This window comes from Hordeum vulgare, chromosome 4H (assembly GCF_904849725.1).
Source record: "Hordeum vulgare subsp. vulgare chromosome 4H, MorexV3_pseudomolecules_assembly, whole genome shotgun sequence".
In the NCBI taxonomy this organism is placed as follows: Eukaryota; Viridiplantae; Streptophyta; class Magnoliopsida; order Poales; family Poaceae; genus Hordeum; species Hordeum vulgare.
Genome location: NC_058521.1, coordinates 127,152,945 through 127,225,033, shown reverse-complemented (window position 1 = coordinate 127,225,033; position 72,089 = coordinate 127,152,945). Strand labels below are relative to the sequence as shown.

At 43.7% G+C, this 72,089-nt stretch overlaps 1 protein-coding gene across 1 annotated transcript; it reads right to left on the bottom strand.

Moving 5' to 3' along the window:
• Nucleotides 1-30,910: 30,910 nt before the first annotated feature.
• Nucleotides 30,911-33,060, bottom strand: LOC123446240 (probable protein S-acyltransferase 6). Its single transcript, XM_045122915.1, has 4 exons — nucleotides 32,874-33,060; nucleotides 32,602-32,784; nucleotides 32,200-32,502; nucleotides 30,911-31,928 (listed from the first exon to the last, which is right to left on the bottom strand). The coding sequence occupies exons 1-4, from the start codon at nucleotides 32,988-32,990 to the stop codon at nucleotides 31,170-31,172; spliced, it is 1,362 nt and encodes a 453-aa protein (XP_044978850.1). The 5' UTR covers nucleotides 32,991-33,060; the 3' UTR covers nucleotides 30,911-31,169.
• Between the last annotated feature and the right edge of the window lie 39,029 nt (nucleotides 33,061-72,089).

The window sequence follows — 72,089 nt, the reverse complement described above, 5'->3', positions numbered from 1 at the left end:
GATGTAAAATACTGTCAGATTTTATAATGCAAATGTATTGTTGTAATCTGAATTAGCTGGCTTAGCTGTGCCTATGTGCTGTCACTCTTCCTTAGCTGAATAAGTAGGATTAAATGATAATAAAATATCATAAGATATGTTTGGTTGTCTGTCCATGCATTCCAACAATTAACCTAATAATTATGTTTACTTTGCCTTGCAAAGATGAGCATCCTCTCACCGAGTACGAGAAGGTTAGGGCTAGAAATATGATGAGGAACAATCGGATATTCCAGTCCCTTGGCATTGATGCAATAGCGTCAATGATTAGGAAAACAAATGATGTACAAGAAGGTACAACTAATGAGGTTCAAGAAGGTAGTGGAGTTATCAGTGATGACCCAGAGTACAATCCTAAGGACGATGAAGTTGTAGTGCACAAGACCGTTAAGGTGCAAACTCTATCTTGCTTGGAGGGTTCGGGTTCTTGTATGCTCTATGTTTCCTTGTGCTCACATATTTATCTTGTGATCTAATTTTTTTCTGTGCTATTTATACAAGGCACTGAAGGAATCTAGAACGAAGAGGCCTGGTGTTAAGAAGACAATCAGCAAGAAGAGGAAGAGCTCAGAAGCATCTGCTGCAATGTCTCCAGGAAGGGTGATGGCCCCACCTACAGGACAAACAAAGAGGATCCTGGAACCTGATGAACCTAACAGATTCCCAAGGCAGAAAGCAACTATGGCGGCTTTGAAGTTGTAGCCCACTTGATTGGTCATTCTGGTGATGAAACAATGTCTTGCTCTATTTCAACCTGTGAACCTGATGAAGTATTTTGTGAAGCTGTGCACCTGTGAAGTTGTCAATTATTTAAGTTTTGTTTGGACCATTTTATTTGGGCACTAAAGTTAGTTTGGACAGCAAAAAGGCCGAGGCCCAAACAAGAAATAGACTAAGAAGGCTTGGGCCTAAAAAGAGTAGGACAAGGCCCAAATTAGAATTTGTCTAAAATGGCTTGGGCCTAAACAAAGAGTAGGCCAAGGCCCAAACAAGAACTGGACTAAAAAGAGTAGGCCAAGGCCCAAAAGAAAAGTGGACTAATAAAAAACCTGCTCAGTAAAAGATTCTATCCCAGAAAATAAAAGGCCAAATTATTAGGCCCGACCCATGTAGACGACCGGAATGGACCGGGCTGAATCTTATTTACGACCTTTTCATTTGGTCATAATTCTGCCACGTCAGCCTGCCACGGTGGATCTGACATGGTGCGGGAAGATTGCTAGTGACCAAATCATTTGGTTGTTAAACCCACGACCTTCTGTTTGGTCATAAAATCCTACGACCAATCCAGAAAAAAGGTCGTTATAGTTCATTAAAGGCCCTCAGCTTTAGACCTTCTATTTTTGGTTATAAAAAGGTCACAAATGGAAATTAATGACCATTCAGTGACCAATATTGAAGGTCGTTAGTTGACATATTTCTTGTAGTGTTTATCACTAGTTCTGTAGCTTTAGTAGTAACAACATAGTTCGCGCGACAACCTCGATGACAGCACAATGATGGAGATCATGATGATGGAGATCATGGTGTGGCGCCGGTGACGATGGAGATCATGTCGGTGCTTTGGTGATGGATATCAAAAGTACAAGATGATGGCCATATCATGTCACTTATGATTTCCATGTGATGTTAATCCTTTTATGCACCTTGTTTTGCTTAGTACGACGATAGCATTATAAGGTGATCCCTGACTAAAATTTCAAGATAAAATTGTGTTCTCCCCAAGTGTGCACCGTTGCTAAAGTTCATCGTTTCCAGACACCACGTGATGATCAGGTGTGATAGACTCTGCGTTCACATACAACGGGTGCAAGAAAATTTTGCACACGCAGAACACTCGGGTTAAACTTGACGAGCCTAGCATGTACATACATGGCCTTGGAACACAAGAGACCGAAAGGTCGAACATGAGTCATATACTAGATATGATCAACATAGAGATGTTCACCATTGAAGCCAACTCAACTCACGCGATGATCGGACTTGAGTTGGTGAATTTGGATCATGCGTCACTCGAATGACTAGAGGGATGTCAATTTGAGGCGGAGTTCTTAAGTAATATGATTAATTTAACTCAATATCATGAACATAGTCAAAATGTCTTTGCAAATTATGTTTTATATGATTAGATTGCGCTGTAGATCCCCTGTTTTTGAAATGTTCCTAGAGAAAACTAAGTTGAAAGATGATAGTAGCAATTATGCGGATTGGTTCCGTAAACTGTGGATTATCCTCATTGCTCCATAGAAGGCTTATGTCCTTAATGCACCGCTTGGTGTGCTACCTGATACGTCTCAAACGTATCTATAATTTATGATGGTTTCATGTTGGTATCTTGTCAACTTTGGATGTTTTATATACCTTTTATATCTTTTTTGGGACTAACTTATTAATTCAATGCCAAGTGCCAGTTCCTGGTTTTTCTGTGTTTTTGACTCTTTTTAGATCTGATTTTTGAACGGAGTCCAAACGGACTAAAATCCCCGAAATAAATTTTTCCAGAACAGAAGAAGATCGGGGGACTTGAGGGCCAAGGCAGGAGGCCCACAGGGAGCTCACAAGCCCTGTGGCCGCGGCCCGGGGGGCCCACGGCCACCAGGCTTGTGGCCTCCCTGGCGCTCCCCTGCCCTAGCTCTTTGGCCTATTTATTCCCTAAAATCCCAGAAAAAATCAGGGCGTCCACGAAACCACTTTTCTGCTGCCACAAGCTTCCGTTTCCACGAGATCTCATCTGGAGACCCTTCCCGGTGCCCTGCCGGAGGGGACTTTGGAGCTGGAGGGCTTCTACATCAACATCATTGCCTCTCCAATGACTCGTGAGTAGACTACTTCAGACCTACGGGTCCGTAGTTAGTAGCTAGATGGCTTCTTCTCTCTCTTGGATCTTCAATACAAAGTTCTCCATGATCTTCATGGAGATCTATCCGATGTAATCCCCTTTGGCGGTGTGTTTGTCGAGATCCGATGAATTGTGGATTTGTGATCAGATTATCTATGATTTATATTTGAGTCTTTGCTGATTTCTTATATGCATGCTTTGATATCCTTGTAAGTCTCTCCGAGTCTTGGGTTTTGTTTGGCCAACTAGATCTATGATTCTTGCAATGGGAGAAGTGCTTGGTTTTGGGTTCATACCGTGCGGTGATCTTTTCCTGTGACAGAAGGGGCAGCAAGGCACACATCGTATTGTTTCCATCAAGGGTAACAAGATGGGCTTTCATCATAGATTTGAGATTGTCCATATACATCATGTCATCTTGCTTAAGGCGTTACTCTGTTCTTATGAACTCAATACACTAGATGCATGCTGGATAGTGGTCGACGTGTGGAGTAATAGTAGTAGATGCAAAAAGTATCGATCAACTTGTTTTGGACGTGATGCCTATAGATATGATCATTGCCATAGATAACGTCATGACATTGCGCAGTTCTATGAATTGCTCGACAGTAATTCGTTCACCCACTGTCTACTTGCTTTCATGAGAGAAGCCACTAGTGAACACTACGGCCCCCGGGTCTATTCACAACTATCATCTCCGCTTTTACTTTTACTTTGCTTTGTTTAATTTTTTCTTTCAGTTCTCACTTTGCAAACAATCTATATGGGATTGACATCCCCTTCATAGCGTTGGGTGCAAGCGCTTTGTGTTTGTGCAGGTACTTGTGACTTGACGCGATCCTGCTACTGGACTGATACCTTGGTTCTCAAACTGAGGGAAATACTTACGCCGCTGTGCTACATCACCCTTTCCTCTTCAAGGGAACACCAACGCAAGGCTCCAAGGCCGCGGGGGAATCCTTTGCATATTTGCCAAGGAAATCCCTATAGGCGTAGCCAGCAGCACTACCCCCCGAGCGTCATGTGTGGATGTTGCGAACATCTGACATACATGTTTTGATGACTACGTGATAGCTCAGTGTGTCATGCTTTACGGCTTTGAATTGAGGCGCCCAAGATGTTTTGAACGTCACGGAACATATGAGATGATCCAAGAGCTGAAATTAGGATTTCAGACTCATGCCCGTGTTGAGAGGTATGAGACCTCCGACAAGATTCTTTGCCTACAGAGTAAGGGAGAAAAGCTCAATCGTTCAGCATGTGCTCAGATTGTGTGGGTGCTACAATCGCTTGAATCGAGTGGGAGTTGATCTTCCAGATAAGATAGTGATTGACATAGTTCTACAAAGTCACTGCCACCAAGCTGTAGAGCTTCGTGAGGAAATATAACATGTTAGGGATAGATATGATTGTCCCTGAGTTATTCGCGATATTTGACACCGCAAAAGTAGAAATCAAGTAGGATCATCAATTTTTTATGGTTAGTGAAACCACTCGTTTCGAGAAGGGCAAGGGAAAGAAGGAATACTTCATGAAGGGAAAACCACTTGCCCCTCTAGCAAAGAAACCCAAGGTTGAACCCAAACCCGAGACTAAGTGCTTCTATTATGAGGGGAACAGTCACTGAAGCGGAACTAACCTAGTTAATTGATAGATGAGAAGTCTGGCAAAGTCGACAAAAGTATATTGGATATACGTGATATTGATGTGTACCTTGCTATTACTCCTATTAGCACTAGGTATTAGATACCGGTTCAGTTGCTAAGTGTTAGTAACTCGAAATTATAGCTACGGAATAAATATATACTAGCAAGGGTGAGGTGACGATGTGTGTTGGAAGTAATTCCAAGGTTGAAGTAATCAACATCGCACGCTTTCTCTACCTTCGGAATTAGTATTAAACCTAAATATTGATTGGTGTTTGAATTGAGCATGACATGATTGGATCATGTTTATTCCAATACGATTATTCATTTAAAGAGAATAATGGTTACTCTGTTTACTTGAATAAAACCTTCAATGGTCATGCACCTAACATGATGGTTTATTGAATCTCAACCGTAGTGATACACATGTTCATAATATTAATGCCAAAAGATACAAAGTAGTATTGATAGTACCCCTTACTTGTCGCATTGCCGCTTAAGTCATAATGGTATAAAACGCATGAAGAAGCTCCATGCTGATGGATCTTTGGACTCCCTCGTTTTTGAATCATTTGATACATGCGAACCATGCCTATTGGTGTAAATGCATGAAGAAACTCCACGCAGATGGATCATTTGAACTCACTTCATTTGGAATCACTTGAGACATGCAAATCATGCCACATGGGCAAGATGACTGAAGACCTCGTCTTCCTGTGATTGAATGAGCAAGAAACTTATTGGAAATAATACATTTTGATGTATGCAGTCCAATGAGTGCTAAGGCACGAGGTGGATATCATTATGTTCTTATTTCAGTGATGATTTGAGTAGATGCATGTGTATTTGCTTGATGAATCACAAGTCTAAAATATTGATAAGTTCAAGAAATTTTAGAGTGAAGTTGAAGGTCGTCGTGACAAGAGGATAATATGTCTACGATGTGATCGTGGAGGTATATATATATATATATATATATATATATATATATGAGTTGCGAGTTTGGTATACATTTAAGACAATATGAAAATTGTTTCGCAACTCATGCCACATGGGACACCATAGTGTGATGGTGTGTCCGAACAACATAGCCGCGCCCTATTGGATAGGGTGCATACTATGATGTCTCTTATCGAATTACCACTATTGTTTTGGGGTTAGGTATTAGAGACAACCACATTTACTTTAAAATAGGGCACCACGTAATTCCATTGAGATGGCATTGTATGAACTATTTATTGGAGAAACCTAAGATGTCGTTTCTTAAAGTTTTGGGCTACGATGCTTATATCAAAAGGCTCCAACCTCATAAGCTCGAACCCAAAGCGGATAAGTGCATCTTCATAGGACACCCCAAATAGTTGGGTATACCTCCTATCTCAGAAACAAGTCCTTTCTCGAGAAAGAGTTTCTGTCGAAAGAATTGAGTGGGAAGATGGTGGAACTTGATGAGGTTATTGAACCATCACTTCAACCTGAGAGTAGAAGGGCGCAGGAAGTTGTTCTTATGGCGCCTACACTAGTTGAAGTGGAAAGTTGATGATGGTGATCATGAAGCTTCAGATCAAGTTACTACCAAACCTCGTAGGTTGACAAGGAAACATACTGCTCCAGAGTGGTAAAGTAATCCTATCTTAACAGTCATGTTGTTGGACAACGACGAACCTACGAGCCATGAAGAAGTGATGGTGGGCCCGGATTCCGACAAATGGCTAGAGGCCTTGAAATCGGAGATAGGATCCATGTATTAAAACAAAGTTTGGACTTTGGAAGAACTACTTGATGGTCGTAAGGCTATTAAGTAAAAGTGGATCTTTAAAAGGAAGACGGACGATGATGATAAATGTGACCATTAAGAAAGCTCTACTTGTCGCAAAGATGTTTCCGACAAGTTCAAGGAGTTGACTACGATGAGACTTTCTCACCCATAGCGATGCTAAAGTATGTTGGAATTATGTTAGCAGTTGCTGCATTTTTCAACTATGAAATCATGCAGATAGGATGTCAAAACATTGTTTCCTCGACGGTTTCCTGGAGGAAAGGTTGTATGTGATACAACCATAAGGTTTTGTCAATCCTAACGATGTTGACAAGTATGCAAGCTCCATAGATCCTTCTATGGACTGGAGCAAGCATGTAGGAGTTGGAATATACGCTTTGATGAGATGATATAAGCTTTTGAGTTTATACAAAGTTTGTGAGAAACTTGTATTTCCGAGAAAGTGAGTGGGAGCACTATAGAATTTCTGATAAGTATATGTGGTTGATATATTGTTGATCCAAAATAATGTAAAATTTTTCGAAAGCATAAAGGGTTGTTTGAAAGGAGTTTTTCAAAGGAAAACCTAGATTGAGCTACTTGAACATTGAGCATCAAGATATATAGAGATAGATCAAAACGCTTAATAGAACTTTCAAATGAATACATACCGTGACAAGATTTTAAAGGAGTTCAAAAATAGATTAGTCAAAAAGGAGTTATTGGCTATGTTGTGGGGTGTGAATATTGAGTAAGACTCAAAGCCCGACCACGTCAGAAGAAAGAGAAATGATGAAGGTCGTCCCCTATGCATTAGCCGTAGGTTCTATAGTATGTTATGTTGTTTATCGCACCTAATGTGTGCCTTGCCATGAATCTGTCAAGGGGTACGAAAGTGATCCAGGAATGTATTAGTTAACAATGGCCAAAGTTATCCTTAGAAACTAGTGGACTAAGGAATGTTTCTCGATTATGGAGGTGATAAAAGAGTTCGTTGTGAAGGGTTACGTCGATCTAAGCTTTGACACTAATCCGGATAACTCTGAGTAGTAAACCAGATTCGTATAGTGGAGTAGTCGTTTGGAATTGTTCCAAGTGAAGCGTGGTAGAAGAATCTACAGTATGACATAGAGATTTGTAAAGTACACACGGATCTGAATGTTTCGGACCCGTTGACTAAAAACCTCTCTCACAAGAAAGACATGATCAAACCCCAGAACTATATGGGTGTTAGATTCATTACAATCACACAGTGATGTGAACTAGATTATTGACTCTTGTGCAAGTGGGAGACTTTTGCAAATATGCCCTAGAGGGAATAATAAATTGGTTATTATTGTATTTCCTTGTTCATGATAATCATTTATCATCCATGCTAGAATTGTATTGATTGGAAACTCAAATACATGTGTGGATACATAGACAACACACTGTCCCTAGTGAGACTCTAAAGGACTAGCTCATTGATCAAAGATGGTCAAGGTTTCCTCAATATAGACATGAGATGTCGTTTGATAACGTGATCAAATCATTAGGAGAATGATGTGATGGACAAGATTGAAACTATGAACATAGCATATGATCATGCCACTTTATTGCTACTATTTTCTACATGTGAAGTATTTGTTCCTATGACCATGAGATCACGCAACTCCCTGACACCGAAGGAATACCTTGTGTGTATCAAATGTCACAACGTAACTGGGTGACTATAAACGTGCTCTACTGGTATCTCGGGGCGCACTCGGTAATGGAACATAACAACAAGCTTTGCAAGCAGTATGACTAAAGAGTTAGTCACGGGATTTTGTATTATGGAATGAGTAACGGGACTTGCCGGTAATGAGATTGAACTAGGTATGGAGATACCGATTATCGAATCTCGAGCAAGTAACATATCGATGGACAAAGGGAATAGTATACGTGTTTAACTGAATCCTTGACATAGAGATTCAAATGATAAATATCTTCGTAGAATATGCAGGACCCAATGTGGGCATCCAGTTCCCGCTATTGGTTATTGTCCAGAGATTGTCTCGGTCATGTGTGCATAGTTCTTGAAACCCGCAGGGTCTTCACACTTTAGGTTTGGTGACAATTTGGTATCAGTGAGTTATGTGTGGTAGTAACCAAAAGTTGTTCAGAGTCCCGAATGAAATCCCGGACATCGCGAGGAGCTCTGGAATGGTTCGGAGGTAAAGATTTATATATGCGAAGTCATATTTTGGCTACCGGAAAAGTTTTTTGGTTTTTCCGGTATTGTACCGGGAAGCTTCTGGAAGGTTCCAGAAACTTCCATAGGGGTCTGGAAGTCGAACAAGGGCTCCACCATGTCCCGAGGGTTTGCATGGGGTGAGGGGATACGTCGTGGCCTTATTGGGCCAAGCACACAAGCCCCTCAAGGCCATGAAGTGGGGAAAGGTGGAAAGTCCACCTTTGTATGGAAGGGAAGGAAGGGGACTAGGATTCCACTCCTCCCCCCTTTGCTTCGCCCTAGGGCTTGGAGGGGCTGTTACCCACATCCCTCCACCTATATAATGAGAGGAGGGGACGCCCCAAGAGTAAACACGAAGCCCTTGGCGCCCCTCTCTCTCCTTTTGTCCTCCGTTTGCGATTTCGGTAGCGCTAGGCGTAGCCTTGCCGGGATAGCACCACCACAACCTCCACCACGCTGCCATGTTGCCGAAGAACTCATCAACTACTCCGCCCTCACTCGCTGGATCAATGAGGCAGAGACTTCATCGAGTTGTACGTGCGCTGAACGCGGAGGTGTCGTCCGTTCGGTGCTTGATCGGGAGTTCATGGGACAGATTGTGATTGGATCGCAAAGACGTACCACTACATCAACCGCATTCTTTAACGCTTCCACTTAGCGATCTACAAGGGTATGTGGATCTGATCTCTCCTCTCGTAGATGCTCATCACCATGGATAGATCTTGTATGCGCGTAGGAATTTTTTTGGTTCCCATGCAACGTTCCCCAACAGTATGTGTTCTTATCACCGTGTGTTAACCACTCAATCCGAGCCCTTTGACGTCACATAATTTCTTCCTTGTTGAAATGTTCAACCAACCTGTCGCAAATTTTCACTTCCACCATAGAGGGCTCAGTTCTCCTTGGGGTCGCCCGCAACAGCGCCAGCTGGTTCTGTAAGTTACGAGTCTCACGCCTAACATTACCAATTACTGTATGACCCCAATGAGCAAGATCTTCAGAGAGCGGTCCCAATTTTTCTTGTATTACTTGGGATGATCCTCCCTGACGTCGACCCCAGCTTTGCTCCACCATAGCTGCCAAGTTTTCATGTGACTCCCACATCACCTCATATTTGAAAGGCCTAGGTCCCCCTGATCCTATGCGCTTGTCACTCAGGCAGAGCAGCAACAGTGCATGATCCGAGGAAGCTGTCGTTTCATGGCTCAGTTTTGCATGTGGGGAAGCAAGAATCCAATCCGCCGAGGCTACACATCTGTCCAGCCTGGCACGAGTGAATGTCCCTCATGTAACCTTCCTCTCGAACGTCCATGGTTTCCCCTTATACCCTATGTCACAAAGTTCACAGGTATCCATCGCATCTCTAAATGCATTCATCTGTGCCTGGCTGCGGTTGCCAACTCCATCATGTTCGTTAGCGTGAAGTACCTCATTAAAATCACCCATTGCCATCCACGGTAGTGAGCTAGCTGGCACAATTCCTCGAAACCTGTCCCAGGTTTTGTACCGCTCGGGAACCCGAGCCTCGCCATACACAAAGGTGACGCGAAAAGGAGAGACCGTCATGTCCTCAACTTCCATGTCAATGTGATACTGTGAGTAACCAATAACTTTAGCTTTTATTGAATCTTTCCATACTACACCCAGGCCACCACTCCTTCCTGAACTACTAACAACAAAACTATTGTTGAACCCTAGAGTGTCTACCATGCTCTCGACTCTAGATCCCTCTACCTGAGTTTCAAGGATACATAATATAGAGGATGCAAAATGCCTCGTGATATGATACGTCTCCAACGTATCTATAATTTTTGATGGTTTCATGCTATTATCTTGTCAAACCTTGGATGTTTTGTATGCCTTTTATATCTTTTTTGGGACTAACTTATTAACTCAGTGCCAAGTGCCAGTTCCTGTTTTTCCGTGTTTTTGACCCTTTTCAGAGGAGGATTTTAAACGGTGTCCAAACGGAATAAAACTTCCGAAAAGATTTTTTCCGGAAAAGAAGATACGCGTCAAGCTTGAGAACCAAGGCAGGGCCCAGCAGGGGACCCCACAAGCCCCCTAGGCGCGGCCAGGGGGCCCGTGCCTAGCAGGCTTGTGGGCTCCCCGGGCCTCCCCTGCCCTAGCTCCTTCGCCTATATATTCCCTAAAATCCAAAAAAAAATCAGGAGATCAACGAAAACAATTTTCCGCCGCCGCAAGCTTCTGTCTCCGCAAGATCCCATCTGGGGCACGTTCTGGTGCCCTGCCGGAGGGGAGATTCGGATACGGAGGGCTTCTTCATCAACACCATGACCTCTCCGATGATGCGTGAGTAGTTCACCATAGACCTACGGGTCCATAGCTAGTAGTTAGATGGCTTCTTCTCTCTCTTGGATCTTCAATACAAAGTTCTCCATGATCTTCATGGAGATCTATTAGATGTTATCTTCTTTGCGGTGTGTTTGTTGAGATCCGATGAATTGTGGATTTATGATCATATTATCTATGAATCTTATTTGAGTTTCTTCTAATCTCTCTGATGCATGATTGCATATCCTTGCAATTCTCTTCGAGTTGTGGGTTTTGTTTGACCAACTTGATCTATGACTCTTGCAATGGGAGAATTGCTTAGTTTTGGGTTCATACCGTGTGGTGACCTCACCCAGTGATAGAAGGGGTAGCGAGGCACGCATCATGTTGTTGCCATCAAGGGTAAAAAGATGGGGTTTCCATCATTGGTTTGAGTTTATCCCTCTACATCATGTCATCTTGCTTAAAGCGTTACTCTGTTCATCATGAACTCAATACACTAGATGCATGCTGGATAGCGGTCGATGTGTGGAGTAATAGTAGTAGATGCAGAAAGTATCGGTCTACTTGTCTCGGACGTGATGCCTATATGTATGATCATTGCCTTAGATATCGTCATGACTTTGCGCGGTTCTATCAATTGCTTGACAGTAATTTGTTCACCCACCGTAATATTTGCTATTTTGAGAGAAGCCTCTAGTGAACACTATGGCCCCCGGGTCTACTTCACACCATATTTTCAGCAGTACTCTTTTACTTCGTTGCACTTTCCGCCTTCAGATCTCACTTTGCAATCAATATTGAAGGGATTGCCAACCCCTTTATAGCTTTGGGTGCAAGCTCTTTTGTGTTTGCACAGGTACTCTGGACGTGACGAGATTCTCCTACTGGATTGATACCTTGGTTCTCAAACTGAGGGAAATACTTACTGCTCCTGTGCTGCATTACCCTTTTCTCTTCAAGGGAAAAACCACGCACGCCAAGTCTCCATCAACGTGCCAATTTCTGGCGCTGTTGTTTGAGAAGTAGCAAAAGGATTTCTGGCACCGTTGCCGGGGAGGATCAAGTCAAGAACTCATCCAAGTAAGTGTCGCAAACTCATCTCTTGCATTTACTTTTTTGCCTCTCGTTTTCCTCTCCCCCACTTCTGAAAAACAAAAATTTACAAAAACATTTGCCTTTTTTGTTTGCCTTTTTCGTTCGCCCTTTTCGTTTGCTTGCTTTCTGTTGCTTGTGTGCTATGTGCCTTCAATATGCTTGCATCTTCGCTTGCTGAAAATCTAGTGATATTGATCCTCACCCACTTGCTAATCTCTTTAAGAGATCCAATTATGTTGATCCAATTGCTAGTGAGTTGAGTGCACTTGACTTTATCTATGGAGTTTTGCTTGAGATGCGTGAATCTGAAAATCGTGATGAAAAAAATCAAGAAGTGATTCATGAGGGCTCCGTGAATGAAAAGCATGATTGCAATGGTTTCACTGTGAATTCTATTAGTGACAATCATGCTAAAAATATGCAAAACCCTAAGCTTGGGGATGCTAGTTTTGCTATGTCCACTACTGGTTGCAATGATCATGATTGGGGTGATGATTTTTCTTATGATTTTGAAAATTTGTTTAAGCCTCATGATGAATATGATATTTGCAATATTATTGAAACTGGGTTTGGAGAAGTCATGACTTTAGTTGATGATAATCCCACTATTTTTGAAGAGCGTCAACTTTGCATGCATGTGGATCATGAAAAGAATATCCTTTGTGATAGCTATATTGTTGAATTTGAATATGATCCCACATGTAATTGTTATGAGAGAGGAAAGTATTGTGGTAGAAACTTTCATGTTACCAAATTACCTCTCGTTATGTTGAGATTGCTATTGTCTCTTTCTTCTTCCTTGCATTTGGTAACTATTGGTTGTCTTGCCAATTTGTTTTCCTATAAAATGCCTATGAATAGGAAGTATGTTAGACTTAGATGTGATTTTCACATGCTTTATGATGCTCTCTTTGTGCTTCAATTCTTGTCTTTTGTGTGAGCATCATTGAATTATCAATGCCTAGCTAGGGGCGTTAAACAATAGTGCTTGTTGGGAGGCAACCCAATGAATTTATCTTTGCTTTTTGCTTTATCTTTTGTTGCGTCCATGCCATCATATTTCTATTACGATAGTGTCTTTTGTGTTTCTTTTTGTGTTTGAGCCAAGCAAAAACCTTTATGACTAGTTTTGGTGATGGTTGTTTGATCCTAGTGGAAAAAGACATAAACTTTTTGCTCACGAGATCATTTTTCTTTTTTATGCAGAAAAAGCTTTTGAGTTGATTATTTTTTATGCTGGTTTATATGCCTTTTTCCCAGGCAGTCGTAATTTTGCAGAATTTTTGAGGTACCAGAAGTATACGAACTATACAGATTGCTACAGACTGGTGTGTTTTTGACAGATTCTGTTTTTGTTGAGTTGGTTGCTTGTTTTGATGAAACTATGGATAGTATCGGAGGGTACTAGCCATGGAAAAGTGAGAATACAGTAATCTAACACCAATATAAATAGAAATAAAGATTGCTACAGCACCTAAAGAGGTGGTAGTTTGTTTTCTTGTGCTAATGATATCACGAGTTTCTGTTTAAGTGTTGTGTTGTGAAGTTTTCAAGTTTTGGGTGATGTTCTCATGAACAAAGGGATAAAGAGTGGAAAGAGCTCAAGCTTGGGGATGCCCAAGGCATCCCAAGCCAAATTCCAGGACACCAAAAAGCCTAAGCTTGGGGATGCCCCGGGAAGGCATCCCCTCTTTCGTCTTCAATCCATCGGTAACATTACTTGGAGCTATATTTTTATTCACCACATGATATGTGTTTTTCTTGGAGCGTCTTGTATCGTAGGAGTCTTTTCTTTTTGTTGTGTCACAATCATCCTTGCTGCACACCTTTTGAGAGAGACATGCACTCATCGTGATTTTGCTAGAATGCTCATTGTGCTTCACTTATATCTTTTGAGCTAGATAATTTTGCTCTCTGTGCTTCACTTAGATCTTTTAGAGCACGGTGGTGCGTGACTTGGTAGTTGGTTTGTGCTATGAAAGTAGTCCCAAAGGTGATAGGTACCCAAAGAGGATACAAAAACTTCCATCTTCATTTGCATTGAGTAGAAAGAGAAGTCTGATTCCTCTCAATTAGTTTTGAGACGTGGATTTGGTAATATTAAAGAGTTATGTTAGTAGGGTGTTGTGATTCTAGAAATACTTGTGTTGAAGTTAGTAATTCCCGTAACATGCACGTATGTGAACCGCTATGTTAGTAAGTCGGAGCATAATTGATCTATTGATTGTCATCCTTTGTGTTGAGGTCGTGATCGCGCGATGGTTAACACCTACCAACCCTCCCCCTAGGAGTATGCGTTTAGCACTTTGTTTCAATTACTAATAAAAACTTTCGCAACAAGTATGTGAGTTCTTCATGACTAATGTGAGTCCATGGTATAGATGCACTTTCACCTTCCACCACTGCTAGCCTCTCTAGTGCCGCGCAATTTTCGCTAGTGCACAAACCCACCATATGCCTTCCTCAAAACAACCACCATACCTACCTACTATGGCATTTTCATAGCCATTCTGAGATATATTTCCATGCAACTCCCACCGTTCCGTCTCATGACTTGTGTTGTCACTCTCATATTGCCATTGCATGATCGTAAGATAGCTAGCGAGATGTTTCAACGTCATACACCAAGCTAGATCGTTGCACATCCCGGTACACTGCCGGAGGCATTTCCTATAGAGTCATCATCGTTCTAAGCTTTGAGCTGTGAGTAAATAAAAGTGTGATGATCATCATTATTAGAGCATTCTCCCATGTGAGGAAATGAAAAAAAATAGGCCAACGAACCCAAACAAAAAAAAGAAGACAGAAAAAGAGAGAAGGGACAATGCTACTATCTTTTTCCACACTTGTGCTTCATAATAGCACCATGTTCTTCATGATTGAGAGCTTCCTGTTTTGTCACCACCATATGCTAGTGGGAATCTTTATTATATAACTTGGCTTGTATATTCCAATGATGGGCTTCCTCAAAATTTCCCTAGGTCTTCGTGAGCAAGCAAGTTGGATGCACACCCACTAGTTCTCCTTTTGAGCTTTCACATACTTATAGCTCTCGTGCATCCTTTGTATGACAATCCCTACTCATTCACATTAATATCTATTAATGGGCATCTCCATAACCCTTTGATATGCTGAGTCAATGTGACCATCTCCTCCTTTTTTTGTCTCACAACCACCACCACACTCTATTCCACCTATAGTGCTATATCCATGGCTCACGCTCATGTATTGCGTGATAGTTGAAAAAGGTTTGAGAAAGTAAGAGTGTGAAAATAATTACTTGGCCAATACCGGGGTTGTGCATGATTTAAATAAGTTGTATGGGGATGATGGAGCATAGCCAGACTATATGATTTTGTAGGGATAACTTTCTTTGTCCTTGTTATTTCGAAAGTTCATGATTACCTTGCTAGTTTGCTTGAAGTATTATTATTTTCATGTCAATAGCAAACTATTGTTTTGAATCTTACGGATCTGAACATTCATGTCACATGAAATAAGTTACAAAGGACAACTATGCTAGGTAGCATTCCACATCAAAAATTCAGTCTTCATCACTTCCCTACTCGAGGACGAGCAGGAGTTAAGCTTGGGGATGCTTGATACGTCTCCAACGTATCTATAATTTTTTATGGTTTCATGCTATTATCTTGTCAAACTTTGGATGTTTTGTATGCCTTTTATATCTTTTTTGGGACTAACTTATTAACTCATTGCCAAGTGCCAGTTCCTGTTTTTTCCATGTTTTTGACCCTTTTCAGAGGAGGATTTTAAATGGTGTCCAAACAGAAAAAAACTGCCGAAAATATTTTTTCCGGAACAGAAGATACGCGTCAAGCTTGAGAACCAAGGCAGGGGCTAGCAGGGGACCCCACAAGCCCCTTAGGCGCGGCCAGGGGGCCGCGCCTAGCAGGCTTGTGGGCTCCCTGGGCCTCCCCTGCCCTAGCTCCTTTGCCTATATATTTCCTAAAATCCAAAAAAAATCAGGAGATCAATGAAAACACTTTTCTGCCGCCGCAAGCTTCTGTCGAAGCAAGATCCCATCTGGGGCACGTTCTGGTGCCCTACCGGAGGGGAGATTCGGATACAGAGGGCTTCTTCGTCAAAACCATGACCTCTTCGATGATGCGTGAGTAGTTCACCATAGACCTACGGGTCCATAGCTAGCAGCTAGATGGCTTCTTCTCTCTCTTGGATCTTCAATACAAAGTTCTCCATGATCTTCATGGAGATCTATCAGATGTAATCTTCTTTGCGGTGTGTTTGTCGAGATCCGATGAATTGTGGATTTATGATCAGATTATCTATGAATCTTATTTGAGTTTCTTATGATCTATCTTATGCATGATTCCATATCCTTGTAATTCTCTTCGAGTTGTGGGTTTTGTTTGGCCAACTTGATCTATGATTCTTGCAATGGGAGAAGTGCTTGGTTTTGGGTTCATACCATCCGGTGACCTCACCCAGTGATAGAAGGGGTAGCGAGGCACGCATCATGTTGTTGCCATCAAGGGTAAAAAGATGGGGTTTCCATCATTGGTTTGAGTTTATCCCTCTACATCATGTCATCTTGCTTAAAGCGTTACTCTGTTCATCATGAACTCAATACACTAGATGCATGCTGGATAGCGGTGTAATAGTAGTAGATGCAGAAAGTATCGGTCTACTTGTCTCGGACGTGATGCCTATATGTATGATCATTGCCTTAGATATCGTCATGACTTTGCGCGGTTCTATCAATTGCTCGACAGTAATTTGTTCACCCACCGTAATTATAGCAAGTTGTTTGTTTTGCTGATGCATCTCCAACTACTCAGCGTTAGCCCCTCCCCTCCAGTCACGTTGCTGCTATCTCTCTTCCTGTTGTTATCCTCCATGTCAACATCGTCAAAGTCCTTTGTAAGACCCCCTCCATATCTTCCATGCTTGCATTATCCCAGCTCGGATTCCAGCCTCCTTGTCGACCCCCCTATAGTCGCACCCCCTGCCAGGGCCGCGACGTGACTGCATGAACCATTCAGCACGGAGTTCCTTGAAGAACAAAGCGTATGGCGGGTGAATCCTGCTGCCATGTTCCTTGTAGAGGTGCCCTAGCATGCCACAGACATCACACCAATCCAGGAGTTTTTCATACTTGACCCTATAGATTTGGCTCTTCGAATCACGTATCATGGACACAACATTCTTTAGAGGTTTTGTTACATTGATTCGAACCCACACACGGTAGAAGTTGCCCGTGAAATCTTGGGATGGCTTTTCAGTAAACAGAACCTCTCCCACCTTGCCCGCTAGTGCAGGAACTAGATGAGTGTAGAGGTCCAGGACGTCATGGATCTGAATCCAAATCTGCATGGAGTCCAGATTGATCATTGAAGGTTTTGTGTCCCCATCGTATTCCTTGATGATAAGAGCATCGCCTCAGAAGTTCCATGGTCCATCTTGCATTATACTTTCCCAGTCCCCCAGGCATGTAAACTCGATGGTGTAGAGATTTTCTTCCAGCGGCCTGAACTTTGCTTCCTGCGTCAGATCCCAGGATGCGCACATGTTTCTCAAGAACCATGTCTGGCTATAGGTTTTTTGGGAGTGAACTCTAGCCAAAGCTATCCAGCGTGCGGCCTCCGGTGGAGCATCCTTATTATCAAAGACGACGTCGTCTAGATCCTCTTCATGGAGATCCAATTCCTTCATCATCCTGTCGACATCGCTGATCTCAGATAGACGTGCTGCATATCCTGAAGCCATAAGATCCCTAGCCCGATGAAGATCGACCGGGTTTTGTAGGGGAACCCTAAGTCCGTCGCTACTCGCGTAGCCCAACCCCTCGTGGTTAACCCACGGAGCGAGGAAGTTGCGAAGGGTGGGTGGCAGCGAAGGTTAGAACCTCATCGGCGGCGTGATCGCCTACGGAGGGAGAGAAAACTCTAACATGAGGGAAACACTTGCTATTTTTTCTAACGGGCGCGTGCAAGGCGCAACTGTTGGGGAACGTCGCATGGGAAACAAAATTTTTCCTACGCACACGCAATACCTATCCATGGTGATGATCATCTACGAGAGGGGAGAGTGAATCTACATACCCGTGTAGATCGCTAAGCGGAAGCGTATATAATGCGGTTGATGTAGCGGAACATCTTTGCGATCCAAATCGCAGCCCGTCCCGCGATCTCATCACGATCCGTCCCGATCTAGTGCCGAACGGACGGCACCTCCGCGTTTAGCACATGTACAGCTCGATGATGATCCCCTCCTTGTTGATCCCGGAAGAGGGGCGGATAAGTAGATGAGTTCACCAGCACGGCGGCATGGTGGTGGTGGTGGTGGAGCTATTCCAGCAGGGCTTCGCCTAAGCACCGCTGAAACTACACTAGAGGAGAAACAGATCTAGAGAGAGAGGGCCGCACGTGGAAATTAGGGTTAGCTTTTCCCTCTAAATCCTCTAGTATATATAGGAGGGAGGAGAGGGAGGAGGCAGCCTCAAACCCTCAAGGTTTGGCCGAAATTGGAGGTGGAGGAGTCCTACTCCAATCCTACTAGGAGTAGGATTCCTCCTCTCCACTTGGAAACCCTTTCCAACTTTTCCACCTTTGGGTTTCTTTCCTTCCCACCTCCAATCCGCCTTGGGCTTTAGTGGAGGCTTCGGCCAGCCCACTAATGGCTGGTCCACATCCTCCCATAGCCCATGAGACCCTTTGGGGTGGGTGGGCCCACCTGGTGGACCCCCGGAACCCATTCGTCACTCCCGGTACACTGCCGGAAATGCCCGAACCTTTTCTGGAGTTCAAAACACACTTTCCTATATATCAATATTTACCTCCAGACCATTCCGGAGCTCCTCGTGATGTCCGAGATCTCATCCGGGACTCCCAACAACTTTTGGTTACCAAACACACATAACTCAATAATACTGAAACGTCACCGAACCTTAAGTGTGGAGACCGTGCGGGTTCGAGAACTATGCAGACATGACGTGAGACACTCCCCGGTCAATAACTAATAGCGGGACCTGGATGTCCATATTGGTTCCTACATATTCTACGAAGATCTCTATAGGTTGAACCTCTATGTCAAGGATTGAGTTAATCCTGTATGTTGTTCCCTTTGTCCTTCGGTATGTTACTTGCCCGAGATTCAATCGTCGGTATCTCCATACCTAGTTCAATCTCATTACCGGCAAGTCTCTTCACTCGTTCCGTAATACAAGATCCCGTAACGAACTTCTTAGTCACATTGCTTGCAAGGCTTGTTGTGATGTTGTATTACCGAGTGGGCGCCGAGATACCTCTCCGTCACACGGAGTGACAAATCCCAGTCTTGATCCATGCCAACCCAACAGACACCTTTGGAGATACCTGTAGAGCACCTTTAGAGTCACCCAGTAACATTGCGACGTTTGATACACACAAGGTATTCCCCCGGTGTCCGGGAGTTGCATGATCTCATGGTCATAGGAATAGATACAGTGACATGCAGAAAACAATAGCAATAAACTAAAATGGTCATATGCTACGTTTATAGTTTGGGTCTTGTCCATCACATAATTCTCCTAATGATGTGATCCCATTATCAAGTGACAACACTTGTCTATGGCCAGGAAACCTTGACCATCTTTGATCAACGAGCTAGTCAACTAGGGGCTCACTAGGGACAGTGTGTTGTCTATGTATCCACACATGTATTTGAGTTTCCAATCAATACAATTCTAGCATGGATAATAAACAATTATCATGAACAAGGAAATATAATAATAACTAATTTATTATTGCCTCTAGGGCAAATTTCCAACAGTCTCCCACTCGCACTAGAGTCAATAATCTAGTTCACATCACTATGTGATTGCAATGAATCTAACACCCATACAGTTATGGGGTTCGATCATGTCTTGCTTGTGAGAGAGGTTTTTTGTCAACGTGTCTGAACCTTTTAGATCCGTGTGTGATTTACAAATCTCTCTATCATCCTATAGATGTTTTTACCACGCGCCATTTGGAACTATTCCAAATGAATGCTCCACTATATGAATCCGATTTACTACTCATAGTTATTTGGATTAGTGTCAAAGCTTGCATCGACGTAACTCTTTACTACGAACTCTTAAATCACCTCCATAATCAAGAAAAATTCCTTAGTCCACTAGTTAATAAGGATAACTTTGACCGCTGTTCAGCGATTCAATCTTGGATCACTCTTTGTACCCCTTGACAGACTCATGGCAAGACACACATCAGGTGCGGTACACAGTATGGCATACTTTAGAGCCTACGGCTAAGGCATAGGGGACAACCTTCGTCCTTTCTCTTTCTTCTGCCGTGGTCAGGCTTTTTGAGTCTTACTCAATATCACACCTTACAATATAGTCAAGAACTCCTTCTTTAACCAATCCATTTTGAACTCCTTCAAAAATCTTGTCAAGGTATGTATTCATTGGAAGTTTTATCAAGCGTATTGATCTATCTCCATAGATCTCGGTGCTCAATGTTCAAGTAGCTCAATCCAGGTTTTCCTTTGAAAAACTCCTTTCAAACAACCCTTTATGCTTTCCAGAAATTCTACATCATTCTCGATCAACAATATGTCAACCACATATACTAATCAGAAATTCTATAGTGCTCCCACTCACTTCTTTGGAAATACAAGTTTCTCATAAACTTCTATAAAACAAAAAACTTTGATCATCTCATCAAAGCGTATATCCCAACTCCAAGATGCTTGCTCCAGTCCATAGAAGGATCGTTGGAGCTTTCCTACTTGTTAGCATCCTTAGGATCGACAAAACCTTCTGGTTGTATCACATACAACCTTTCCTCAAGGAAACCATCGAGGAAACAACGTCTTGACATCCTATCTGCAAGATTTCATAAATAATGCAACAACTGCTAACATAATTCCAACAGACTCTTAGCATCCCTACGAGTGAGAAAGTCACATCATAGTCAACTCTTTGAACTTGTCAGAAACATCATTGCGACAAGTCGAGCTTTCTTAATGGTGACTTTTCACCATCATCGTTTGTCTTCCTTTTAGAGATCCATCTGTACTTAATAGTCTTACGACTATCAAGTAGTTCTTCCAAAGTCTACACTTTGTTTTCATACATGGATCCTCTCTCGGATTTCATGGCCTCGAGCCATTTGCCGGAATCCGGGCCCACCATCGCTTCTCCATAGCTCATAGGTTCATTGTTGTCCAAAAACATGACTTCCAAGAAAGGGTTACCGTACCACTCTATAGCAGTACGTGACCTTGTCGACCTACGAGGTTTGTAGTAACTTGATCCTAAGTTTCATGATCACTATCATTAGCTTCCACTTCAATTGGTGTAGGCGCCACAGGAACAACTTCCTGTGCCCTGCTACACACTTGTTGAAGTGACAGTTCAATAACCTCATCAAGTTTCACCATCCTCCCACTCAATTCTTTCGAGAGAAACTTTTCCTCGAGAAAGGACCCATTTCTAGAAACAAACACTTTGTTTCCGGATATGAGATAGGAGATATACCCAACTATTTTGGGTATCTTATGAAGATGCATTTATCCACTTTGGGTTCGATCTTATCAGGCTGAAGCCTTTGGACATAAGCATCATAGCCCCAAACTTTTAAGAAACGACAGTTTAGGTTTCTCCAAACCATAGTTCATACGGTGTCATCTCAACGGAACTATGTGGTGCCCTATTAAAGTGAATGTTGTTGTCTCCAATGCATAACCCCAAAACAATAGTGCTAATTCAATAAGAGACATCATAATATGCACCATATCTAATAGGGTGCGGCTACGACGTTCGGACACACCATCATACTATGGTGTTCCAGGTGGCAGTAGGTTTGAAACATTTTCCACACTATCCTAATTGTGTACCAAACTCGCAACTCAGATATTCATCTCTACGATCATATCGTAGACATTTTATCCTCTTATCACAACGATCTTCACTCTGAAATAGCTTGAACTTTTCAATATTTTAGACTTGTGATTCGTCAAGCAAATACACCTGTATCACTCAAATCGTCAGTGAAGTAAGAACATAACGATATCCACTGCGTGCCTCGGCACTCATTGGACTGCATACATCAAAATGTATTACTTCCAACAAGTTATACTCTTGTTCCATCTCACTGGAAGACGAGACCTTCAATCATGTCACCCATGTGGCATGATTTGCATGTCTCAAGTGATTCAAAATCAAGTGAGTCCAAACGATTCATATGCATGGAGTTTCTTCATGCGTTTATACCAATAGGCATGGTTTGCATGTCTCAAACATTTCAAAAATCAGTGAGTACAAAGATCCATCAGCATGGAGCTTCTTCATGCATTTTATACCAACATGACTCAAGCGACAGTGCCACAAGTAAGTGGTACTATCATTACTACTTTGTATCTTTTGGCACCAATGTTATGAACATGTGTATCACTACAATCGAGATTCAGTAAACCATTCATTTTATGTGCAAGACCATTGAAGGTATTATTCAAATAAACAGAGTAACCATTATTCTCTTTAAATGAATAACCGTTTTGCAATCAACACAATCTAATCATGTCTTATGGTCAACACAAACACCAAATAACAACTAGTTATGTTTAACACTAATCCCGATGGTAGAGGGAGCGTGCGATGTTGATCACATCAACCTTGGAATTACTTTCAGCACACGTCGTCACCTCACCCTTGCTGGTATTCGTTTAACCTGTAGCTATAATTCCGAGTTACTAACAGTTAGCAACTGAACCAGTATCTAATACCCTCGTGCTACTAGGAGTAATAGTAAGGTACACATCAATATCACGTATATCCAATATACTTTTGTCGACTTTGCCAGCCTTCTCATCTACCAAGTATCTAGGGTAGTTCTGCCTCAGTGACTGTTCCCCTATAATAGAAGCACTTAGTCTCAGGTTTGGGTTCTACCTTGGGTTTCTTCACTAGAGCAGCAACTGATTTGCCGTTTCATGAAGTATCCGTTCTTGCCCTTGCCCTTCTTGAAACTAGTGGTTTTACTAACCATCAACAATTGATGCTCCTACTTGATTTCTACTTTCGCCGTGTCAAACATCGCGAATAGCTCAAGGATCATCATATCAATCATTGATATGTTATAGTTCATCATGAAGCTCTAGTAGCTTGGCGGCAGTGACTTTGGAGAACCATCACTATCTCATTTGGAAGATCAACTCCGACTCGATTCAAGCGATTGTAGCACTTAGACAATCTGAGCATATGCTCAACGATTGAGATTTTCTCCTTTACTTTGTAGACAAAGAATCTTACCGGGGGTCACATACCTCTCAACAAGGGCACGAACATGAAATCCCAATTTCATCTCTTGGATCATCTCATATGTTCCGTGACGTTCAAAACGTCTTTGGCGCCTCAATTCTAAGCCGTTAAGCATTATGCACTGAACTATCACGTAGTCATCAAAACCGTGTATGTCATATTTTCGCAACATCCACACACGACGCTCGAGGTTCAGCACACCGAGCGGAGCATTAAGGACATAAGTCTTCTGCACAGCAATGAGGAAAATCCTCAGTTTACGGACCCAGTCCGCATAATTGCTACTATCATCTTTCAACTAAATTTTCTCTAGGAACATATCAAAAACAGTAGAGCTACAGTGCAAGCTACAACATAATTTGCAAAGACCTTTTGACCATGTTCATGATAATTGAGTTTAGCAAATCATATTAATAATAACTCCCACTCAAATAGACATCCCTCTACTCATTCGAGTGGCGCATGATCCAAATCCACTAACTCAAGTCCGATCATCACATGAGTTGAGTATAGTTTCAGTGGTGAACATCTCCATGTGGATCATATCAACTATATGATTCATGCTCGACCTTTCGGTCTCTTGTGTTCTGTGGCCATGTCTATACAAGCTAGGATCGTCGAGTTTAACCCGAGTGTTTTGCGTGAGGAACTGTTTTGCACCCGTTGTATGTGAACGTTGAGTCTATCACACCCGATCATCACGTGGTGTCTCGAAACAAAGAATTGTCGCAACGGTGCACAGTAGGGGAGAACACAATTTTACCTTGAAATTTTAGTGAGGGATCACCTTATAATTCTACCGTCGTTCTAAGCAAAATAAGGTGCATAAAAGGATTAACATCACATGCAAATCATAAGTGACATGATATGGCCATGAACTTGTGCTTCTTGATCTCCATCACCAAAGCACTGGATGATCTCCATCGTCACCGGCGCCACACCATGATCTCCATCATCGTGCCGCCATCGAGGTTGTCGCGCTATCTATGCTATTACTACTAAAGCTACAACCTAGCGATATAGTAAAAGCATCTTCAAGCACAAACGTTAGTTTAAAGACAACCCTATGGCTCCTGCCGGTTGCCGTACATCGACGTGCAAGTCGATATTTAACTATTACAACATGATCATCTCATACATCCAATATATCATATCACATGCATACCCGCCAAAAACAAGTTAGACGTCCTCTAATTTGTTGTTTGCATGTTTTACTTGGCTGCTATGGGTATCTAGTATGACCATATCATGTCTTTGACCATATCACATCACATGCATACCCTACAAAAACAAGTTAGACGTCCTCTAATTTGTTGTTTGCATGTTTTACGTGGCTGCTATGGGTATCTAGTATGATCGCATCTTACTTACGCAAAACCACAACGTTGATATGGAAGTTGCTATTTAACCTTCACCAAGGACCGCCTCGGTCAAATCCGATTCAACTAAAGTTGAAGAAACAGGCACCCGCCCGTCATCTTTATGCAACAAGTTGCATGTTAGTCGATGAAGCCGGTCTCTCATAAGCGTCCGACTAAAGTTGGTCCGGGCCGCTTCAATCCAACAATACCGTCGAATCAAGAAAAAACTAAGGAGGGCAGCAAATTGAACATCAACGCCCAAAAACTCTTTTGTGTTCTACACGAGATATCATCTACGCATAGACCTAGCTCATGATGACACTGCTGGGGAACGTCGCATGGGAAATAAAAAAATTCCTACGCACACGCAATACCTATCCATGATGATGATCTACGAGAGGGGAGAGTGAATCTACATACCCTTGTAGATCACTAAGCGGAAGCGTATATAACGCGGTTGATGTAGTGGAGCATCTTCGCGATCCAAATCGCAGCCCGTCCCACGATCTCATCACGATCCGTCCTGCGATCCATCTCGATCTAGTGCCGAACGGATGGCACCTCCGTGTTCAGCACACATATAGCTCGATGACGATCCCCACCTTCTTGATCTAGCGTAAGGGGCGGATAGGTAGATGAGTTCGCTAGCACGAAGACAGGGTGGTGGTGGTGGTGGAGCTATTCCAGCAGGTCTTTGCCTAAGCACCGCTGAAACTAGACTAGAGGAGAAACATATTTAGAGAGAGAGGGCAACACGTGGCAATTAGGGTTAGCCTTTTCCCTCTAAATCCTCTAGTATATATAGGAGGGAGGGAGGGGAGGAGGAGCCTCAAACCCTCAAGGTTTGGCCCAAATTGGAGGTGGAGGAGTCCTACTCCAATCCTACTGGGAGTAGGATTCCTCCTCTCCACTTGGAAACCCTTTCCACCTTTTCCACCTTTGGGTTTCTTTCCTTCCCACCTCCAATCTGCCTTGGGCTTTAGTGGAGGCTTAGGCCAGCCCACTAAGGGCTGGTCCATGTACTCCCACAGCTCATGAGACCGTTTCGGGTGGGTGGGCCCACCAGGTGGACCCCCGGAACCCATTCGTCACTCCCGATACACTGCCAGAAATGTTCGAACCTTTTTCGGAGTTCAAAACCCACTTTCCTATATATCAATATTTACCTCCAGGCCGTTCCAGAGCTCCTCGTGATGTCCGCGATCTCATCCAGGACTCCGAACAACTTTCGTTTACCAAACACACATAACTCAATAATATCGAAACGTCACCGAACCTTAAGTGTGCAGACCCTACGGGTTCGAGAACTATGCAGACATGACCTGAGACACTCCCCGGTCAATAACCAATAGCGGGACCTGGATATCCATATTGTCTCCTACATATTCAACGAATATCTCTATCGGTGGAACCTCTATGTCAAGGATTCAGTTAATCCCGTCTGTTGTTCCATTTGTTCTTCGGTATGTTACTTGCCCGAGATTCAATCATCGTTATCTCCATACCTAGTTCCATCTCGTTATAGGCAAGTCTCTTTACTCGTTCCGTAATACAAGATCCCGTAACTAACTCCTTAGTCACATTGCTTGCAAGGCTTGTTGTGCTGTTGTATTACCGAGTGGGCCTCGAGATACCTCTCCATCACACGGAGTGACAAATCCCAGTCTTGATCCATGCCAACCCAACAAAGACCTTTGGAGATACCTGTAGAGCACCTTTATAGTCACCCAGTAACGTTGCGACGTTTGATACACACAAGGTATTCCTCCGGTGTCCGAGAGTTGCATGATATCATGGCCATAGGAACACATACATTAACATGCAGAAAACAGTAACAATTAACTAACACGATCATATTCTACGTTTATAGTTTGGGTCTTGTCCCTCACATCATTCTCCTAATGATGTGATCCCATTAGCAAGTGACCAGAGTTGTCTATGGCCAGGAAACCTTGACCATCTTTGATCAACGAGCTAGTCAACTAGATGCTCATTAGGGACAGTGTGTTGTCTATGTATCCACACATGTATTTGAGTTTCCAAACAATAAAATTCTAGCACGGATAATAAACGATTATCATGAATAAGGAAATATAATAATAACCAATTTATTATTGCCTCTAGGGCATATTTCCAATAGCAACCCCACTCGGCGTTTGGGCCGGTCAAGTTTCACGTCTTTTTCTGTTAAAAGATAAAAAATGGTGCTCTAACTCGGGGTCAAATCGATGACCTCACGCTTCGCAGTGACCGCACTAACCACGAGGCCATCGCAATACATGTGATTTAGTTCTTCCTTTACTACCTTTTATTCTCCTTTTCGTGGCATTTTCGATTCGCTACCGTTTCGGGCGTTTTATTCAATTTTTTCTTGTCTTTTTCTTTGTTTTTGAAATGCACGGATTATTTTTTCAATTTCTTGCAAGTCTTTTTTTTCAGTTTTATGAACTTTATTAAAAAGTCGATGAATTGTTTTCAAAATTCGATGAACTTTTCTTCAAACGTGATGAACTCTTTTTTATTCAAAACCGATGAACTCTTTGAAAATTTGACAATTCGTTGAACTTTTTCAAAACCTGTGAACTTTTTGAAAATTCGTTGAACTTTTTTTCAAATTCGGTGAACTTTTTCGGAATCGATGAACTCTTTTTAAATTTGATGAACTTTTTTAAATTGGTTGAACTTTTAAAAATTTGATGAACTTTTTTTATCTTTTGAACTATTTTTTATATCAATGAATATTTTTTAGATCTATTTTCAATAAGTCAACGGTCAAATGGGTTGACCAATCAAGAGTATTATATATTTATCCGAGCGATCCAACGAAAGGAAACAAAAATGAACGAAGTTGCTTGTTGGGCCACCCCACAAGCTCAAGGCCATGAGCTCGCTGCGCCAATTAGAAGCTCCCTTTGCTGAGCCCATGTTTAAAGAAAAATAGGTTCGGCATGGGGCGCACCCTGTTCTTACACCATCCAGCCCACGACAACTGGCCCAACCGCACAAGCAGTTTCGTGTAGCTTCACGAACAAAGCAACGCATGCTCCGCGAGGAGGGACCTCCTATACGGCACTGCACATGCCCGTTTGCCCTCGTGGCACGTGCAACGCCTCGCGTTGGGCCGGTCCATCAAATAGCTCGGCGCCCTGCAGGCCCTAAAAAAAGTTCACTGCTTTTTGGAAAATAAAGTACCCCAATTTTGTAAAAAAAAGTTCTTCAAATGAAAAAAACATTGATAGATTTGAAATTTAATAATAATAAAATTTGAAAAAGGTTTATCACATTTGATAAAGGTTCATTAATTTTTATAAAAAGTTCATTGATTTTGAAAAACGTTCATCAAATTTGAAAAAAAGTTAATTGGTTTTCAAAAATAGTTCAACAAATTTGAAAAAAGTTCATCAAAATTTGAAAAAAGTTCATGAAATTAAAAGAGTTCATTAATTTTGAAAAAAGTTCATCAATTTTAAAAAAGTTCATCAAATGTGAAAAAAGTTTATCAAATTTTTAAAAAAGTTCATAAAATTAAAAAGAACATTGAATTTGAGAAAAAAGTTCATTCAATTTGAAAAAAGTTCATCAATTTTGACAAAAGTTTTGTGAATTTGGAAAAAAACATCGATTTGAAGAAAAAGTTCACGAACTATAAAAAACATCGAGCCGTGGAAAAAAGAAAAAAAGGAAAAAGGGAAGAAAAAAACAAAAAACAGAAGCAAAAAAGAAAAAGAGAAGAAAAAAACAAAAACCAAAGAAAGAAATAAGAAAAGAGCAAAAGAAAATTAGTCATCATATCAGATGCAGTGGCGTGGTGGTTGCTACGTGTAAACCCGAGATGGAGATCGATAGTTCGATTCCCCGCGGCGCTTAGTCCTTTCTTTGTATTCAAAAGAGAAAGAAAAAAAAATGCTGAGATGGGTCGGCCGAGCTTGGGTCGCTGCAGGCGCCTGTTAGCAGAATTGTATTGTAACGGGCGCGTGTGGCGCCAAATAGGATTAGCCCCGCGAGCATGGACGAACTAGCCGTCTTTCTTAAAAAAAAAGGACGAACCAGCCGTCCCTCCACTCTCGAGTTGGAAGAACCCTAGGCGACTGCCCTGCCCGATGTCATACCCATCGAGCTGGCCTGCTCCATGGCCACTCCCCTTTGTTTCCTTCTATTGCGTCAGGTTGTGCTATGGTGGCTGCTACCCTGTCCGGCGAGGCGGCGACCCCGACAAGGCGATAGGCTGCCCAACATTCGACGAGGTGACTGTTCGTCCTTAGAACTCAAAAGCCATCCAAGCCTCAACCGAGGTATTGATTGATGTTCGTGCCACTGTTTTTGTTTCAAGATGACACTGTAAATTGCTAGGTGTACTAAGATGTCAATAATGTTGCTTGATGCCACTGTTTATTAAATTTGGAAACTGATTTAGACATTTAGTAGTTTTGATTTGATGTAATATTACAGGAAGTCAAGATGAGTAAAAGAAACACGGCATTGAATTCTCTTTTTCAAGTTTGAACCACGGGAACCGCGGACACAAGTCCTTAAACTCAAACAACTGATAATACCCCTAGTGTAGCAGCTTAACTTAAGCCCGGTTATATTGAATCAAAGACCATCGAAAGATTTTAAGGTTATCGCACACATGAAGTCGTTTTGCCTTGCCCTAAACGTAAGTTTTCACGCCATGAACTAGTTTTAACTGCTATATTGTACACTCATTTGCATTTCAAAATTTAGGATTGAAGGTTTAGTTTCTTCTACTATTGAAGATGTAGTCATGGGAGGCTCATATCAACCAATCATTTGACTTGGTATCAATCTTTTGTATCATCTATAAATGCTATATATTGTCTTGTGGTTTGTCTTGCTTTATTAATTGACCCATCACGAAACAAATGTTGTCATTGAATATTATGTTTGATTTTTCATTAGTTATGCAACATAGATTAATTTTTGCATGTCTTGAAACTACATTTTTATGTAGTTTTTAGCCCTTAGTTTCTCGCTTGGGACGTCAGCCAATCCTATGTCTATAGGGGTCGGATTTGGCAACCGCCGACTCTAGATGATCTACGAGCATCTACAGCCAGACCCCTCAAATCCGACCCCTCAGACGTCCGCGGATACACCCTGCCGCGTCCGTTGACACTGACCGGTCACGCTTCAAATAATATAGTCTACATCCGGACACCTTAAATCTCATATTTCAAATCCATACAACCCATGCAATTATTATGTTGACGCACACACGTAGTCCGGTTATTTCGTCACTCACTGCTAAACATGCCACTGGACTATCAAAATTTGGCATGTTTGGCTATGATGGAGATCATCCACGGCTGCCCTGGACCTCCTCGGCGCCCTTGCCGTCCTTGTCGCAAAAGTACCGGTCGAAGACGCAGTACGCATGGAGCCGGATCTGCTCGTTGTCGAAGCTGTCCTCGCCGCCGCTCACCTCTTTCCCCTCCTTGTGTGACAGTCCGACCATTTCACGAACCGCCCGATTCTGCTCGCGAGCATGGACACACATGTTCCGCCACTATCGTTTCTTCAAAATGCTGGCACGTATGGCTTCCTCCTCTGCGGTCGCCCGCGCCGCCGCATCACCTCTTCTGCCTCCGCCATTTTAATTCCTCCGCGAGATAGGCCTTGGCGATCCTTATCCTCTCCTTCCCACGGCGGGCAGCCCGTTCCCGATGGGACTCGAAGTCCGTGTGTCCGGTCGATAGATACACCCGCCTAGACATGGATGATCCCGCCCGAGAGGAACCGAGCGCCCTTTGAGCGGATGCTATGAAGTCGCGGCAAACAGATCCTCCCGTTGCCCGGGCACTGTCCTCGCGTGAGCGGCGGAGTGTAATGCGGATCGCCATTGCCTCCTCCACTCCGCACGGGACAAGCCCCCAGTCGACGGATCCGGAATGGTCGGAGTCGGATCCGCTGGAGGCCATGCCGGAGAAGGCATGAGATCGTCGGAGGTGAGCTTGGGTATCGGATGTGAGTGGAGGGGAGGAGAGTGAAGTGGTTAGGGTTTGGTCCGACCAACGGATGAGGACGAATATATATGGGGTCGATGCGGGCCAGGATGGGTCCGGAGGACGTGCCCTCGCAGCCCGAACTCCTCCATATCCACTCTATATTTGGACTGAAAATGAAGGATGTCGGTCAGGCTGGATGTTTGAGGCCGGTTTGAGAGACCCGTCTTAATCGAGTTTTTTGACCGGACAGTGACCGGAAGGCCTACCCAAACGTTTGAAAAGTGTTTGAGGGTCCGGATACAGATGCTCTGAACCCCTAAACAGATACTCCTGCTGCGTGTGCGCGTACGGGATCCATTTCCAGGGCCCAGAGACCAAAACTCAAGTCGGCGCGCGTGGATGCTTGTATGTGTATTTATATATACATCACCTTCACTACAGTCAATGTAGCAGGATACTATTCTAGAAACGTCCATTGATCACATCTGAGAGCAGACGTGGGGAGGAGAAGCTACCACCGCACGTCGGTCGGTCCAACACAAGACACGCGAGCGCGAGCGCGAGCGACCAAAATTTGAAACTCGCGCTGCATCGCACTGTCTGAACCGCGCTCCCTACCGAAACCAAGATCGAACGGGCATCACCTGCATGCGCTCGGATCGATCATCCGTCACACGACCTCGAACTCCCTCCCACGAGGTCGGCCGGCGGTGCCGTAGTCCGCCGTGTTGACGTCGGTGACCACCGACCCTGTGTCTTCTGCCACCTTCTTGCTTCCCTGGACCCTGCCGCCACCGAAGATGTTGTGCCGCGGCAGCTGGTGCGCCGTGCCATCCATGCCAATGCCATCACCACTGGTACTGTATATGTCGCCGAAGTCGGAGGAGCCGATGCTGGTGCGCTTGACACTGTATCCAGCTCCGAGGTCAAAGCTAGGCTTGCTCATGTCGAAGCTGAGGCTGGGTTGGGTGTTGAAGCTCTTCTTGGACGACGACAGCAGGCCGAAGGAGTAGGAGTAGGCCATGGAGGGTGGGCCGTACAAGAGCGTGTCAGGGTCGACGACGACCATCTGCCGGAAGTCATTCTTGCTCGCGGGGATGGGTGACAGGAAGATCTCGACGAGGTTCCGCGCCACGCCGCGGTTGTAGGGGTTGGACTTGCCCTCGTACCGGTACCGGAAGTTCTCGTATGTGGTCTGGTTGGTGGACACGAGGTAGGAATGGAACGCCGTGAGCCCACCCACGAACCACGACGTGATGAAGGTGTAGAAGATGAGGAACCCCGAGACCGGCGACTCCACGATGGCGCCGCCCAGGCTGCACCCGTACTTGCGCGTGATGAGGATCAGGTTCACCCAGCAGAAGGCGAACACGTAGAGGCACAGGAACGTTGTCGACGAGATGAACATGAAGAAGAACCTGTAATTTCTCTGCACGCTTGTTGCATCAATACACACGCACACAAAACCAAGTTACATACATGCACAACAACTATTTGTAGGTTTCTCTCTCTCTAAAAAAAACAACATTTTTGTAGGTTGCCTGAACATGCAGAAGAACCGTAATGTCTCTGCACGCTTGTTGCATCAGTACACACGCACACAAAACCAAGTTACATACATGGAACAACAACTATTTGTAGTTTGCCTGAACATGATGATGAACGGCATGTGAGCTAGCTGCTACGAGGTCAAGGTGTACCTTGCCGATGCACTGGCCGACCCAGGGGCAGTGGTGGTCGAAGCGCTCCACGCAGTTGTTGCAGACAGAGCAGTGAGAGCAGCGCGGCGGCCGGTAAAGCATGCACGTGTGGCAGTACTTCACCTTCACCACCATCCCGTTCACGTACACGTCACGCGTCGGCGGAAGTGTCCCCGACGACGGCGCTCCGGCCATCGGGGACGCCATGCCGTCCAGCTGGAGGTCGTCGGGATCCGGCGGTTTCGTGTTCCGTGGGATGATCCCGGGATCTCGCCCTGACGTGAGCACCAACACTATAAGATCCTGCACATCACATGCTAGTTAACGATCGATCGATCGATGTTACGTTGCTTCAGTCTATTCAAAGGAATTAATGTGGACATCGTCGTTAGTTTGGCTCACGAATGCGCCGACGGCCATGGCTGTCATCGGAACGAAGGGGCCGAGCGGCTTCCCCATGAGCTCGGCGAGGCGGAACGAGACGAAGGCCACAAAGAGCGCGAGCGGCGTCATGATGAGAGACACCGATAGCACGATGGAGTTGGCGTCCGGGCCGAAGATGCACCGCCCGCCACAAAGAAATTTCTGCCAGGCACAAGATTGATCGAATGAAATAATGGAGGCCACCCTCCCTTTGGAACACCGAAATTAATCAATGAGCATTGACGACATACATTCCTTCCCCTCCAAACTTGGTACAGGCGGTGGCTGGTGATGGCGCCGGCGGAGCTCGAGGCGTCGGAGACGTGGTTGCTGGGGAGAGAGCTCTTGAAAAGCGTCCTCCCATTCATCTCCGGTCCGCATGTGATCTCCGCGCGCCAAGTCACCTAGGCCGCATGGCTTCTTGCCAAAGGGCCAGAATTGGGGTGAGGTCAGAGATGGAGGAAGGTCAACAATGCAAAGCTTTTCTCTTCTTTTCTCTCGAGACATTGTGTGCTATACATAGGAGGGAAGAGCTATGCCACATTGTGGTTGTTATTAGGATGTAAGGAAAGGAAGACCGAGCATTGCTAAAAATAGAACAAAACAAAGGACACAATCGAGGCTTTCTACTCCGAAGCACCTTGAGTCAACTATACTACGTCTTTCCTTGAAACACGCTTTCACTCTGATTTATAGACAAAGTAACATCAAGTCCACACAATCAGTTCAAGTGCAAGCGAAATAAAGATAAGTCTCTTGGAGCAACATCACAAACATATGCCCTAAATCAAAGTGGAAAAGAAGACCACCAAGCGATCGGTAGATCGGTGGCTCTAAGGCGGCACCGTGGCACACTACCACCGTTATCATGTCCATCCTACTATTAAGCCGGTCTCGATCCAGATACCTAGAGATTGGGTGCGACTGTTGAAAAAATGCGAGGAGTTTGAATATATCGTTAGTGCGCTACTCTAAGAACACTAGTGGAAAACGGGCCTTTGGCCTGGACCCTTTAGTCCCGGCCTGCCTCTGGGCCGGGACTAAAGGCCCGGCCACGTCGCCCCAATTCTCAATGCCTCCCTCGAGGCTTTAGTCCCGGCCCGTAAGGAGCCTTTAGTCCCGGTTCGTGTGCCAAACCGGGACTAAAGGGCTACGCGGTGGACAGCCCGCATGTGCGCCACCTTTAGTCCCGGTTTGTGTCTCAAACCGGGACTAAAGTCCTCTGCCTATATATAGCACAGCCCCCCTCTCCCCTCTTCCTTGTATTTTTCTTGGATGGAGGATTGTGGGTGGGTGCTTGCTGTCCACTTTTTTTGATGCACTAGAGGTGTTTGTTGAAATGTGTGTTAGAGCGATGCCGTTTCAGTTCACCGAACACAACTACGATATGAGATGCCTGAGCCACGCTTAAACCTCTTCCTCTTTATTTCTACTTATTCTAAAAGGTTAGCAACTATATTTCCTCGTTTAGACCGTGCGGTACTAATTTTTAGGATCGTGATTGTATTTGATATACTGTCGTATAACACAGATGAGCTATCCATGGATGTACGGTGATCGACGCACATCCGCTTACAGAGAAGGCGTGCATTCATTTCGAGATACAGCCGATGCGAACAAGCATGGTGGTGGCTATATGTTTTGTCCATGTGTTGAATGTCGGAATGAGAAGGATTACACTTCCTCAAGAGTCATTCAGAGCCACCTGCTTCGGTCCGGTTTTATGTCGGGCTATAATGTTTGGACCAAGCACGGAGAAAGAGGGGTTATGATGGAAGACGACGATGAAGAAGAAGAGAATGATGATGACAACTACCGATCTATGTTCCCTGAGTATGCTGATACCGCAATGGAAGACAATGAAGAAGAAGATCAGGATGAAGAACGGGAACCAGATGAGCCCGCTGATGATCTTGGCCGGGTCATTTCTGATGCACGACGAGGTTGCGACACAGAAAAGGAGAGGTTGCAGTTCGAGCAGATGTTACAGGACCACAACAAATTGTTGTACCCAACTTGTGAAGATGGCCAAAAGAAGCTGGGTAGCACACTGGAATTGCTGAAGTGGAAGGCAGAGACCGGTGTGACTGACTCGTCATTCGAAAAGTTGCTGGTACTGATGAAGAAGATGCTTCTAAGAAAGAACGAATTGCCCGCCAGCACGTACGAAGCAAAGAAGCTTGTCTTCCCTCTAGGATTAGACGTGCAAAAGATACATGCATGCCCTAATGACTGCATCCTCTACCGCGGTGAGAAGTACGAGAATATGGATAAATGCCCGGTATGCACTGCATTGCGGTATAAGATCAGAAAAGATGACCCTGGTGATATTGAGGGCGAGCCACCCAGGAAGAGGGTTCCTGCCAAGGTGATGTGGTATGCTCCTATAATACCACGGTTGAAACGTCTGTTCAGAAATAAAGATCATGCGATGTTGTTGCGATGGCACATGGAAGATCGTATGAAAGACGATAAGTTGAGGCACACCGCTGATGGTCGGCAGTGGAGAAAAATTGAGAGAGAGTTCCCGAGATTTGCAGCTGACGCAAGGAACTTATGGTTAGGTCTGAGTACAGATGGCATGAATCCTTTTGGGGAGCAGAGTTGCAGTCACAGCACCTGGCCCGTTGCTCTATGTATCTACAACCTTCCTCCTTGGTTGTGCATGAAGCGGAAGTTTATTATGATGCCAGTGCTTATACAAGGTCCAAAGCAACCCGGCAACGATATTGATGTGTACCTAAGGCCATTAGTTGATGAACTTTTACAACTGTGGGCCGAACCAGGTGTACGTGTGTGGGACGAGCACAAACAAGAGGAATTTGACCTTCGAGCGTTGCTTTTCGTAACCATCAATGATTGGCCTGCTCTTAGTAACATTTCAGGACAGTCAAACAAGGGATACAATGCATGCACGCACTGTTTGGATCAGACAGAAAGTATATATCTCGACAACTGTAGGAAGAATGTGTATCCGTACAATCGTCGTTTTCTTCCGCCCAAGCATCCCTTAAAGAAAAAAGGCAAGCATTTCAATGGCAAGGCAGAACCCCGGGGGAAGCCTGTCATCCGTACTAGTGCCGAAGTATTTGATATGGTCAAAGATTTAAAAGTAATCTTTGGAAAGGGTCTTGGCAGCCAACCTGTTCCTAACGGCCCTGATAAGCGCGTACCCATGTGGAAGAAAAAAAATCTATATTTTGGGAGCTACCCTACTGGGAAGTCCATGAGGTCCGCTCGGCAATCGACGTGATGCACCTGACGAAGAATCTCTGCGTGAATATTCTAGGCTTCCTGGGCTTGTATGGGAAGTCAAAAGATACACCGGAAGCACGGGAGGACCAGGAACGTCATAAAGGAAGAGATGGCATGCATCCAGGGCAGTTTCAAGGGCGTGCCAGCTACGCTCTTACTAAGGAAGAGAAGGAAATCTTCTTTGAAGTCCTTTTTAGTATCAAGGTCCCGACTGGCTTCTCGTCGAATATAAAGGGAATCGTAAATATGAAAGACAAAAAATTCCAAAACCTAAAGTCTCATGACTGCCACGTGCTTATGACGCAATTGCTTCCGGTTGCATTGAGGGAAATTCTACCGGAAAATGTTCACCTCGCAATTGTGAAGGTATGTGCATTCCTCAATGCAATTTCTGAGAAGGTAATCGGTTGAGAAAGTCTATCAGGGTTACAGATTGATGTGGTCCAATGTCTGGTCAGCTTTGAGTTGTTGTTCCCGCCATCCTTCTTCAATATAATAACACACCTCCTAGTTCACCTAGTCGAAGAGATTAGAATTCTTGGTCCTGTGTTTCTACACAATATGTTCCCCTTCGAGAGGTTCATGGGAGTCTTAAAGAAATATGTTCGTAACCGTGCTAGGCCAGAAGGAGGCATCTCCAAGGGCTATGGAACAGAGGAGGTCATTGAGTTTTGTGTGGACTTTCTTCCTGACCTTAAGCCGATTGGTGTTCCTGAATCTCGGTATGAGGGTAGGCTGACAGGAAAAGGCACACTAGGAAGGAAAGCAAAAGTATGTATGGACGGGCATTCTTTCTCTCAAGCACACTACATAGTTCTACACAATTCCACCGTGGTGGCTCCGTATATCGTGAGACACAAGAATATTCTACGCTCCGAAAACCCAGGGAAGGCTGACTCTTGGATTAAAGGGGAACACGAGAAGACTTTCCGCAGTTGGTTGCAGACACATCTCATGAATGACGACACCGTTGGAGATGAGTTGTACTGTTTGGCCAAGCCACCATCTTCGACTATATGTACTTTCCAAGGGTATGAGATAAATGAGAATACATTTTACACAGTTGCCCAAGATAAAAAGAGCACCAACCAAAATAGTGGTGTCCGCTTTGATGCAACAGACGAGAATGGGCACTGTTTGGAAACATATTACGGGTACATAGAGGAGATATGGGAACTTGACTATGGACCTACTTTTAAGATCCCTTTATTTCGGTGCAAATGGGTGAAGCTGACAGGAGGCGGGGTAGTTGTAGACCAAAAGTACGGCATGACAACAGTGGATCCCAACAATCTTGCGTACATGGACGAACCATTTGTCCTAGCCAATGATGTCGCTCAGGTTTTCTATGTGAAGGACATGTCTACATTAACGAGAAAAAGAAATCAACAAAAGAAGATATCGTCCGATGAGCCAAAACGCCACATAGTTCTTTCAGGGAAAAGAAACATCGTGGGAGTAGATGACAAGACATACATGTCAGAAGATTATAATAAGTTTCATGAAATTCCGCCCTTCAAAGTGAAAACTGACCCAAGCATCCTACTGAATGATGAAGATTCTCCATGGCTACGACCCAGAAGAAAACATAAATAATAGATAGGAATATTTGTGCAATAATGTAATAATTTATTAAACCTTTTATGTAATGCATGTATGGAATGTACTAAATTTCAAACACTTTTCATTTTCATAGTATCCATGTAAGAGATGAGTTCTCGTTCGAAACCCTGATACTTCGAGAGAGATTGTCCGTTTTGTACACGAAGTGCATCCAGTTTTTGTCATAGCCCTATCAACTTTTTAACACATGCTATGTGGGTGAAATGATGATAGCATGCCAACTTTCAACATTTTCAGAGTTCATTTGTAGTGCTTTTCAATTTCAGGGTGAACTAGCTCAAAAAAATAAGTAAATGCACGAAATATACCAAATGAAGTCAGAAATTGTTGAAATTTTGTGATGTGCCTTTGAATGGTGCATTTTGCACACACAAAAAGTATGGAGTTCAAATAAGTTCAAAAAAATGAAATCCCTTTGTAAGAGATGAGTTCTCGTTCGAAACCCTGATACTTCGAGAGAGATTGTCCGTTTTGTACACGAAGTGCATCCAGTTTTTGTCGTAACCCTCTCAACTTTTTAACACATGCTATGTGGGTGAAATGATCATAGCATGCCAACTTTCAACATTTTCAGAGTTCATTTGTAGTGCTTTTCAATTTCAGGGTCAACTAGCTCAAAAAAAATAAGTAAATGCACGAAATATACCAAATGAAGTCAGAAATTGTTGAAATTTTGTGATGTGCCTTTGAATGGTGAATTTTGCACACACAAAAAGTATGGAGTTCAAATAAGTTCAAAAAAATGAAATCCCTTTGCAAGAGATGAGTTCTCGTTCGAAACCCTGATACTTCGAGAGAGATTGTCCGTTTTGTACACGAAGTGCATCCAGTTTTTGTCGTAGCCCTCTCAACTTTTTAACACATGCTATGTGGGTGCAATGATGATAGCATGCCAACTTTCAACATTTTGAGAGTTCATTTGTAGTGCTTTTCAATTTCAGGGTCAACTAGCTCAAAAAAAAGTAAATGCACGAAATATACCAAATGAAGTCAGAAATTGTTGAAATTTTGTGATGTGCCTTTGAATGGTGCATTTTGAACACACAAAAAGTATGGAGTTCAAAAAAGTTCAAAAAAATGAAATCCCTTTGTAGGAGATGAGTTCTCGTTCGAAACCGTGATACTTCGAGAGAGATTGTCCGTTTTGTACACGAAGTGCATCCAGTTTTTATCGTAGCCCTCTCAACTTTTTAACACATGCTATGTGGGTGAAATGATGATAGCATGCCAACTTTCAACATTTTCAGAGTTCATTTGTAATGCTTTTCAATTTCAGGGTCAACTAGCTCAAAAAAATAAGTAAATGCACGAAATATACCAAATGAAGTCAGAAATTGTTGAAATTTTGTGATGTGCCTTTGAATGGTGCATTTTGAACACACAAAAAGTATGGAGTTCAAATAAGTTCAAAAAAATGAAATCCCTTTGTTAGAGATGAGTTCTCGTTCGAAACCCTGATACTTCGAGAGAGATTGTCCGTTTTGTACACGAAGTGCATCCAGTTTTTGTCGTAGCCCTCTCAACTTTTTAACACATGCTATGTGGGTGAAATGATGATAGCTGCCAACTTTCAACATTTTCAGAGTTCATTTGTAGTGCTTTTCAATTTCAGGGTCAACTAGCTCAAAAAAAATAAGTAAATGCACGAAATATACCAAATGAAGTCAGAAATTGTTGAACACACAAAAAGTATGGAGTCCAAAAAACCATATTATGAAATTAAATATTATCATTGGCGATTCATCTCTATTCTGAAATTAAATAGATCAAAAAACCATTGCAGAACATATGACCAAATTAATACAAGTTCATCATCACATTAAAGCCAAAGAACAGTAGTGATCAAATGTTATTATTGCAAAAAATAAATACATAAAGTTCTCTCATAAAACAACATACAACTATGTAAAACATTTAAATGCAACAACAAACGCGATCAAAATCGCAACTAAGGTAACAATTGACCCAACAGCATAATGATACCAAGCCTCTTTATCAATGTCATATTTTCTAATATTCCTAATCTTCAAGCGCATTTCATCCATCTTCAAGCGCATTGCATCCATCTTCAACCGCATCGCATCGATCTTCATCTTGCGATCATCGATGACATCGACGACATGCAACTCGAGTTCCATATTCTTATCCTCAATTATTTTCAATTTTTTCTTCAAGTATTTGTTTTCTTTTTCAACCAAATTTAACTTCTCGACAAGAATTTTTATGTGGGTTGGAATTTCCGGTTCACATACCTCCTAGATTAAAAAAATATATGTCACATTGGTCGTCATAATTGTCATAAACACTAAATAAAACAAATAGTTATAAAAGATAATATATACCACATCCGAATCATAGACAGGACGAGGGCCGACGGAGGCGGATACCAAAACCACCGCACTATATAATAACAAAAAATAATGAAAGTGAGTAATTTATACAAGTATGTATCTAAATCATACAAGTAAGATTTTTTTGATTTTAAAAAGAAGATAAGAACAGGAGGCTCACCACGGTGGTGCTCGCAGTTGGTGCACGGCCAAACCTAGACAAATATTAAGGAAAATGGAGCTTGGAGGTCGAGCTTGGAGAGGAGAAAGCTTAAGTAGAGTGGCTCGGGCATTTCATCGAACACGTCATTTGCATGAACTAGAGTGGCAAGAGCATGACATGGTCACACTTCAACAACCAAAAAACAAGGGATATGGTGGGCAGGGGCGAGGGTTTATATAGGCAACACTTTAGTCCCGGTTCTTGCCACGCCCCGGGACTAAAGGCACCTGCTTCCCGCCTTCTGGTCTGCCGAAAAAGGGCCTTTAGTCCCAGGGCGTGGCTCCAGCCGGGACTAAAGGCCCCTGCTTCCCGCCTTTTGATCTGCCCGAAAAAGGGCCTTCAGTCCCGGGTCGTGGCTCCACCCGGGACTAAATGGGTCTTTAGTCCCGGTTCGAGCCCCGAACCGTGACTAAAGATCCACCTGTATAAGCGGGAGTTAGAAAATTTCGAACCCAAATCGTCCATTTCTCTTCTTCTTCCTCTCGTTCTCCTGCCCGGCGCGGCAAGCGACGAACTCGACGACGCCGTCCTGCTCGCCGCCGCCTGCCGTCCTCCTCACCGTCGCCGTCGTAATGCTCGCCGCCGCCGTCCTCCTCGCCGCACGCCGCCCTCCTCGCCGCGCGCCGCGTGCCTCCGTCCTCCTCGCTGCGCGTCGCCGTCCTCCTCGCCGCACGCCGTCGACACCTCCAGCCGGTAAGCCCCACGCCTCCTCCTCCCCAACACTCCGGCCAGCACAAGCAAAGAATAAAAAGGAGAAGAAAGGAATAAAAAGAAGAAGAAAGGAAGAAAAAAGAGAAGAAAAGAAGAAAAAGGAGAAGAAAGGAAGAAAAAGGAGAAGAAAAGAAGAAAAAGGAGAAGAAAAGAAGAAAAAGGAGAAGAAAGGAAGAAAAAGGAGAAGAAAGGAAGAAAAATAGAAGAAAGGAAGAAAAAGGAGAAGAAAGGAAAAAAGGAGAAGAAAAGAAGAAAAAGGAGAAGAAAGGAAGAAAAAGGAGAAGAAAGGAAGAAAAAGGGAAGGAGAAGAAAAGAAGAAAAAGGAGAAGAAAAGAAGAAAAAGGAGAAGAAAAGTAGAAAAAGGAGAAGAAAGTAAGAAAAAGGAGAAGAAAGGAAGAAAAAGGAGAATAAGAAGAGGAGGAGAAGAAAAGAAAAAAAAAAGGAGAATAAGAAGAGGAGGAGAGGAGAAGAAGAGGAAAAATAGAAGAAGAGGAGAGGAGAAGTAGTAGAAGAAGAGGAGAAGTAGAAGTAGAAGAAGAAGTAGAAGAAGAGGAGAAATAGAAGAAGAGGAAAAATTAGTTTAGGGTTACAAGAAGAAGAAATATTTTTTTTGTCATTTAATTTTGCTATTGTATAGTGTATATGCTTAAGTATTAATAGTGTTTCTTAGATTATTGCTTAATTTTGCTATTGTATATGCTTAAGTGTTAATAGTTTAATTTTTCTATTGTATATGCTTAAGTGTTAATAGTTTATTTTTAGCAAGAAAATTAATAGAACTAGTTTAATTTTGCTATTGTATATGCTTAAGTGTCCGGGACTGGGCTCCGCCCGGCTGGTATTTTAGAGTTTAGGTTCTAGCCAAGACCCGGGACTAAAGGTCCTCCTATATAAAACGAGCCTTCGAAGTTTCCAACCCATCTTATATAGTTTGTTAGTTTATTAGTTAATCAAATGTCCGTTTTTTGTAGAACTATGGATCCACATATCACGAACCTCGAAGAGGAAGAACTTCTCGAAGATATAATCAAAGACGACCCCGACGTTGAACCAGCTGAATCTCCGACGTCATATCTAAACAACTCCGGATATGGAATGGAGGTCGAGCGACACGAAGATGAAGCCGGTGGGGCAGGAGATAGGTCCAATGACAGAGAAGGTGATAGCTCCACTGACGGAGAAGCCGGTGAAGAAATAATAAAGTCCGGCGAGGTATACATATGAAGTTCGACAATCACTTGTAATATGTGAAAAATATTGGAGATAGCTCTATATTGTATACATATACATTCATTTGATGAATGTTTCTCCCTCTTAGGCCTCCACATCGAGCAAATCTACGAAACGAGGCCCGACTAGAAAGTTGGATGCACAGACGCATTACACCTTTGAGGTGATAATGCCTACGGGCGAACCCAAGCTTCCTAAGAATGCTGCTGACACATTCAAGAAGCAATGCGGAGTTCTCGTTAGGGATCACGTCCCGATGAGCGTTCGGGAGTGGAACAAGCGCAAAGGGGCAGCCGATAGTGACTATGTCGCCGAAAGGTACAAATATAATCTTTGGAATGATCTCATGTCACATTTCAACCTGCCAGAATGTGAGAATGAAGACGCCGCAGACAAACTGAGGGCCAAAGTCAAGCAGTTGACTCTAAAGAAGATGGCCGAACTGTTCCGTAGCTGGAAGAAGAAGCTATGGAAAAACTATCTGAAGACAAAGAAAGTGGCAGTATTCGAGGGGTATCTAGCCAAGCAGGCGAATCACTCGAAGGAATTTCAAGAGTACAAGGAGTCAGAAGATGCCCAGGCATTATCAGAAAAGAACAAGATAAATGCCGACAAGAAGAAATATCACCACAAGCTGGGGCCAGGGGGCTATGAGACTGCCATCCCAAAGTGGGAAAAGAAAGAGCAAGATCTGATAGATAAAGGCATCGTACCTGAACCACTCCGTGATGAGTGGGAATTGAGAGCAAGAAATTGGTTCGTTGCACATGGTGGGTCGTACGACGAAACAACAGGGGACCTCATCTGCAATGACAATCTTAGGATACCCAGGGAGAATTGGAAAAGGATAGTGAAATAAATTAAGGAGGGACAAAGAAAGTTCACTGCAGATAGAGATAAAGATTTGCTCACACTGGTCCTCAGCAATGACGAACATGGAAGACGAACGCGAGGCTTCGGTCCATCTTACCCGTGGTGGCTTGGGTTTGCCAGAGACCAAGACACTTACAGAAGCCGAGAGAGAGCAAAGAAGCGGCAACAGGATGAGGAGAATGACAAGTTCAACCAGTTGCTTGCCAGGATTAATGAGCAACAGAAGCAGATTGATGAGCTTAGAGGAGTACCGCGCCAGGAAGATCCTGCACTTGATATTACCGGCGCCCCATCTAAGCGGAAAAGCAGCGTGGCTAAATCTGAGGCCCCGCCCGACGATGAACGAAGAATGATAGAGGGCGGTCCCGGCTACCCCGTGGATGGAATCAAGGAGTCAACATCATGTGAACTCCATCAGAAATTCAAGAACATAGCCATGAAGGTGGCCGTCGGACAAGCTTTACCTTCTGGCCCTGATGCACGCTGGCATGGCCGTGAGATTCTAGCTGGCTTTGCTAAAGTCGGGGTGGATGAAATCATGACGGGATTTAATGATATGGAGCTCGACATAGCTGGACCCGAAGATGAGAGGACACTCGGAGAAGTATTGGGTGGAGTCATCCTATGGGACAAAAACTACATCAAGCTTCGAGGCTCGGTCCCAAAGACAACACCGCCTCCGAGTCGTCGTAGGTCACCTACACCTCCATTACCTCCAAGTCCTCCACATGACGTCGGCCAGCACAACACGAGTCCATCTCGATCACCGCCGCCGGACTTGGGTCGTCCGTCTCCGCCACCGCCCGCTCTGGATACAAAGCCTGAGCCTGCCACGGATACAAAGCGGGAGCGTGCCACCAAAAACGCTCCGCCTCCGCCTGCTCCAGATACAAATCCCGAGCCTGCCACGGATACAAAGCGGGAGCGTGCCACCAAGAACGCTCCGCCGCCGCCCGCTCTGGATACAAAGCCTGAGCCTGCCACGGATACATAGCGGGAGCGTGCCACCAAGAACGCTCCGCTGCCGCCCGCTCCGGATACAAAGCCTGAGCCTGCCACGGATACAAAGCGGGAGCGTGCCACCAAGGACACTCCGCCGCCGCCCGCTCCGGATACAAAGCCTGAGCCTGCCACGGATACAAAGCGGGAGCGTGCCACCAAGAACGCTCCGCCGCCGCCCGCTCCAGATACAAAGCCTGAGCCTGCCACGGATACAAAGCGGGAGCGTGCCACCAAGAATGCTCCACCGACGATTCCTAAGCCACAGAGCACCCCAAAGCGCAAACGGTCGCCCCTCCCAAAGGTACGTCATGCTAATCTTCCTATCAGACCTTATGATCGTACCCCCGAGGAAAACGCCAGGATAGCAAAGGAACATCATGATGCGCAGATGAAAAAGAAGGAACCCGAGCCCCACCTGGAATACACCTAGAAGCAAATAGCATTTGCAAAATACTTCACGACCCTTCCATCACAGTATGACTTACACCATAAGCATGATGACTATACACGCACATTGCAGAAGGAAGTGAAAAAGAGCAGATCACGTACAAGCCCTCCACATGACGTCGGCCAGCACAACACGAGTCCATCTCGATCACCGCCGCCGGACTTGGGTCGTCCGTCTCCGCGGCCGCCCGCTCCGGATACTAAGCGGGAGCGTGCCACCAAGAACGCTCCGCCGACGACTCCTAAGCCACAGAGCACCCCAAAGCGCATCCTGGATCGGCTGCACTCCACTCCCCAGGCAAGCTGCACCAGGAGTCGACCACAGGACCAGCTCGCCATAACCAGCGGACCGCGACCCTTTCCCCAGGTCAACTTGCCTGATCACCGAGACCCGCCAGGTCGGGATCACCCGGACACCCAAGTCGCCCTAGGGCCTCTTGTTGGAAGCGGCAGACAAGTGGGGGTGCCATGCTTGGCCCCCGCCCTTCGCAACGAGCGAATGCCCAAGGATTTTAAAGGACCAAGAAAGGTGCCTAACTACACTCCAGACCTTGAGCCGGCGTCATGGGTCGAGAGTTACGAAATCGCCATGGACATGCTCGATGTAAGCGAAGCAGTCTGCGCTAGATACTTCACAATGATGCTCGAAGGGATGGCGCATACTTGGTTAAAGAACTTCCCCCAACTCCATCCAGTCTTGGGCCGAATTAAAAGAGCGTTTCCTCAAAAATTTCCGAGGGACCTGCAAGCGCCCGATGACAATAGTCGATTTACAGCACTGCGTTCAACGCCCGGATGAGTCGGCCCACCGCTGGACGCGGCGGGTCGCAGAAATCATTCATTCGTCGGATGGTATCACGGCGGCTCAGGCGGTGCTAATCCTGGAGCAGAACTGCCAGTATGATCCCTTGGTGCAGAAGTTGGGACGACTCAAGCGAAAGGTGCAGGATATGGGGGAGCTAATGGACACCCTCATTAGGTACGCTAAGGCGGACGACACCAAAGATCCAGGAGAAGATGGTGGTAAGGCCAACTCGCCTAGGAAAGGCAAGTCATCCAAAATCCACACCCGGTTCCAGGGACGTGCCCGCCGTAATCATGGAACGAATGGCAAAAGAAGGCAGCAGGAAGAGTCTTCGGACTTAGTCGCCAACACCAACGCCAACAATGGCAACCAGCGCCAGAAGAAGAATAGGGGTTAAAGTGGCAAAAAGCCACGCAACTATAATGAGTTACTCAAGGGCCCCTGCCCGCACCACGCCATGGCAGACGGGCCAACGACTCATTCCTGGGAGGACTGTTACGTGATGCGGGAGTTTCGGGCGGAGGCGATCAAAAAAGGGCAAGGCGGCGACCCGGACCAACGGCAGGAACAGTTTGGCACGTCTAATCAACGCCAGAACCCCTTCGGCGGCTTCCCCGAACCCGGGGTACAGGCCGGCCCGCAGCCAAGCAGTGGCCAGTATCCGATGCACCACCAACTGCGGTATAACCCGCCGGGAGTCTTTCAACAACCACCCCCACAGGGGGCTCCGCACGGGCAGGACGACAATGGTGGCTTCCGCAACAACCCCAAGCAGTTAAGCAACGACAGTACCACGTTTTCACCACCAATGCCTGCACGCGTGATAAAAAGGTGAATCACCGAGCATACAGTGTATCTGAGCCGGCACTCCCTAGATATCTCCACTGGTCCGAGAAGACTATATCATGGAGTAGGGAGGATCACCCGCCGAGAGTTGACAATCCCGGCGACTTAGCGTTGGTCATGGCTCCTCAAGTTGGAGGATATACCTTATCAAAGGTACTGATGGATGGTGGTAGCAGCATCAACATATTATACTTCGACACCTTTCGAAGGATGAACCTGTTGGAGAAAGATTTGATGCCCTCAACCACGGTATTCCACGGGATTGTCCCTAGTAAATCGGCGCACCCCATAGGCCGAATTAGGCTCATAGTCGCGTTTGGAACAACGTCTAACTACAGAAGTGAGCCGCTCATGTTTGAGGTGGTCAAGTTAAAAAGCCCCTATCATGCGCTGTTTGGGCGACCGGCTTACGCCCGATTCATGGCTCGCCCCTGCTATGTTTACCTTAAACTCAAGATGCCTGTCCCTAAAGGACCCATCACAGTTGATGGTGATAGGAGGATTGCAAGAGTGTGAAGAAGGGGATGCTGCTTACGCAGAAGTCGCCTATGCTGTGGAAGAGCTTAAATATCACCAGGCCAATGTTGATCCGGCTGACATATCACCTTTAAAGAAGCCAACGACAGACGCTGAGCCGCCCCTCAAGTTCAAACCAACACACGACACTAAGACAGTGGATTTCGTCCCTGGAGACTCAACCAAGCAGTTCACTATCGGGGCGGGTTTAGACCCCAAATAGGAAAGCGCGCTCATCGAATTCATCCGTGAAAATCGGAACATCTTCGCATGGAAACCTTCTGACATGCCTGGTGTGCCGAGAGAATTCGCTGAGCACCATCTTAATGTTGACCCAAAGGCAAAATCGATTCAGCTATATATTCGCAGGTTTAATGAAGAACGATGCAAGGCAATTGGGGAAGATGTTGCTCGTCTCTTGGCCGCCGGATTCATCGTAGAGGTCTTCCACCCCAAATGGTTGGCTAACCCGGTCCTGGTTCTCAAGAAGAACGATACCTTCCGCATGTGCATTGATTACACGGATCTTAACAGAGCTTGTCGAAAGGATCCTTTCTCCCTTCCCCGCATCGATCAAATTATTGATTCAGTGGCGGGAAGCAAACGTTTGTGTTTCCTGGACGCTTATTCCGGATATCACCAAATCAATATGGCCGTGGAAGATCAGGAGAAAACGGCTTTTATAACCCCCTTCGGGGCTTTTTGCTATGTGTCCATGCCATTTGGACTCAAGAGTGCAGGGGCGACTTACCAGCGCTCCATCCAAAATAGCCTCTGTGGCCAAATTGGACGCAACGTTCATGCTTACGTTGATGACATTGTGGTTAAAACTCACAGGAAGGAAACACTACTGGGAGACCTAAAGGAAACTTTTGATAATCTGCGGGTATACCAGATGAAGCTTAATCCCACCAAGTGTGTCTTTGGTGTCCCTGCAGGAAAGTTGTTGGTTTCCTGGTATCTGAGCGTGGCATTGAAGCTAACCCGGACAAAATCGAGGCGGTTACTTCCCTTGGGAAACCAGCGAATATTAATCAAGTTCAACGGATGGCGGGTCATATTGCGGCCTTAAGTCGCTTATAAGCCGTCTGGGTGAAAAGATTATTCCCCTTTATCAATTGCTTAAAAAATCCGACCATTTTGTTTGGACAGACGAAGCCAATGAAGCTTTCGAAGCCTTAAAACAACAGATGGTCAACCAACCAGTTTTGGCCGCCCCGACTGAGAAAGAGCCCATGCTTCTGTATATTGCGACAAACTCCAAAGCGGTGAGTGTTGCAGTGGTCGTTGAAAGGAAGGAGGAAGGGAAGGAATATCCAGTGCAACGCCCGGTGTATTTCATTAGCGAGGTTCTAACTCTCTCCAAGCAGCGATACCCACACAGGCAGAAGTTAGTTTATGGGGTCTTTATGGCAAGCCGAAAGCTCAAACATTATTTCCAAGAGTATCCCATCACGGTGGTTAGCTCCGCTTTGTACACGAAGTGCATCCAGTTTTTGTCGTAGCCCTCTCAACTTTTTAACACATGCTATGTGGGTGAAATGATGATAGCATGCCAACTTTCAACATTTTCAGAGTTCATTTGTAGTACTTTTCAATTTCAGGGTCAACTAGCTCAAAAAAATAAGTAAATGCACGAAAGATACCAAATGAAGTCAGAAATTGTTGAAATTTTGTGATGTGCCTTTGAATGGTGCATTTTGAACACACAAAAAGTATGGAGTTCAAATAAGTTCAAAAAAATGAAATCCCTTTGTAAGAGATGAGTTCTCGTTCGAAACCCTGATACTTCGAGAGAGATTGTCCGTTTTGTACACGTAGTGCATCCAGTTTTTGTCGTAGCCCTGTCAACTTTTTAACACATGCTATGTGGGTGAAATGATGATAGCATGCCAACTTTCAACATTTTCAGAGTTCATTTGTAGTGCTTTTCAATTTCAGGGTCAACTAGCTCAAAAAAAATAAGTAAATGCACGAAATATACCAAATGAAGTCAGAAATTGTTGAACACACAAAAAGTATGCAGTTCAAAAAACCATATTATGAAATTAAATATTATCATTGGCGATTCATCTCTATTATGAAATTAAATATATCAAAAAACCATTGCAGAACATATGACCAAATTAATACAAGTTCATCATCACATTAAAGCCAAATAACAGTAGTGATCAAATGTTATTATTGCAAAAAATAAATACATAAAGTTCTCTCATAAAACAACATACAACTATGTAAAACATTTAAATGCAACAACAAACGCGATCAAAATCGCAACTAAGGTAACAATTGGCCCAACAGCATAATGATACCAAGCCTCTTTATCAATGGCATATTTTCTAATATTCCTAATCTTCAAGCGCATTGCATCCATCTTCAACCGCATCGCATCGATCTTCATCTTGCGATCATTGATGACATCGGCGACATGCAATTCCAGTTCCATATTCTTATCCTCAATTATTTTCAATTTTTTCAACTCCAGCACAAGCAAAGAAGAAAAAGGAGAAGAAAGGAAGAAAAAGGAGAAGAAAGGAAGAAAAAGGAGAAGAAAAGAAGAAAAAGGAGAAAAAGGAAGAAAAAGGAGAAGAAAAGAAGAAAAAGGAGAAGAAAGGAAGAAAAAGGAGAAGAAAAGAAGAAAAAAGGAGAAGAAAGGAAGAAATAGGAGAAGAAAGGAAGAAAAATAGAAGAAAGGAAGAAAAAGGAGAAGAAAGGAAAAAAAGGAGAAAAAAAGAAGAAAAAGGAGAAGAAAGGAAGAAAAAGGAGAAGAAAGGAAGAAAAAGGAGAAGAAAGGAAGAAAAGGGAAGGAGAAGAAAAGAAGAAAAAGGAGAAGAAAAGAAGAAAAAGGAGAAGAAAAGAAGAAAAAGGAGAAGAAAAGAAGAAAAAGGGAAGAAAGGAAGAAAAAGGAGAAGATAGGAAGAAAAAGGAGAATAAGAAGAGGAGGAGAAGAAAAGAAGAAAAAGGAGAATAAGAAGAGGAGGAGAGGAGAAGAAGAGGAAAAATAGAAGAAGAGGAGAGGAGAAGTAGTAGAAGAAGAGGAGAAGTAGAAGTAGAAGAAGAAGTAGAAGAAGAGGAGAAATAGAAGAAGAGGAAAAATTAGTTTAGGGTTACAAGAACAAGAAATATTTTTTTTGTCATTTAATTTTGCTATTGTATAGTGTATATGCTTAAGTGTTAATAGTGTTTCTTAGATTATTGCTTAATTTTGCTATTGTATGTGCTTAAGTGTTAATAGTTTAATTTTTCTATTGTATATGCTTAAGTGTTAATAGTTTATTTTTAGCAAGAAAATTAATAGAACTAGTTTAATTTTGCTATTGTATATGCTTAAGTGTCCGGGACTGGGCTTTGCCCGGCTGGTATTTTAGAGTTTAGGTTCTAGCCAAGACCCGGGACTAAAGGTCCTCCTATATAAAACGAGCCTTCGAAGTTTCCAACCCCACTTATATAGTTTGTTAGTTTATTAGTTAATCAAATGCCCGTTTTTTGCAAAACTATGGATCCACATATCAGGAACCTCGAAGAGGAAGAACTTCTCGAAGATATAATCAAAGACGGCCCCGACGTTGAACCAGCTGAATCTCCGACGTCATATCTAAACGACTCCGGATATGGAATGGAGGTCGAGCGACACGAAGATGAAGCCGATGGGGCAGGAGATAGGTCCAATGACGGAGAAGGTGATAGCTCCACTGATGGAGAAGCCGGTGGAGAAGCCGGTGAAGAAATAATAAAGTCCGACGAGGTATACATATGAAGTTCGACAATCACTTGTAATATGTGAAAAATATTGGAGATAGCTCTATATTGTATACATATACATTCATTTGACGAATGTTTCTCCCTCTTAGGCCTCCACATCGAGCAAATCTACGAAACGAGGCCTGACTAGAAAGTTGGATGCACGGACGCATTACACCTTTGAGGTGATAATGCCTACGGGCGAACCCAAGCTTCCTAAGAATGCTGCTGACACATTCAAGAAGCAATGCTGAGTTCTAGTTAGGGATCACGTCCCGATCAGCGTTCGGGAGTGGAACAAGCTTAAAGGGGCAGCCGATAGTGACTATGTCGCCGAAAGGTACAAAGATAATCTTTGGAATGATCTCATGTCACATTTCAACCCGCCAGAATGTGAGAATGAAGACGCCACAGACAAACTGAGGGCCAAAGTCAAGCAGTGGACTCTAAAGAAGATGGCCGAACTGTTCCGTAGCTGGAAGAAGAAGCTATGGAAAAACTATCTGAAGACAAAGAAAGTGCCAGTATTCAAGGGATATCTAGCCAAGCAGGCGAATCACTGGAAGGAATTTCAAGAGTACAAGGAGTCAGAAGATGCCCATGCATTATCAGAAAAGAACAAGATAAATGCCGACAAGAAGAAATATCACCACAAGCTGGGGCTAGGGGGCAAAGAGACTACCATCCCAAAGTGGGGAAAGAAAGAGCAAGATCTGATAGATAAAGGCATCGTACCTGAACCACTCCGTGATGAGTGGGAATTGAGAGCAAGAAATTGGTTCCTTGCGCATGGTGGGTCGTACGACGAAACAACAGGGGACCTCATCTGCAATGACAATCTTAGGATACCCACGGAGAATTGGAAAAGTATAGTGAAAGAAATTAAGGAGGGACAAAGAAAGTTCACTGCAGATAGAGATAAAGATTTGCTCACACTGGTCCTCGGCAATGACGAACATGGAGGACGAACGCGAGGCTTCGGTCCATCTTACCCGTGGTGGCTTGGGTTTGCCAAAGACCAAGACACTTACAGAAGTCGAGAGAGAGCAAAGAAGCATCATGTCCCAGCTACCCCATGGATGGAATAAAGGAGTCAACATCATGTGAACTCCATCAGAAATTCAAGAACATATCCATGAAGGTGGCCGTCGGACAAGCTTTACCTTCTGGCCCTGATGCACGTGGCATGGCCGTGAGATTCCAGCTGGCTTTGCTAAAGTCGGGGTGGATGAAATCATGACGGGGTTTAATGATATGGAGCTCGACATAGCTGGAACCAAAGATGAGAGGACACTCGGAGAAGTACTGGGTGGAGTCATCCTATGGGACAAGAACTACATCAAGCTTCCAGGCTCAGCCCCAAGGACAACACCGCCTCCGAGTCGTCGCAGGTCACCTACACCTCCATTACCTCCAAGCCCTCCACATGACGTCGGCCAGCACAACACGAGTCCATCTCGATCACCGCCGCCGAACTTGGGTCGTCCGTCTCCGCCGCCGCCCGCTCCGGATACAAAGCCTAAGCCTGCCACGGATACAAAGCGGGAGCGTGCCACCAAGAACGCTCCGCCACCGCCCGCTCCGGATACAAAGCCTGAGCCTGCCACGGATACAAAGCGGGAGCGTGCCACCAAGAACGCTTCGCCGCCGCCCGCTCCGGATACAAAGCCTGAGCCTGCCACAGATACAAAGCGGGAGCGTTCCACCAAGAACGCTCCGCCGGCGCCTGCTCCGGATATAAAGCCTGAGCCTGCCACGGATACAAAGCGGGAGCGTGCCACCAAGAACGCTCCGCCGCCGCCCGCTCCGGATACAAAGCCTGAGCCTGCCACGGATACAAAGCGGGAGCGTGCCACCAAGAACGCTCCGCCGACTATTCCTAAGCCACAGAGCACCCCAAAGCGCAAATGGTCGCCCCTCCCAAAGGTACGTCATGCTAATATTCCTATCGGACCTTATGATCGTACCCCCGAGGAAAACGCCAGGATAGCAAAGGAACATCATGATGCGCAGATGAAAAAGAAGGAACCCGAGCCCCGCCCGGAATACACCTAGAAGCAAATAGCATTTGCAAAATACTTCACGACCCTTCCATCACAGTCTGACTTACACCATAAGCCTGATGACTATACACGCACATTGCAGAAGGAAGTGAACAAGATCAGGTCACGTGCAAGCCCTCCACATGACGCCGGCCAGCACAACACGAGTCCATCTCAATCACCGCCGCCGGACTTGGGTCGTCCGTCTCCGCCGCCGCCCGCTCCAGATACTAAGCGGGAGCGTGCCACCAAGAACGCTCCGCCGATGATTCCTAAGCCACAGAGCACCCCGAAGCGCAAACGGTCGCCCCTCCCAAAGGTACGTCATGCTAATCTTCCTATCAGACCTTATGACTTACACCATAAGCCTGATGACTATACACGCACATTGCAGAAGGAAGTGAAAAAGAGCATATCACGTGCAAGTGCAAGTTGTAGCAAATCAAGTTCAACTACAAGCAAGAAAAAATCAGACGTTCCTCAGCTTGGACAACAGGCCAAACAGTCGATCCCACCCCTCAAGGTGTTAACCGAGAATGTTCCCCCTCTGGTACAGGGGCTAGCTTTAGAAAGAGCAAAGGAGTTGGCGGCTGCATGTGGTGTCTCGGTTGAAGAATTGATGTCTTCCCAAGACGACAAGATACCCAAGGCTGTGGTAGCCCCTAAGCCACAGTTTGTCATGGGTGAGCCTTTGGTCAGCAAAGATGATCTCCCAACAAATATGCGTTACTTGCATCAATGGTACTTAAGTGAATCAAAGAATGGGAGAACGATGATCGTGCTGAGTGTCCCACAGGAGTACTACGGCCGCCCCGAACAAATCCATATCGACTTTGATGAACTCTTCTAGATGTACAATGGCGACGCCCTCGACAAATCGCTTATGAGTTGCTATTGTCTATATGTTTTTCAATTCGTTGTCTACATATAACTTGTTTAGTTATTTCAATTCATTGTCTATATATAACTTGTACTCTATTATGCAGAATGAAGATTCTGGATTGTAAAAGTAAGAGCATCCTAAATATTGGGTTTATTGACCCAGATAAAATACATATAGCGACGCTAACTAATTATCCCAAGGAGACGGAGGAAAACCTTCTAAGGTTTCTAACAGTTCAAAATTTCTGTGACCACATACTGTTTCCATACAACTTCAGGTGAGGGTCCTTACTCTGTTGTGTCCATTCACTTATAAGTGTAATTGATAAGTTACTGACACACACACATATATATATATACATGTGCAGCTTTCATTGGATTCTGTTAGACATTCAAATTGATAAGGGAAGAGTTGATGCCTTCGACCCATTATCGAGACCCTTGGAACAGTTCCAAAGCCTGCAGGACATGCTCCAAGGGTAATTTCAATCATTCTTGCGCTTTATCGATCTCTTTCGATGATTTTCTGATATATCAATTAGTGAAAAACTTAGCAAATCATTATCCTTGTCGGGCAGGGTTTGGAAGCGGTTCAAGTGCGTGACTCCCCGTATCGACCATGAGAAGTTGACCTTTAGAGCGGCTCAGGTAAGTAGTAGTATGATATACTTCTATTTTCAATATATTTATGATGCTAGATTATTATTTTGATTATATATATTCTATTCTCGTAAAGTGCGATCAGCAGCCACGGGGAACGCATCTATGCGGATACTATGTTTGTGAGACCATTCGCACGTTTACCTCTGAGCACAAGGATCACAGATTCGATGTAAGCAATGAACATTCACACCTCTATTTTTACCCGTCATTCTTTGTTATCATGATTGATATTCATATTCATCTCCTCTTCTTATATAGCACACGGCCATGACGACGAAGGTCCTACCAGAGCAACGCGCGATTGCTGTTGTAGAGGAGCTTGCGACCTTTCCGAGGACGGAAGCTATAGATGACAAAGGACGATTTAGTGTAGATAGGGGCCATTGCTGATGTTCGTCCATGTAATCAAATAGACGGGCTCTAGTCCCGATAATTCAGATCTCCATATAATTGTATATATATGCTCGCTTGTAAGATAAGTTAACCTTATATATATATATGCATAATTATTTCTATTTAAATTATATGAAAACTAATTCCCGAACACCAAATGAGGCATCACGTTAATCTCCTGAACACCTAAACCCTAAAACCCTAAAACCCAAAAATAATTTCATTAAAAAAAACCCCGAAAATAAGCAAAATCTGAAAATCTTTAGCCACGGCCCGTGTAACGAACCGGGACTAAAGGTCCTGCCCGTGGGGCGCTACGAGGCGCCCACGCGGAGCACCTTTAGACCTGGCTTGTAAAAGGCCCGGGACTAAAGGTTAGGCCTTTAGTCTCGCCCCTTTAGTCCCAGTTGGTGAACCGGGACTAAAGCCCCTTACGGGCCGGGGCTAAAGGCCCCGTCCCCACTAGTGGAAACCCCACTTGAGAACTATCTTGGTGCTCATCGTCCAGAGGGTCTAGATCATTCCTACAAAAGAAAATTGATAACAAACGGAAAGTTCGCAAGCGCACTTCGGTGGCACTGGTCGACTTACTCGGAAATTCCGAACTGAAGTCAATGGGTAATAGAAGTTGGCACGGTCACTCTAGTGAGACCGAAGAGTCACCTCGGTGAGTCTGAATTGCTAGGATTTAAGAAGTGGCTCTTGTTGGAAATATGCCCCAGAGGCAATAATAAATTGGTTATTATTATATTTATTTGTTCATGATAATGGTTTATTATCCATGCTAGAATTCTATTGATTGGAAACTCAAATACATGTGTGGATACATAGACAACACACTATCCCTAGTGAGCCTCTAGTTGACTAGCTCGTTGATAAAAAAAGTCAAGGTTTCTTGGCCATAGACAAGTGTTGTCACTTGATAACGGGATCACATCATTAGAAGAATGATGTGATGGACAAGACCCAAACTATGAACGTAGCATATGATCATGTCAGTTTATTAATATTGTTTTCTGCATGTGAATGTATCTATCCTTATGACCATAAGATCATGCAACTCCCGTACACCGGAGGAATACCTTGTGTGTATCAAACGTCGCAACGTAACTGTTGACTATAAAGGTGCTCTAAAGGTATCTCCGAACGTGTCTGTTGGGTTCGCATGAATCGAGACTGGGATTTATCACTCCGTATGATGGAGAGGTATCTCGGGACCCACTCGGTAATACAACATCACAATAAGCCTTGCAAGAAATGTGGCTATGGAGTTAGTCATGGGATCTTGTATTACGGAACGAGTAAAGAGACTTGCCGGTAACGAGATTGATCTAGGTATAGAGATACCGACGATCGATTCTCGGGCAAGTAACATACCGAAGGACAAAGGGAACAACATACAGGATTAACTAAATCCTTGACATAGAGGTTCAACCGATAAAGATATTTGTAGAATATGTAGGAGCCAATATGGTCATATAGGTCCCTCTATTGGTTATTGATTGAAGAGTGTCTCGAGTCATGTCTGCATAGTTTTCAAACCCGCAGGGTCTGCATGCTTAAGGTTCGGTGACCTTTCGGTATTATTAAGTTATGTGTGTTTGGTAAATTAAAGTTGTTTGGAGTCCTGGATGAGATCCCGGATGTCACGAGGAGATCCGTAATGGTTCGGAGGTAAATATTGATATATAGAAAAGTTGCATTTGGCTTCAGGAAAGTTTTCGGGCATTACCGGTAAAGTACCGAGAGTGAAGTATGGGTTCCGGGGTTTTATCGGGAGGGGCCACCTACCCGGGAGAGAACCTAATAGGCCTCAAGGTGGTGCACCATACCTTAGTGTTCTGGTGCGGCCATCCCAAGAGGGACTATTTCGGCCAATGGGCAAAAGAAGGGAAAAAGGGGAAAGAGAAGGAGGAGAAAAGATGGAATCCTACTACGACTAGGACTGGAGGTGGACTCCTCCACCTCCTCTCCACTTCGGTCGAACCCTTAGGGGTTTTTGTGGCTACCTCCTCCCCTCCCTCCTATATATATTAGAGGATTTGAGGGCAGCCCTAACCCTAATAAGCCACGACTGCCCTCTCTCTCTACGTTTTCTCCCCTAGATTAGTTCCGCAGAGCTTGGCGAAGCCCTGCTAGATTAGTTCACAATCACCACCACCACGCCGTCGTGATGGAGAACTCATCTGCCTCTCCGCCCCTCTTGGTGGATCAAGAAGGCGGTGATCGTCATCAAGCTGTATGTGTGCTGAACGCGGAGGTGTCGTCCGTTCGGTACTAGATTGAGATGGATCGTGATGATCGCGGGACGGATCATGATGAGATCGTGGGACGGGCTGCGATTTGGCTCGCGAAGATGTCCCAGTACATCAACCGAGGTATATACGCTTATGCTTAGCGATCTACAAGGGTATGTTGATACACTCTCCCCTCTCATGATGGTCATCGCCATGGATATATCTTATGGACGCGTAGGAATTTTTTTGTTTCCCATGCAATGTTCCCCAACAGTGGTATCAGAGCTAGGTGTATGCGTAGATGATATCTTGAATAGAACACAAAGGAGTTTGTGGCATTGATGTTCAATTTGCTGCCTTCCTTAGTCTCTTCTTGATTCGGCGGTATTGTTGGATTGAAGCGGCCAGGAACAACATTTCTCTTACGCTTACGAGAGACCGACTTCATCGACTAACATGCAACTTGTTGCATAAAGATGACTGGCAGGTGTCTGTTTTTCAAATTTAGTTGAATCGAATTTGATCGAGGCGGTCCTTGGAGAAGGTTAAATAGCAACTTGCATATCACCGTTGTGGCTTTGGTAAGTAAGATGTGATCATTCTAGATAACCATAGCATCGACGTAAAATTTGCAACAACAAATTAGAGGACATCTAACTTGTTTTTGCAGGGTATGCATGTGACGTGATATGGCCAAAGACATGATATGGTATATTGGATGTATGAGATGATCATGTTGTAATAGTTAAATATCGACTTGCACGTCGATGCTATGGCAACCGACAGGAGCCATAGGGTTGTATTTATTTTATTTTTTTGCGCTTGGTGATGCTTTGCTTTATCGGTAGTAGTAGCTTTAGTAGTAACAACATAGTTAGCGCGAGAACCTCGATGGTAGCACAACGATGGAGATCATGGTGTGGCTCCGGTGACGATGGAGATCATGTTGGTGCTTTGGTGATGGAGATCAAGAAGCACAAGTTCATGGCCATATCATGTCACTTATGATTTGCATGTCATGTTAATCCTTTTATGCACCTTGTTTTGCTTAGGACAACGGTAGCATTATAAGGTGATCCCTCACTAAAATTTCAAGATAAAATTTTGTTCTCCCCTACTGTGCACTGTTGTGATAGTTTGTTGTTTCGAGAAACCACGCGATGATCGCGTGTGATAGACTCTACGTTCACATACAACGGGTGCAAAATAGTTGCATACGCGGAACACTCGGGTTAAACTTGACGAGCCTAGCATGTAAAAACATAGCCTCGGAACACAAGAGACCGAAGGTCGAGAATGACTCATATAGTGGATATGATCAACATGGAGATGTTCACAATTGAAGCTAAACTCAACTCACGTGATGATCGGACTTGAGTTGGTGAATTTGGATCATGCGACACTCGAATGACTAGAGGGATGTCAATTTGAGTTGGAGTTTTTAAGTAATATGATTAATTGAACCAATTATAATGAACATAGTCAAAAGGTCTTTCCAAATTATGTTGTAGCTTGTGGTGTAGCTCTACTGTTTTTGATACATTTCTAGAGAAAATTCAGTTGAAAGATGATAGTAGCAATTAGGCGGACTGGGTCCATAAACCGAGGATTGTCCTCATTACTGCGTAGAAGGCTTATGTCCTTAATGCACCACTCGGTGTGTGGAACCCCGAGTGTCGTCTGTGGATGTTTCGAACATCTGACATACACGATTTTGATGACTACGTGATAGTTCAGTGCGTAATGCTTAACGTCTTAGAATTGAGGCGCCGAAGAAGTTTTGAACGTCATGGAACATATGAGGTTTTCCAAGAGCTAAAATTGGGATTTAAGGCTCTGATGACCCACAAGTATAGGGGATCAATCATAGTCCTTTAGATAAGTAAGAGTGTCGAACCCAACGAGGAGCAGAAGGATCTGACAAGTGGTTTTCAGCAAGGTAATATCTGCAGGTACTGAAATTATCGGTAACAAGTGATTGTGTGGTGAGATGATTCGTATCAAGCAACAAGTAACAAAAGTAGCAACGGTGCAGCAAAGTGGCCCAATCCCTTTTGTAGCAAGGGACAATCCTGGACAAAGTCTTATAGGAGGAAAAACGCTCCCCAGGACACACGGGAATTTCTGTCACGCTAGTTTTCATCATGTTCATATGATTCGCGTTCGTTACTTTGATAGTTTGATATGTGGGTGGACCGGCGCTTGGGTACTGCCCTTACTTGGACAAGCACCCCACTTATGATTAACCCCTATCGCAAGCATCCGCAACTACGAAAGAAGAATTAAGACAAAGTCTAACCATAGCATTAAACTAGTGGATCCAAATCAGCCCCTTACGAAGCAACGCATAAACTAGGGTTTAAGCTTTTGTCACTCTAGAAACCCATCATCTACTTACTACTTCCCAATGCCTGCCTCTAGGCCCAAATAATGGTGAAGTGTTATGTAGTCGACGTTCACATAACACCACTAGAGGAAAAACAACATACAACACATGAAAATATCGAACGAATACTAAATTCACATGACTACTATTAGCATGACTTATCCCATGTCCTCAGGAACAAAAGTAACTACTCACAAAGCATAATCATATTCATGACCAGAGAGGTAATGAGTAGCATCAAGGATCTGAACATAAACTCTTCCACCAAATAATCCAACTAGCATCAACTACAAAGAGTAATTAACACTACTAGCAACCTTACAAGTACCAATCGGAGTCGCGAGACGGAGATTGGTTACAAGTGATGAACTAGGGTTTGGAGATGAGATGGTTCTGATGAAGATGTTGATGGTGATGAGTCCCCTCCGATGAGAGGAGTATTGGTGATGACGATGACGACGATTTCCCCCTCCGGGAGGGATGTTTCCCCAGCAGGATCGTCCTGCCGGAGCTCTACATTGGTTCTGCTCAAGTTCCGTCTCGTGAAGGCGGCGAATCCTCAAAAAAGCATCCCCTTGATTTTTTCTGGACGAAACCCTTCATATAGCAGAAGAGGGGGGCCAGAGGGCCAGCTGGGTGCCCACAAGCCCCCTAGGCGCAGCCACGGGGGTGGCCGCGCCTAGCAGGCTTGTGGCCACCTGCTAGCGCCCCTCTGGCGCTTCATCGGCCCAGTATTTTTTATAAATTCGGAAAAAATCCTCGTTGATTTTTACGGTGTTTGGAGTTGCGCAGAATAGGTATCTCAAACTTGCTCCAATTTCAGGCCAGAATTCCAGCTGCCGGCATTCTCCCTCTTCAAGTAAACCTTGCAAAATAAGTATTGTACCCTGAAGTGAAATAACAGCCGAAGAAGCGATAAATATCAACATAAAAGCATGATGCAAAATGGACGTATCAGGCTCGTGTCCACGTTAAGAGGTATGAGACTTCCGACAATATTCTTGGCCTGCGAAGTAAGGGAGAAAAGCTCAATCGTTGAGTATGTGCTCAGATTGTCTGAGTACTACAATCGGTTGAATCACGTGGGAGTTAATCTTCAAGATAAGATAGTGATTGACATAGTTCTCCAAAGTCACTGCCACTAAGCTACTGAGCTTCGTGATGAACTATAACATATCAAAGATAGAGATGATGATCCCTGAGTTATTCGCGATGTTTGACACCGCGAAAGTAGAAATCAAGTAGGAGCATCAATTGTTGATGGTTAGTGAAACCACTAGTTTTGAGGAGGGCAAGGGCAAGAAGGGATACTTCATGAAAGGAAAACCAGTTGCCATTCTAGTCAAAAAACCAAGGTTAAACCCAAACCCGAGACTGAGTGCTTCTATTATGAGGGGAACGATTACTGGAGTGGAACTACCCTACTTATTTGGTAGATGAGAAGGCTAGCAAAGTTGACAAAAGTATATTGGACATACATGATATTGATGTGTACTTTACTAGTACTCCTAATAGCACTAGGGTGTAATATACCGGTTCAGTTGCTAAGTGTTAGTAACTCGAAATAAAAGCTACGGAATAAACGGGTACTAGCAAGGGTGAGGTGATGATGTGTGTTGGAAGAAATTTCAAGTTTGATGTGATCAAATATCACACGCTCCCTCTACCATCGGGATTAGTGTTGAACCTACATAAATGTTATTTGGTGTTTGCATTGATCATGAACTTGATTAGATCGTGTTTATTGCAATACGATTATTCATTTAAAGAGAATAATGGTTATTCTATTTTCTTGAATAAATACCTTCAATGGTTTATTGAATCTCGATCGTAGTGATACACATGTTCATGATATTGATGCCAAAACATACAAGCTAGTAATGGTAGCACCACTTACTTGTGGCACTGCCGCTTGAGTCATACTGGTGTAAAACGCATGAAGAAGCTCCATACTGATGGATCTTTGTACTCACTTGTTTTTGAATCGTTTGAGACATGCGAACCATGCCTATTGGTGTAAACGCATGAAGAAACTCCATGCAGATGGATCGTTTGGACTCACTTCATTTTGAATCACTTGAGACATGCAAATCATGCCACATGGAACAAGAAAGGCCTCATTTTACAGTGAGATGGAACAAGAAAGTAACTTATTGGAAGTAATACATTTTTTTTCTATGCAGTCCAATGAGTGCTCACGCACGCAGTGGATGTCGTTATGTTCTTACTTCATAGATGATTTGAGTAGATACTAGTATATTTACTTGATGAAACACACGTCTGAATTATTGAAAGGTTCAAGTAATTTTAGAGTGAAGTAGAAGATCGTCATGACAAGAGGATAAAATGTCTACAATATGATTGTAGAGATGAAAATCTGAGTTGCGAGTTTGGTACACAATTAAGACAGTGTGGAAAATTTTTCACAACTAATGCCACCTGGAACACCATGGTGTGATGGTGTGTCCGAATGTCATAGCCGCACCCTATTAGATATGGTGCATACTATGATGTCTCTTATCGAATTACCAGTATCGTTTTGGGTTAGGCATTAGAGACAACTGCATTCACTTTAAATAGGGCACCACGTAATTCTGTTGAGATGACACCGTATGAACTATGGTTTGGAGAAACCTAAGATGTCGTTTCTTAAAAGTTTGGGGCTGTGGTGCTTATGTGAAAAAGTTTCAGCCTGATAGGCTCAAACCCAAAGGAGATAAATGCATCCTCATAGGATACCCAGAACAGTTGGGAATACCTCCTATCTCAGATCCGAAAACAAAGTGTTTGTTTCCAGAAAAGGGTCCTTTCTCGAGAAAAGGTTTCTCTCGAAAGAATTGAGTGGGAGGATGGTGGAAACCCGATGAGGTTATTGAACCGTCACTTCAAACAATGAGTAGCAGGGCACATGAAGATGTGCCTCTGGCGCCTACACTAGTTGAAGTGGATAGCGGATGATGGTGATCATGAAGCTTCGAATCATGTTACTACCAAACCTCGTAGGTCGACACGGATGCGTACTGCTCCACAGTGGTACGATAGTCCTATCTTGGAGGTCGTGTTGGTGGACAACAATGAACCTACGAGCTATGGAGAAGCGATGGTGGGCCTGGATTCCGATGAATGGTTGGACGCCATGAAATTCGAGGTAGGATTCATGTATGAAATAAAGTGTAGACTTTGGAAGAAATACATGATGGTCGGAAGGTTATTAGGTACAGATGGATCTTTAAGAGCAAGTCGGACGATGATGGTAAATGTCACCATTAAGAAAGCTCGACTTGTCGCAAAGATGTTTCTGACAAGTTCAAAGAGTTGACTATGATGAGACTTTCCCAGTCGTAGCGATACTAAACGTCTGTTGGAATTATGTTAGGAGTTGCTGCATTATTTATGTAATCTTGCAGATAGGATGTCAAAACATTGTTTCCTCGACGGTTTCCTTGAGGAAAGGTTGTATGTGATACAACTAGAAGGTTTTGTCGACCATAAGGATGCTGACAATTATGCAAGCTCTAGCAATCCTTCTATGGACTGGAGCAAGCATCTCGGAGTGGGAATATACACTTTGATGAATGATCAAAGCTTTTGGGTTTATACAAGGTTTATGAGAAACTTGTATTTCCAAAGAAGTGAGTGGGAGAAGTATAGAATTTCTGATAAGTATATGTGGTTGGCATATTGTTGATCAGAAATAATGTAGAGTTTCTGGAAAGCATAAAGGGTTGTTTGTAAGGAGTTTTTCAAAGGAAAACCTGGATTGAGCTACTTGAACATTGAGAATCAAGATCTATGGAGATAGATCAAAACACTTAATAGAACTTTCAAATGAATACATACCGTGACAACATTTTGAAGGAGTTCAAAATAGATCAGTCAAAGAAAGAGTTCTTGACTGTGTTATAAGGTGTGAGTATTGAGTAAGACTCAAAACCCGACCACGACAGAAGAAAGAAAAAGGATGAAGGTCATCCCCTATGCATTAGCCGTAGGCTCTATAGTATGCTATGTTGTGTACCGCACCTAATGTGTGCCTTGCCATGAATTTGTCAGGGGGTACAAAAGTGATCCAGGAACGAATTTCAGGACAACGGTCAAAAGTTATCCTTAGTAACTAGTGGACTAAGGAATTTTTTCTCGATTATGGAGCTGATAAAAGAGTTCGTCATAAAGGGTTACATCGATGCAAGCTTTGAAACTAATCTGGATAACTCTGAGTAGTAAACTGGATTCATATAGTGAAGCAGTCATTTGTAATAGTTCCAAATGGCATGTGGTAGCAGCATCTACACAATGACATAGAGATTTGTAAAGCATACACATATCTGAAAGATCGATACCAGTTAACTAAAAACCTCCCTCACAAGAAAGATGTGATCAAACCCCATGGGTATTAGATTCATTATAATCACATAGTGATGTGAACTAGATTATTGACTCTAGTGAAAGTGGGAGACTGTTACAAATATGCCCTAGATTTAATACTAAATTGGTTATTATTATGTTTCCTTGTTCATGATAATCGTTTATTATCCATGCTAGAATTGTATTGATTGGAAACTCGAATACACGTGTGGATACATAGACACCACACTGTTTCCTAGCCATAGACAAGTGTTGTCACTTGATAACGGGATCACATCGTTAGGGGAATGATGTGATGGACAAGACACAGACTACGAACGTAGCATATGATCGTGTCAGTTTAGTGCTACTGTTTTCTGCATGTCAATGTATCTGTTCCTATGACCATGAGATCATGCAACTCCTAGACACCGGAGGAATATCTTGTGTGTATCAAACTTTGCAACGTAACTGGGTGACTATAAAGGTGCTCTACAGGTATCTCCGAAGGTGTCTGTTTGGTTGGCGTGAATTGGGACTTGGATTTTTCACTCCGTATGACGGAGAGGTATATCGGGGCCCACTCGGTAATACGACATCACAATATATCCTTGCAAGCAATGTGAATCAGGAGTTAGTCATGGGATCTTGTAATACGGAATGAGTAAAGAGACTTGCCAGTAACGAGATTGAACTAGGTATAGAGATACCGACGATCGAATCTCGAACAAGTAAGATACCGAAGGACAAAGGGAACAACATACAGGATTAACTGAATCCTGGACATAGAGGTTCAACCGATAAAGATCTTCGTAGAATATGTAGGATCCAATATGGGCATCTAGTTCCCAGTATTGGTAATTGACCGGGAGTGTCTCACGTCATGTCCGCATAGTTCTCGAACCCGCAGGGTCTGCACACTTACGGTTCGTTGAAGTTTCGGTATTATTGAGTTATGTGTGTTTGGTAACGGAAAGTCCGGAGTCCCGGATGAGATCTCAGACGTCTCGAGCACCTACAGAATGGTCCGGAGGTAAAGATTGATGTATAGGAAAGTTGCATTTGGCTTCCGAAAAGTTTTCGGGCATTACCGGGAAAGTACCGGGAGTGACAAATGGGTTCTAGGGTTTTACCGGGAGGTCCCAGCCACCCGGAGAGAACCTAATAGGCCTAAAGGTGGTGCACCAGCCCTTAGTGGGCTGGGCGGCCAGCCGAAGAGGGCCTATTTCGTCTAATGAGCAGAAGAAGGAGAAAAGGGAAAAGGGGAAGGCGGAGAAAAGATGGAATCCTACTAGGAGTAGGATTGGAGGTGGACTCCTCCACCTCCTCTCCACTTCGACCGAACCCTTAGGGGTTTTTGTGGCTTCCTCCTCCCCTCCTTCCCTCCTATATGTACTAGAGGATTAGAGGGCAGCCCTAACCCTAATAAGCCACGACTGCCCTCTCTCTATCTAGATTTTTTTTCTCCTCTAGAATAGTTCCGCACAACTTGGCGAAGCCCTGCTGGATTAGTTCACCATCACCACCACCACGCCGTCTTGCTGGACAACTCATCTACCTCTCCGCCCCTCTTGTTATATCAAGAAGGCGGTGATCGTCATCGAGCTGTACGTGTGTTGTACGTGGAGGAGCCGACCTTTCGGCACTATATCAGGATGGATCGTGATGAGACCGCGGGACGGGCTGCGATTTGGATCACGAAGATATTCCACTACATAAACCGCGTTATATACGCTTCCTCTTAGCAATCTACAAGGGTATGCAGATACACTCTCCCCTCTCGTAGATGGTCAACACCATGGATAGATTTTATGTGCGCGTAGGAAAAAAATTGTTTCCCATGCGACGTTCCCCAACAACTGTGTCAAGTCTACCTCTGTGGGTCCAGGTGTAAGTGTTTCGGTGAGACCGAGATAGACTTTAGGGTTTTGGACATATAAGATTTAGAGGGCGTGGTTGAGAATTTTGGAGCAATATCTTCAAGTGTTCAGCAAATAATTCATGATCAAACCTCTCCCCCTTTTAATAGTATTGCCTTTCCTATAGACTCCATTTGATCTTGGATTAGTTAATAAAAAATGTAGAGTGTTGGAACTTTTGTCAATCGTCCTTTGCATTTTGAGGGGTCCACATTCACACCCATTGCCATACCTAATTGAACTTTCCTGATATATTCTTTGGAGATGCATTAGTTAAAAAATGTATATGTTTTTTTATTAATTACCAAACCACCCGGGGATTAGTTGCACTTTCAATCTCTCATTTTTGGTAATTGATGATAACATATAGATCAAAGCTTTTAATATAAGATATAATCTTTGAATAACATCATCACTTTTGAGAAGTATGTGATAAGGAAGAGATCCCCCTAATTGAATTTGTGCATCATTTAAAATTTCTGCTTGAATGCAAATGCACAGTCAATTAGCATCATGGGGTAACTCTTCCATGTCACATGCATACATCTTGGTGGAGCGCACAAAAGAGTGTGAATGAAATAAAGCACTCACCACCAACTAAGCATGTGAATGACCACAAAAAGGAGCAAAAAGCATAATAGATAGATAGCATGCAAAAGCAAATCAAGTACGTCACCTCACGACATCAAGTTCTACAACCTACCAAAATCAAAAAATCTTAAACGATGACACCAAAGATTCTCAAAAGCGAAAATACCAACAAAAGAAAAAGTATCTTTCTCACCCTCCCTTCCTCCCTCTCTCTCTCTCCCTCCCTCTCCCTATCTCTCCATATCTCTCCCTCTCCCCTCTCCCTTTCCCCTCCCCTCCCCTCCCCTCCCACCCCCCTCTCTCTCTTTATCTATCTATCTATTTATTTCTCTCTCTCTAAAAGCCATATGATCTATATCACTCTCCCCCTTTGGCAACAAGGTACCAAAAGATTGAATAATTAGAGCAAAGCGTCGCTTTGGGCTCGCTCCATAGCTGTAGGTGATGAAGACCTCTAATTGGCAGTTCCTGTGTGGGTCGATGTAGTGGAGAGAAGTGCATTAGCAAATGCTTCCGAAGACGTCTGCTGCACTGGAGGGGTAGACACCGGTGATGGAACAACTGGTGGTGGAGACTATGTGCGAGGAGTAACTCAAGAGACAACACCAACAACTGATTTGGGCATAATTTGAAATTGTGTGGTAGTGGGAGGCATATCATCATCATCACTACTCAGGTTACCTTCCACGTCGTCCTTGAGCTTCTCAATGTCAGCAACCATATCAATTACCTTGCCATCAAGATCATGGAACTTGTTTTATGCAATCCTCTTGAGACTCTCCTCATTATTCACGAGGGGAGCTAAGCCCCGCTCGATCCTGTAAGTGCATCTAGTGCCCCTTAGTAAGTTTGGTGTATTGAAGAGTTATAGGTTAAGGAACTAATGTGTTTGTGAGTGTACATATGTTCTATGTTCTATAAGTCGTTGAGGAGTTTGATATATCCTATGAATGTTGACCATTAGAAATGAATGTCTTCAACTGAAAACTTTGATGTTTTCTTTAAGACTTTGAAAATGAAGAAATTGGTGTGACCTTGAATATATTGATGCGAGGATTATGAAGCGTGAAGACTTTCGTTTTCGTAGTTTGTTTTCCTCTTTTTGAGTCATAGGAAAGACCGTATTGTTAAAGGGGGTCGAGGTAATACTAAGGAAAAATTTCCAAGTGATGGTCATCTCAAAGCCTACACATAACCAACCTTTGGAAATCTCTTGTAGCTCAGTCAAATTCTTTAGTGACAGAAACAATGTTCTTATGGGCTCTAAGGAAATTGTTGTGACTGAGGAGTTAGGATTTCGCCAGTGTGAATTGTCTATTGTGAGGAATATGATAGCCTTCAGGAATTTGAGAGTTCAAAATCCGACCGTTGTTGTGCTTAGAGCCATCTGTCCCAAAGGATCCTATCCCTACAACTATCCTATCATTAGGGGCATTTATGTCTTATCATGTCAGTTGCACCCTAGCTATAGATAGCCTCCTCCATCAACCACTAGCTGGTTGGATGCTCCGAGAGAGAAATTGACAAGTGTCATTTCACAGCAACCCATCCTCCGAGGACTTTGAGAGAAAATCATCAGTGAAGAAAAACCGAAAACCCCAACACCTAAAATCCAAAGTGATTGAGCATCACTCAAGAGATTGTTCTCGTGTCGAACCGACGCTTGTTACCTTTGAAGAATGTGCATCTTCCAGACAGTGAGGCATCATGGTCTAGTGCATCCAAGAGGAATTGTGGAATGTTGGGTGATCGAGTTTGTGAAGGTTTGGAAGAAGTCTACCTTGAAGACTTACCATGAGTGATTGGGCGAGGTCTGTGTGACCTTATCTCAAGGACAATATGGTAAGGATTGTGTGTCCTTTGGTTTAAATACCAAGCCGCTCCAAACCAGCAATACGATTGTCACAATAATTGTAACTAGGTTACTAAATCATTATCTTCACTAAGCAACTAGTTATATTTCCTCAACCATTTTATTTCCTCAATCACTTGTTAATGAAACTGATCGTTACTTTTTGAACAATTTGACTGAAGACTTTCTGAAATTCCTCAACCCAAATTCTCACGCACCTTGTCTTCCGCCTACTTACCTTGTTTACATGCTACCCGTGCTTTGTGTATGTAACATTTCATCACGATGACTATGCTACTACCATGTTATGCATGCACTTGAGTACTTTATCTGCTACTAGTAGTTCGTCAGTTACCAAATTCCTCAAGTAGAAATTTCTCAGTGACGAACTTGTGAAAATCACCTATTCACCCTCCCTCTAGTCGATATATTGCACTTTCAATTGGTATCAAAGCAAGATACTCCCTTGTTTTGTGTACTTTTGGTTTAACCACCTGGAGTTTCAGCTAATATCGACTGCAGGTATGGTCAAGGTCTGTGTGGGTTGTCCTACCTTCGATAGGACAGACTACCCCTACAGGAAGAACAAGATGTGCATGCATCTCGAAGCAATTGACAACGGTTTTTGGTACATTGCAGAAAATGGTGTTCCCTCCGTTACTCTTACTATCAACGTTGTTCATGTGAAGAGATTCAAGAAACTCAACTCTTAAACAAAGAATATCATATGTGGTCATCTGAGAAAAGGTCGGTATGGAAGAGTGAATGCTTTGGAATCTGCAAAGCTCATCTCGGACATGTCGTCCAAAGTCAATGAATGAGTCTCAACTCAACTTGACTCTCGGGTTGATGTTCTTAGCAATATCATCAACCGCTTCAAAAGACTCGACAACAAAGATATTCAGCAAACCTTCGATCATCTCACTAGCATCTCTAGTGAGCTCCAAGCTCTTAGTGCCACTCACATCACCGACCATGAGGTGGTGGAGAAACTATTGAGATCTCTTGATTCCTCATTTGATACACTCGCTTTGATGATTCAAGAGTGTGGAGACGAGAAGTCACTAGATCCTGCTGATATTCTTGAGAGACTCAATACTTATGAATTCCAACAAGCCGAAAAAGAGATCTCTATGGGCCAAGCTATGGAATCTTGTGCATTGAAGGGAAATGCAATTTCCTCATCTAAAGGTGAAGACTCTGAGAGTATCGTTGGTGATCCTAAAGAGCTGAGTCAGGAGCTAGCAATGCTCATGAAGAAATTCCAGAAGTTGTCAAGAAGAGGCCGATTTGGAAAATCTTCAAGAGGTGATGAAAAGAGATCAAATTCTTCATCCCGCGACCACAATAAAAGAACTTGCCACAAATGCAAGAGGCCTCGTCACTAAATTGCTGATTGTCCTCTTTGGGAAAAGGAATCAAAGAAGAAGAAGTGCGAGGGTGATAGTTCTGATGACAACAACAAGAAGAAGTCTTCAAAGTCCTCATCTCGCAAGAAGAGCAGTTCCAGAAAGGCTCGGGCATTTATTCACATGGATATGGATTCTGAAGGACAATCTAAAGAATATGAGGAAGAGGAGGAATGTGAGGAGGAGTCACACTCTGGTGTGGTGAGCCTATCCCTCACTATTGCTTCCATGAGCAAGTTTATCTTCAACATTGAGGAAAATGGCAAAGCCAACAACACTGACATGAGCGATGACGACTTTGCTCCCACATATTGCTTCATGGAAAAAGGTGCCACGACACTCAAATATCCTCCCTCCTCTGAATCAAGTGAAGGTGAATTTGATGAAAATCTAAAACCAAGCTATTCCAAACTTGTTAATATTTCCATTAAACAACAAAATGTTGTCGAAAGGATTCAAATTCTGCTAGACAAAAGCGATGACCCATTGACTGAGGAAATGGACCAAACTCAAACTCTGACTGATGACCTTCAAAATCTTTAGTCTAAGTATGATGATCTTCAAAGTCATGTTATGAATTTCTTCAAAGAAAGCAAGATCTTGAGAAACTAGTGTTGTCTCATGATGATTTTCAAAGAGAAAATAATTATTTGCTTGCTCAAAAGATCAATTCTGCCCAGGAAGAATTCATTCCACTTTGTTTGAAATGCATCAAACGTCAAATTGCTAATTCTTCACTTGAAAGTTCAAATGCTTCAATTATTGCAAATTCTTCAACTATCTCCGTTGTCACACATTCTCATTTGAGATACCATAAGTGTTACTAACAAAAAGGCAGGGTTGAAGTAATTTTATGTGACATGCATGTACAAAAGTCTCAAAGGGCATCAACCCCTTTGTGATGTGCTCAAAAAACAGATTTTGAATAGGAACCCCACGAAAGAGGGTATTTCTTTGATAGGAAACTCAATCCTCATGGATCCTACCGGAAATATGAGCAGTATCCCAAAACCTCATGGGTTGCTACAAAATCACCCCCTGTAGATCCATCCACTTTATCTGGCTTTACTTGTGAATCTTCGTATTCCTCTGATGAGTTATTTGACTCCAACTATAAAATGTTCAAAAATTAGAATGCTGGAATAATTTCTAGATATGTTGGACTAATTTCAGGAACGGTCCTCCTATGAGGATAATCTTGATTCCCAAGAGCTTCTTGGAAAGTCTAAAGTTGAATGTTCTCATGACACCACTCATACTCGCGATCTGCGTTGGGTTTTCCATGAAGAGGAATGGGTTATCATAGCACAAAGTGAGTAAGTATTTACCTCAGTTAAACGACGGTTTATTGAATGAATAGGAATATCTACCACAACCGTCTTCAGTGGTTGCACACAAAAGAACAAACAACTTGCACCCAACGCGGCCAAGAGGGTTGTCAATCCTCTTATCTTGTTATTTGCAAGCAAGTGCGGTGTGTAGATAATTGTGGATAGCAAGATAAAATTAAAACAAGTAAATAACAGCAAGGTAATAGAGGTTTTATCAATATTTTGTGGATAGACCCGGGGACCATAGCTTGCCAAAATGGCATCTCTCATGAAAAATAGCATAAGGTGGGTAAAATAATTACTGTTGGGCAATTGGCAGAAAAGCGGTTAGTTATCTGATATTCACGACAATGATCATGTGTATATAAGCATCACGTCCATAAACAAATAGGCCGACTCCTGCCTGCACCTATTACTGTGAATCCACTCATCGACTGCTATCCAGCATGCATCTAGAGTATTAACTAAAACAAAGTAATGCATGGAGAACAATGACATGATGTAGACAAAGTAAACTCAAGAAATATGAATAAACCCCATCGTTTTATCCATAGTAGCAGCAACACAAAGACGCATCTTGTCCCCTTCAGTCACTAGGATACAAAAATTCACCACGTTGAACCTACCACAACGCACCTCTCTCACCGAAGAAGTATCGATCTAGTTGGCCAAACTATCTCAATAAATTGGAGAGAATTACGAAGCTATCATAATTATGCACATAAGAATCATATAAGTATTCAGAGTTGACTCAAATATTTATCATGTATAATCTGAACATAAACCGGCAATTCAGCAGATCCTAACAAATGCACCGCACAAAAGTAATTACAACATATGGATCAAAGCAAAGATATGATGATCAATGTATTGAAAATCAAAGAGAAAGATTTCCATCTAGGTACTAACTATGGACCCGTAGGTTTGTGGTGCACTACTCACACATCATCGTGAGGGAAGCAAGGTTGATGAAGAGGCCCTCCATGATGGACCCCCTCCGATGGGATGCCGGAACGGAGCTCTAGATGGCCTCTCGTCGCAACAGAGACTTGGGGCAGCATAAAAAGTGTTTTGGGACTCCTTCTGGTGTTTTTACGGTAGACGAGAATTTATAAGCCAAAGAACGGAGTTGGGAGGGCCACGAGGGAAGCACAAGCCATCAGCCCCCCCGTCCATGCCTTGTTGGCTTGTGGGCCCTTGTGAGGCCTCCAGATTTGTTCCGATGCTTGTTGATCTTCTTTTTGTCCAGAAAATATCACCAAAAAGTTTCAGGGCAATTGGACATCGTTTTTATGGAAAACCTAAAAAGTGAAAAACACGCAGAAAACAGCAACTAGCACTAGGCAGTGGGTCAATAGGTTCATTCTAAAAAATAATATAAAATGGTAAATAAATACCCCAAAAGTATTTTAGAACGATAAATATTAGCATAGAACAATAAAAAATTATAGATACGTTGGAGACGTACCAAGCATCCTCAAGCTTAATTCATGCTCGTCCTCGAGTAGGTAAATGATAAAAACAGAATTTCTAATGTGACATGCTATCCATGATGTAGCCTTATGCATGTATGCTCATTGAGAAATGATGAATAAACAAGCATTAACATAGCAATACTTATAGGCATAAGCAGCAAATCATTAATCTTTCAAAGTATACGATCCTCAAAGATTGTTTTACCCCCCATCCATCTTTCAAAGGGTTAAAAGTGGAGAAGATAGTCTCTCATCAACTAGGCGTACCAAAGGGCTATGGCGATGCATATCGATAGATAACAATGCAAGGAGTAGGGATTGCTATGCAAATGATGTACTAG

Excerpts from the sequence above, each read along its gene's own strand:
- LOC123446240 (XM_045122915.1), bottom strand. The coding sequence starts at position 32,990 with ATGAATGGGAGGACGCTTTTCAAGAGCTCTCTCCCCAGCAACCACGTC. Across the intron at positions 32,785-32,873 it reads AAGTTTGGAGGGGAAGGAAT|AAATTTCTTTGTGGCGGGCG; the intron begins GTATGTCGTCAA and ends TGTGCCTGGCAG. Across the intron at positions 32,503-32,601 it reads CCATGGCCGTCGGCGCATTC|GATCTTATAGTGTTGGTGCT; the intron begins GTGAGCCAAACT and ends TGTGATGTGCAG.